This window comes from Psammomys obesus, unplaced genomic scaffold (genome assembly GCF_907164565.1).
Source record: "Psammomys obesus unplaced genomic scaffold, mPsaObe1.curated_primary_1811, whole genome shotgun sequence".
Lineage (NCBI taxonomy): Eukaryota > Metazoa > Chordata > Mammalia > Rodentia > Muridae > Psammomys > Psammomys obesus.
In genome coordinates, this window is record NW_026585626.1 from 5,542,541 (window position 1) to 5,611,338 (window position 68,798).

General features: G+C 51.3%; 4 protein-coding genes across 5 annotated transcripts in view; 1 reads left to right on the forward strand and 3 right to left on the reverse strand.

Moving 5' to 3' along the window:
• Positions 1–4,965: 4,965 nt before the first annotated feature.
• Positions 4,966–7,306, forward strand: Dnph1 (2'-deoxynucleoside 5'-phosphate N-hydrolase 1). The gene is made up of 4 exons (XM_055612999.1): positions 4,966–5,166; positions 6,644–6,712; positions 6,868–6,978; positions 7,120–7,306. Exons 1-4 carry the CDS (start codon positions 5,001–5,003, stop codon positions 7,266–7,268), a joined length of 495 nt encoding a protein of 164 aa, XP_055468974.1. The 5' UTR covers positions 4,966–5,000; the 3' UTR covers positions 7,269–7,306.
• Positions 7,307–8,324: 1,018 nt separating this feature from the next.
• Cul9 (cullin 9) lies at positions 8,325–48,696 on the reverse strand. The gene is made up of 41 exons (XM_055613012.1): positions 48,561–48,696; positions 46,829–47,432; positions 45,956–46,110; positions 43,835–44,344; positions 42,721–42,856; positions 42,424–42,617; positions 41,815–42,202; positions 40,808–41,000; positions 36,463–36,670; positions 33,695–33,891; positions 33,137–33,354; positions 32,138–32,384; positions 31,953–32,058; positions 31,264–31,491; positions 30,921–31,011; positions 30,622–30,793; positions 28,863–28,968; positions 28,167–28,262; positions 27,801–27,976; positions 27,407–27,540; positions 26,985–27,155; positions 26,715–26,824; positions 26,455–26,637; positions 26,172–26,332; positions 25,703–25,931; positions 25,432–25,621; positions 19,169–19,314; positions 18,907–19,036; positions 18,557–18,756; positions 17,702–17,952; positions 16,353–16,698; positions 11,869–12,009; positions 11,587–11,751; positions 11,295–11,458; positions 10,919–11,012; positions 10,322–10,396; positions 10,104–10,214; positions 9,864–9,981; positions 9,469–9,602; positions 8,705–8,778; positions 8,325–8,626 (listed from the first exon to the last, which is right to left on the reverse strand). Exons 2-41 carry the CDS (start codon positions 47,421–47,423, stop codon positions 8,431–8,433), a joined length of 7,539 nt encoding a protein of 2,512 aa, XP_055468987.1. The 5' UTR covers positions 47,424–47,432; positions 48,561–48,696; the 3' UTR covers positions 8,325–8,430.
• Positions 48,697–50,925: 2,229 nt separating this feature from the next.
• On the reverse strand, positions 50,926–59,195 carry Srf (serum response factor). 2 transcript variants are annotated; one of them, XM_055613024.1, is made up of 7 exons: positions 58,179–59,100; positions 56,358–56,624; positions 54,371–54,632; positions 53,742–53,861; positions 52,638–52,829; positions 52,243–52,319; positions 50,928–52,067 (listed from the first exon to the last, which is right to left on the reverse strand). In XM_055613024.1, the coding sequence occupies exons 1-7, from the start codon at positions 58,686–58,688 to the stop codon at positions 51,972–51,974; spliced, it is 1,524 nt and encodes a 507-aa protein (XP_055468999.1). In that variant the 5' UTR covers positions 58,689–59,100; the 3' UTR covers positions 50,928–51,971. The 2 variants fall into 2 exon arrangements, with proteins under 2 accessions (XP_055469005.1, XP_055468999.1); XM_055613030.1 differs by lacking the exon at positions 52,638–52,829 and having other exon boundaries at positions 50,926–52,067; positions 58,179–59,195.
• Positions 59,196–67,076: 7,881 nt separating this feature from the next.
• The window catches only part of Ptk7 (protein tyrosine kinase 7 (inactive)), a 60,984-nt gene continuing 59,262 nt past the window's right edge, over positions 67,077–68,798 (reverse strand). Inside the window, exons 19-20 of the mRNA XM_055613031.1 lie at positions 68,740–68,798; positions 67,077–68,074 (exon numbers count right to left, since the gene is read on the reverse strand). The exon at positions 68,740–68,798 is cut by the window's right edge and continues 120 nt beyond it. Coding sequence (XP_055469006.1) covers positions 67,914–68,074; positions 68,740–68,798 — 220 coding nt within the window. The 3' untranslated portion in view covers positions 67,077–67,913. The remainder of the gene's footprint in view (positions 68,075–68,739) is intronic.

Consider the following 68,798-nt stretch of genomic DNA (forward strand, 5'->3'; position numbering starts at 1 on the left):
CAATTTCTGGATAATTTAATTTTAATTTATCTTCTGATCATGGGTCATGCATGTTTCTTTTTATTTCCACACTTAGTATTTTTCAACATTAAAATACATTTTTAAAATATAAAACAAAAACTAGGGTCTTGGGGATGGAGAGATGAGCTCAGCCGTTAGGAGCAGGTGTCACTCTTGTTTTTGTTATTGCTGTTTGGGGTTTGGTTTTCTTGTTCTGTTGTTGTTGTTGTTATCATTTGCTTTTATTTGAGACTTTTTTTTCATCCACACATCTCTCACTGGGTGCCCGGATTGCCTCTATACCTTGTCCAGCATGCACAAGGCTGAAAAGTATGTGAAATGCACGTGTTGCTTAGAGATTCTGATTTGAATGCCTCTAAAACAAGATTTTATTTATCTTACTTTATGTGGAAAGGTGTTCAGTCTGCATGGAAGGCTGTGCAGACTCCTAGTGCCTGAGGGAGGCCAGATCTGATCCCACAGAACTGGAGTCACAGGCAGTTATGAGCCACCACGTGGGTTCTGGGAATCGAATCCTGGTCCTCCGGAAGCCAGTGTGCTTAACAGCTGAGCCATCTCTCCAGCCTCTTGATTTATATTCCTCAGTACATACAGCCATAGCTCGAATAGCTGAGCCATATGGAGTTCCTTTTCAGTCATCTGAGAAATCTCATACTTTCTTCGTGAATCTCTGGTCCTTCTAAGGTGCCCAGTAAATGCATCCTCATGACCCAGCGGCACTCGTCTGGTTTGGGTGTTAGATTTTAGTTGTTGCTTTGTTCTCGGGATTGTTTGAGGCAGAGTCTTCTGTAGCCCAGGCTGACTTCAAATTTTCTATGTAGCTGAGCCTGGCCTTGAACTCCTGATCTTCCAGCCCCCCATCTCAAGTGCTGTAGGCATATGTCACTACACTTGGCTAATATTTTCCTTTTAATAAAACCCATTTTTGTTTTAATTTTATTTCAAAATGTCATTATTTGCTATGTGTATGAAGGCTTTGTCTGCATGTATGTTTGTGTGGCATGAACATGCCTGGTGCTGGCGGAGGCCAAAAGAAGGTTTTGGATTCCCTGGACCACAGAGTAGCTGCTAGAAGCCAAACTCATGTCCCATTCAGGAGCACCCAGTTCTCTCAAATGCAAAGCCATCTCTCTCCCAAATATAGTGACACTTAATTGGGTGTCAAGTACTGCAAGCCAGCTTCATGGCTTCTCATTTTGTCTTCTCAGCTCCAGGACACAGCCAGCCTCAGCCTCAGCCTCAGCTGTTCCGCCGTGGCCTGGAACCCTACAAACAATAAGCCGGCCCACTGTCAAGTCCACTGCGCTCGCTCGGTCTTTTCCCCACACCTGGCCCTACACTGCCAGACACCTGTTGCTGGAACATACTCAGTCCAGTTTTTTGGTTTTTATATCTAGCTACCCCTTGTTTGGGAACACAGCTGGTCTGGGTGTCAAAGAACATAAACGTGAAGAAAGACTGGAAGGAACCATCCCAGGGCGTTATTTCTGTCTTCTCTGAAGTATAAACGCGTTGACACATCACTGTACAGCGTGTGTCAGAACCATTCTTCCTGTTCTGGAGCTACGGCTCACTTCCAAAGCCAAACGGGGTCTAAAGGTTTACCTTCCTCACTGCTCCTTTTCATAGCTCCTTCAGTGCCCACTGAGCATTTTACACAAAATAAACACATTAAAAATGTGTCCCGAGTTATATATTAAAGGAGACTTAAAAGACAAAAATAATATGGGCTCAGTCGGCTGACCCAGCAGGTCAGTTCTTAACAACCTGGACTGGAACCTCAGGACTCACACGGTAGAAGAAGAAGGCAAAGTTTCACAAGTTGTTCTCTAATCTACACACACAAAAACACCACACACACACACACACACACACACACACACACACACACGAGGAGGGACTGGAGAGATGGCTCAGCAGCAAACTCAGCTTCACTCACCAGCACTCACATCAGGCTCTTCACAGCTGCCTGTGATTCCAGTGCCAGGGGATCCACTTCTAGATTCTGGTCTCTTCAGGTACTGCATGTTTGTGGTACACACACACACACACACACACACACACACACACACACACACATACATGTAGGCAAAGTCATAAAATTAAAAGAGATCTTAAAAACAAGACAGGGTCTCACTCTGTAGCAATGGCTGGCCTGAAACATCTCTGCCTGTGTCTCCTGAATGCTGGGATTGAAGGTGTGTGACTATGATGCTTGGCAAGAAAAGAAATCTTGAGGGAGAGAGGGAGTAGGAGAGAGAGGATAGTGCTAGAGGCGGCTCAGCAGTTAAGAGCAGCGGCTGCTCCTACAGAAGACTGGGGTTGGCTCCCGGTCCCTATGTATTGTCTCACAACTGTCTTGAACTCAAGTTCCAGAGGATCCAGTATGGTCTCCTGGCCTTCTGCTCCAGGCACCCACATGATGCGCAGACCTACATACAGGACAAACACCCATACACATAAAAATTTAAACATAAGTAAAAATATTTTTCCAAAGATAACCTTAAAAAAAAAAAGACACAAGCTGAGGGGGGTGGTGGACACAGGAGCCAGGCAGGGGGATTGCTGGGAGTCCAGGAGAACTAAGGTGACACAGAGAAAAAAAATGTCTCAACAAGCAAACAAATGACAGCAGAAAGACAATATAAACAAAGCTTAAAGTATGGTGTAAGGGGAGAAGCTGTGATAAAACCTTTAGCTGTGTTGAGTTTGGGTCCTTATTATGAAGATTAAGGCAGTACTTACCCTTGGAGGGATTAAAAGTGTGAAGGGTTACAAGCTGGATGAGACACATACAAACTTCTGGAGAGGAGGAACTATTTCCGGTCCCATCTCTCTTCTTCCCTTCCCTTCTCTCCTCTTGTTTACTGAGGATGTAACCCGGAGCCTCCAGCTCGATACACCAGTGCTCTGCCACACTTCACACCTGGAGACCCAGGTCTTGACACAAGCACTGGCAACGACAGCGTTTGTGCTATAATTATTATTTATTTGCGGTAATTTTTGTAGGCGAGTTATTTTATGGTTAAAACAAGAAGTTGAGACAGAGTCTGGGGCTGGGGTTCTAGGGACGTTGGTAAGAGCTTGCCTAGAACCCATGAAGCCTGGATGCTTCATTCCAAAGGGTTTACCAGACACAATGTGGGCAATGAGGGGGCTAAAGACAGCCCAAAGTAACGTGGCTGCCTCGGAAGTCCTGATCATCCTTGGAGAACCTTGAACACGAATACAGCTTTTTGTACGGAATTTCACTTCACATACCTTAACAAATTTTCCTTTTAATGTAGTTCTTTGACAATTTCATACCTGAAATTGCGTTCGGGTTACACACACTCTCTTATCTGGTTCCCACTCTCTCTTATCTCCCTCCCTTCTGCTCCTCCATACCAGCCGGTAGGTTTGTGAGTCATTTAGTTTAACCAGGGCCCTCTGGGTGACCACTGGATTAGAACTAAGGGCTGGAGCTGGTGGCACGACTGTTGATAGTTTCATTCTTCTGCAGACCCAGGGCATTCTTCACCCGCAGCCCAGAGCTGGTGGCCTCAAGGGCTGTGACTTCTCTAGACAATGGCATTTCACAGCTCTGCGGGAACTTGTAGGCCACTGGGTTGTTTTCCTTTTCCCTTCTGGTTTTATCCCAGCTGAGATGGGGGTCACCGAGGGTGCACATCTCAGCGTGCTCTGCACAGCCAGAGCGGCTAGCAGACTGTGGTAGGAGAAGGCCTGAGCAGGAGATCTGGTGAGGGGCAGGAGCAGGGTGGTGGCCATGGAACTAGCGGGGAGTCAAATTCTAGAACCTGGCCTGACAGTCTTGCCCAATTTCACATCTCTGCACACACAAATTAGAGCATCGCTTAGCCTCATCAGAAGTGTGTGTCTGCGGAAGATCTGGATTAAGACAGAGTCCCACGATTGGTCCCGGGAACGCAGAGTATTTAAATGTCAATGTGCCATCACCACGTACCATATCCCACCCCACCCCCACCCCCTCCACAGTTCAGGGATCACCCCGGAAGAGTGGGTGGAAAGACTGTGAGGGACCGAGGTCAAGACTGTAAGGGACTGCCATGACACAGCACTCCTGGACATGACAATGGGGTTACACACCACACACACACACACACACACACACACACACGAACTCATAGCAGCTCTGACCCGTCAGCACAAGGTCAAGCTGGTCCGAATCCCAGTCTGTGTGGAGAAGGGGCCATGACAATCGCAGTAGCTGAGGGGCGCCTAACAATTAATGGCTGCTGGGGCAGACAGGGCCATGTTTCTTCAGGGATGCAGACCCCTCGCTTGCTCCAGTAGGTGGGTCCACACCAGTGCAAACATAGGCAGTATTGAAAGACTCCGTAGGGTATTCGATTAAGGGAGGAGGGGACCTGGCGAGATGGCTCAGTGGCTGCTCTCTCAGAGGACGGAGGTGTGATCCTCCGCACCCTCATGGTGGCTCACAACAGTTCCAGGATATCTCATTGTGCTCTTTTTTGCTTCCTGGGGCAGCAGGCACACAGCACACAGACATACATGCAGGCAACACACACCCATAAGGTAGTAAAATAATGATAAAAGAGCACATGAATATGGTGTAAAGGTAGAAGGAGGATTGGAGGGGAGAGATTGGGGTAGGTTTGATTAAAACACACCACATACATGTGTGAATAATAAAATGTTTTCGATAAATGAACAAATTCTTAAATTCTGGAAAGATTAGTGAGAGCCGAGGATCACAGTGGCCGGTGGACCCGGCACAGAGCTTGAGAGCACTGGGGAGAGTCCTGGCCAGCTTGAGCAGCTGGGAGCCGGGGAGGAGCAGGTCGCGGGGAGGAGTCAGAGCTGATGGGCGGGTTGGCTCAGGAAGAGCCAATCCGGGAGGAGTGAGCTTGCAAAAGTTCTCCTTTTCCTCCGCGAGTCCGGTTCCCAGATCACGTGGTCGCGGCAGCGCCCCCTGGCGGCGGCGGGCGCCCGCGGCAATGGCGGCGGCGGCCGGGGAGGGGGGTCGGTGCTCCGTGTACTTCTGCGGGAGCATCCGCGGCGGGCGCGAGGACCAAGCACTGTATGCGAGGATCGTATCGCGGCTGCGGCGCTATGGGAAGGTGCTCACCGAGCACGTGGCTGCTGCAGAGTTGGACCCGCGCGGTGAGGGGGCGCGGGACCCGCGGCTCGCTGGCTGGGGGACCTGCAGGCTAGAGGGTCTCTAGGCTGGGGAACTTGAAGCCGAGGGGATCCGCAGCCTAGGGGGTCACTAGACGTGCAACCTAGGGAATCTGCAGCCCAGGAGACCTGCAAAGTAGGGGACCCACAGGCTAAGGGACATGCAGGCTAGGGGACCTGCTAGGAACTCTTAGGTTAGGGGCCGGCTGGCTGAGGAAGGCCCTGGCTTATGCCTCTCCTGCTCAGGTCAAATGCCCCTGCAGCATCCCGGCGAGGAGCTGGCCATGCCGGTCACGGCACACTGAAAGCGAATGAGAGCCCAGACCCAGCATTCGGCTAGCAAGGCTTTGAAGAGTTGATCTGAACTCCTACCGCTCTTCCAGTTTGAATGTTGTACCTAGAACTCTTGTACTTCTGCTAAAAACAAACCTTTTACGTAGCTCTCCCTTTCCCCTCGCAAGAACAGACTCATCAGCTCTGGGCTCTGATGTAATTCCAGGAGAATCTTTTAAAAAAAAACAAAGCATCTCTAGACAGAAGTGTGAGAGGACCGGAAAGGACCCGTTTGCACTTAAGGTTGGCCGGCTCATGGTGGTTGGTTCCTAGTCCTCGCCCTTAAGTGTGAATCCCAGCACTCTGGAGGTTGAGGCAGGATGAGTTCCAGGCCAACCTGGGTTAGGTTAGACCCTGTCTCAAAGAAGAATGAGACAAAAACAAAGCCCACGGAATGTGATAGCCTGGGGAACAACTTTTGAATCTTTTTCCCCCATAGTTTCTTTTTTTTTTAAACAGGGTCTCTAGTGTAACCCACTGTGACCTCAGACTTGCTTTGTAGCAGCAGGTACTCCTGAGCCTCCTGTCTCTGCCACCCAGGTGCGAGAAGTACAGGCACGTGCGTCACACTCACTGGTTTTGTTTGTTTGAGATAGGGTTTCTACATATCCCTGGCAATCAGGGAATTTACAGTCTAGCCCAGGCTGTCTTGGAACTCAGAGATTCCCCCAGCCTCGGCCTCGGCTGGGGTCATAGGTCTGTGCCGCTGTCCTCAGCTCATCAGTGAGCTTTTTGACAAGGTGTTTCTGGCCTGCCGCCAGCACAGGCTCACTGTCCTGAACAGCAGCATTTTCACCCTGTGATCCTGACTGTCTGACCCCAGATATGCCTCTTGGGCCTTTGGCCAAGCGCCCAAGCGCCTTTCCCCAGTCGCCTGGATTCATAGAGTCCAGGCTGTCCACACACTCCTCCTGCCCCGACCATGCATTGCCCCGGATTGCATTTCTCTCGTGGCTGTTCCACTCCTCACCCCTTTGTGACACACTCCTCTCCTGGGCTGGCCCTTAGAGGTGCCGGAGCACCTTACCTACCTGAGCAGGGTAGCCAAGAAGAGCAGCAAGAGCACGGGGGTTACCGGGGACTGAACTGGGGTGGGGAACATCATTGGCCCACTCTCCCGCCACCACAGGGGAGGAGGCTGCTGGGGGCGACGAGCTCATCCATGAGCGGGACCTGGCCTGGCTGCGGCAGGCAGATGGTGAGTAGTCCCCCCCCTCTGCGTACAGGCCCCTCTGATGTTAGTTCCTGGGATATCTCTGGCCTCTGTACCTAAAGGGACTCCTTTCCCACCACCGGTTCACGGCCATCCTGTCCTTACAAGTCCCAGGCGGCAAGCCTTTTCTTTCTCTCCAGTGGTCGTGGCTGAAGTGACCCAGCCATCTCTGGGTGTTGGCTATGAACTGGGCCGGGCAGTAGCTCTTGGAAAGCAAATTCTATGCCTGTTCCGACCACAGTCTGGCCGAGGTGAGTCTTCCAGCCTGGGATGGCTTACCCCTTCCTGGCTTTCTGGGAACCCCATACTGGTTTCTTCCTTTCCCAGGGGGCAGGGGCAGGGAGCAGAGTGGGGAACGTGGAAGGAAGTCAGTTTCATTCTCCCCTCCCCAGTGCTTTCCGCCATGATCCGGGGAGCAGCAGATGGCCGGAAGTTCCAGGTGTGGGACTATGCAGAGGAAGAGCTGGAGAGCATGCTGGAGCGATACTTCGAAGCTTATCCTCCTCAGGGGACAGCTTCGCCCAGCAACCCAAGTGCCTGACTTAATCTTACTTTATTAAAACAAACAAAGAAAAAATGTGTAAGATTGATCTTTTTATGCATGTTTTAACTGTGTATGTAACCGAGTGCATACCTGGTACCCACAGAGGTCAGAAGAGGGCACTAGATTCCCTGGAACTGCCATTAGAGATGGTTTTGAGCCACCATGCTAGGACCAAGGACCTCCGCAAGAGCATAAGTGCTCTTAACTACTGACCCTTCTCTCTGGCCCTGGCCCCACTTTATTAAATCCTGGCTGGACACTTCTCTGGAATCATTCCTGCCTTAGCCTCAGTAGTAAGACAGGTTCATTCAGCTGAGAGTGGAGGCACACACCTTTAATCCCAGCCCTCGGGAGGCTCAAGCAGATGGATTCCCGAGTTTGAGGCCGGTGTGGTCTATATAGTGAGTTCCAGGACACTCAGAGCTATGTAGAGACTCTGTGTCTCAAAAAAAAAAAAAAAAAAAAAAAACCTATCCATAGTGGCAGGGCTGGGACAAGCCCTTGGTAGCATCCATTTTCCATCCCACTTCACCTTAGAAAATAGAAGGACCACTTAAGAGTAGGTCCCTAAGAGGAGGGCACTTACCGTGCCCTTCGGGTCCCTGGAGAACACCTGAAAGGAAGGGGTGGGGAGGCCAAGTATTAGGTGGATCATCGTCCTTCTTATTTCTGAACCTAGACCTGAGCTTTCCTTGTTGTGTCCAAATGAGCCTTGGGCTGTTTCTGAGGACAGAAAAGTCTGGAAGTCTAAAGTAAACAGTAAAGACAGGAGGGGCAGGTGAGCTGGCTCAGTGGGTGTATGTGCTTCACACCAAGCCTGAAGACCCGAGTTCTATCCCAAGCACCCACGGAGAAGAGAACCGACTCCCGAAAGGTGTTCTCTGACCTCCATACATACCACCATAGCATGTGCTCTGGTGCTCACACACATGTAACCTTAAGAACACTGTTGGAAAGAGCGACAGTGGCTGTCAGGAAACACCAGGGAGCTGAGCCCGTGAAGTATGTGAAAAAGTTTATTCAGTAAACAGAAAGTGCTGCAGACCCTGGGAATCCCCTCTCACATGACAGTGGGAGGGTGACCTCCCCACCCCTTCCCCCCAATGCCCCCCACCCCTGGGCCCTGCTCATGGGGCAGGTGTTTCCTGCTCCACCCCACTCAGTCATAAGACTCATCATCATCATCCTCATCCCCAAAGAAGAAGGTCTCTCGGTCTAGGTTCTCAGATTCCTCATCGTAAGAGAAGCTGTCATTGTCTAGTTCCTCATCAAACTCGTGCTGCCACTCAGGCACATCCTCCTCCTCTTCCTCTTCCTCCTCCTCATCTGCTTCCAGCCCCGAGGAGCCCAGGGGCCTAGGGAGAGCCACCAAGCTCAGCCAGAGAAGCCCACTTCCCTGCTGCCCTCTCCCAGGCTCCGCCCACTCTACTCACTGACTGCTGGGCACGTTGGATCCTTTCACCTCCCTGGTCTCTACTGATGGACTCTGCAGTCCAACCCGGAAGTCCTGACAAGGAGATAGGAGGGTCTGAGCAGAGGGGCAGAGGCTCTGGGGCCTCTGGGTTGGCCTCCCTTCCACTGAGGACCCCTGACAGCCAGACTCCCATGAGCTCTCAGGCCTTTGTGCAGCTTCACCTCCTGTGAGTCCCCAGGGGAGAGCCAGTGGTGGGCACCCAGCCTGCACTGCACAGGAGGCATCATGCCCAGTTACTAAGTACTCAGCAAAGGACCTAAGAGCAGGGTTCATAGTTAGGGCTCCACACCCGCGCACCAGAGCTGGAAAGATGCTTGCAGATCCCATACTCTGGAGACTCCCCCAGCCCTGATCCCCACGTGCTAGAGTGTGGTCTGAGAAAGCTCTGACGAACTGATGAGCACTGGCCCATCATGCTCCTGCCTTGGGAAAATCTGCTCCTCTGAAAGAAACCCCAGGAGGTTAAGTGACAGACCATGCTGGCCCAGGCCTCCTGAAGACGGGGTTTCTCTGTGTAGCATTAGCCATCCTGGAACTTGCTTTATAATATACCAGGCTGGCCTGGACCTCAGATCCACTCGCCTCTGCCTCTGCCTCTCCAATGCTGAGATTAAAGGCGCGTGCCGCCGCTGCTGGACCTCTGTAACAACCCCCCCCCCCCGCCATTGCCCCTCGGAGGCATTTCCCTCAGGGCTCCCCAGGCAGGACTGCACGGGGCAGTACCTGGGTAGAGTGCTGGAGGATGGCCAGCAGCCTCTCCTGGATCCTCCTGAGCAGCTCCGTGCCTGTGCTGAGGCAGTCAGGCCGCAGAAGGCGCAGGGAGGAGGCTAGGTCCTGACAGCGCAGCAGCGTCTCCTCTGCAGAGCAAGCACAGGACTTTCTCTGTCCACCCCCCCCCTCCAATCCTTCCTCCCACCAACATGTATGGAGCATCTACAGAGTGCCAGGCATGGCTGCCAAAGCTCCGGGCACTCACTGCCCAGGGGCAGGGAGCAGAGCAGCCTGTCGGGCCCTTGTGTCGTGGAGAGCTGAGAGAGTGAAGGTGGGGCCCTGGCTGGCTAGGCACGGGATGCCTAGCCAAGGGAAAAGGACTGCGGGCGCTGTGGCGCCAGGCTCACCGAGGAGGATCTGTAGGGCATTTGTGTGCAGCTCTAGGGTCTCGGTCTGCTGTTCTACCACATCCATGGACTCCGTGTCCTGACTGTAGAAGCTGTACACACAGGCGTAGGCCAGCACCTAGGGGAGCCCGCGCCAGGGCATGCAGCCTGAGTTCTGGCTCCTCCACCCAAGCCCCCTCAGCCCTCTTGGCACACCCCCCCCCTGCTTGCCCCCCCCCCCCCCCCGCCCCCCGCTACAACCTTTCGAGCCTGCTCCAGGGCCAGGCAGGCATCCTGCAGGAAGGTGAAGGATTTGGGCGGGGGCACCTCATGGATGGCAGAGGCCTGGTTCCGCAGGTTCACGGCAAACTCCTGTGTGGGGCAGTCACAGCCCGTGAACTCTGCCCTCCGTGCACCTCCCTGCCAGGCCTCCCAAGGCAGTCACCCAGCCCTCTGCTGGACCACTGCCCACGGCTCACCCGGGCCTGGTGGTGGAACGTGCACCTCTCGTTATAGTCCTGAAACCGCTTCTCCTGACGAGCAGCTTTGCTTACCTGGTGAGGATATGTGAGAGGGCTTCTGGGTGCTTGTTCTGACAGACCGGGGTTCTGGGAAGGACCACTATCCACGATGCCCCTCTCCCTGCTACCTGCCAGAGCTGCTGTGTCCTCACACTCCCCCCACCTCAGCACACTATCCTGCCAGCTGTGGCCACATGCCCCAGTGGGTGGGACAGTCATGCAGTCCTGACTGTGCCCTATTACCAGCCTTCCTTTCCATGGGAATGTGGGGTGGTCTCCAGCCACAGTGTTAGGGCAGGCCCACTCACATGCCTTGCTCTGCTCTGATGCCTGCTTGCCCTGCCATGCTCGTTCTAGGCTTTCTTTGGTCACCTGGGGGGGAGCAGTATTCCCAGAACAGAGTTCTAAGAGCTTCAGGCCTCAGCAGCTCCTGTCTATCCCCCACTGGACCTTTCCTGCTACCCCACTGTTCTGAGGACACAGCTCTGCCCCGGAGCCAAACGCAGCTGGTCTTGAGTGGCTGTGCCTCTGACTCCCAAACAGCCAGACCCTTACCATGGCAGAACAGTTGTAGTAGTCCTTGTGGCTTGGCTTCCAGGACTTGAGGCAGCGCCAGCAGAACCCATGGTTACATCTGGCACAGGTCATGCTATGGAGGATTCGAGCTGGTCAGAAGGCGCCTGCCTCCAAACAAGGGTACCCTGCCAGGGTACCCAGGGGCTAGACACCCCAGTGACAGGCTTTTCCAGCTGCCCCCAGGCTCCATCTGCCCAAGCCCTGCTGGGGACGGCCTTGCTTTGTGTTGCCCAACATGGTAGACTCCCGGGGACACTGAACGCAGGCAGTGGATTTGCTGAGCTTCACGGTAAGCTTGAGCCTCTTCCTTGCTGCCCGGCCTCCCCCACAGCATGCCCCCAGAGCCCCTGCTTACTGCAGACACCCCTCGTTCTTCTCGATGGGCGCCTGGCAGCTGGGGCAGCGTTTGGAGATGAGCTTAGCCAGGTGCTTGCTCTGGGCCTCCACACTCATACCATCGTAGTAGCCGCCGTCATCCACCCACTGGGACATGTGGCCACAGCTGGCAGGGAAGTGTGCCTAGGGTGAGGACACAGCCAGCTCAGGCGGGTGGCAGGAGACAGGCCACCTCACCTCTCTGTGTGCGTGAGGAGAGGGGCTGGGCAGGGGAGAAGTGAGTCCTTGCTGGGCCAGAGCAGAGCACCCACCTCGGGGAAGCTACAGCTGAAGCACGAGGCCCAGCCGCACTTGGAGCAGGTGGTGCCACTGCCCAGGCCCTGGCGGCACAGGATGCGGTCACAGCCCTGAGGATTGGTGCACCAGGTCAGGTTGGAGCAACTCCCCACATAGCCTCGAAGGAGGGCCTTCTCGTACTGTGGGCAGAGGCAAGCGCGGCCGCGATGAATGACGGGAGCCTCTCCAGGACACTCCAGAGGCTCCTAGCATCTCAAGACCAGCCTGTCTTCTGGGGCCCTGGGGCTGGGGCGTACCTTGGAAATGACCTCGGGGGAGGAGACGATGTTCCGGATGAAGGCTCCGGTGGGCTGGGCGGGACAGTCGGCGATGGGGCAAGTGCAGTTCAGCACAAAGTTCTGTTCGATCCGAGTAGTCAGGTACTCATTCCAGCAAGACTGCCAGTGGGAAAGGAGGGGCTGGTCAGAGGCAGGTGCCCTGGCCACTGTCGGGACGCTTACCCTTCACAGCCTCGAGGAAGACCAGAGATGGCTGGCTCCTAGGCCTGCCTCACAGCCTACCCTGCCTTCCAGACTCCTTGGTTTCCTGGGATGGGAACAGAATGTAGTTGTCTTTGAGAATGTGTGGGGCTCAGGCATTGGCCTAACCACAATCACTATCAGATGGCCAGGGAAGAAGTAGATAATCAACTGGAAAGGATCTAAGACATGGAAAGATCAGTGTTCGAGGGCTTAGATAAGGGTCCAGTGAAAGGCTGCTGTATTGCAGGCTTGGTCCCCCACGGAAGCAGTGTTCAATGGTGGGGCCTCTGTGGGGTGGCTGGATCATGGGGTTCTTCCTTGACCAATGGCTTATTCCTCTGCTGGCAGATGGCCGACAGAGATCACTGGGGTGTGCCTTTGAAGGCTACCTTGTCCCCTGTCTGGCCTGATTGGCTTCCTGACCATGCTGAGGTAAGCACCTGTCCTCTGGCCTTCCACCATCATGTTCTGCCTTGTTACAGGCCTAAACACAATGGAGACAACTAACTGTAGACTAAACGCTCCTTAACCATGAGCCAAAACAGATCTTCCTTCCTTAAGCTATTTCGGCCAGGAATTATACCAGCAAGAAGGTGAAAATAGAGCTGGAAAGTGCCTTAGGGGCTAAGAGCACTTTCTGCTCCTATAGAGAACCCAGGATAACTTCCCAGCATGTATGGGGTTGCTCATAAGTGCAACTCCACTTCCAGGGGATCGGATGCCCTCTTCTGGCCTCTGCAGGACCAGGCATGTACACAGTACGCCAACATACAGGCAAAACACTCATACACACGAATTAAAGATAATGTCTTCTTAAAGGTGAGAGAGTAGACAGCCTGGGGAACTGCAGCCTTACCTACTGGACTCTGGACTCCTGCGTGCCAGTTCCCCTGACTCGAGCTTTCCCAGCCTGGGGATCCATCTCCAAGGGCTCCTCCTTCAAAAGACTCAGTCTCTTCCCCACAAAACAGACTAGCTTGCGTTGTCCCCGCGTCCTCATCAACAGCACAGCCATCCCCACCCCACCCTAGTCACCAGCACCAGAATTTCCAAACTCTTCTGTTGTTTCAACTACCCTACCCTAGAGCAGCTCATTATGTCCTCCTGATAAATGGCCCTTTCCCCCTCAGCTCTCCAAAGCCCACGGGCCTCTTAAACTGATCCACTAAGCGCCCTTGCTCCTCAGGCTATGACCAAGAGTTGCAAAATGAGCAATAAAAGCTCCTGGAGAGCATGTGCACAGGGTCACCGTGTGACAGGATGTGAGGACCCGGACCATCTGTCACCAAACCAAACCCTTCACATCATGAAACAAACCAAGACAAAGGGGCAGCAAACTAAAAAGATTCCTGCATCATCTTTAGGTAAAGCAAGGGGCAATTTCACTGAATGCACACACCACACTTGCATGAACTCGGTGCCTTAGGGTACCCCACAGTCCCAGATGGCAGAATCCTGGAGTCTGAGTCCGGCAGGGCCCTGCCCTTAGCCTCTTGGCTTCTGACTAGCCCTTGGGGAACAGTGCCATTTTGCCTGCCAGCACAGCTCATGCTGGTGGCCTCCCATCACTCCTCCACAGCTTTGCCATTCCTACCTTATTCATAGGCTGAAACTATTTTTTGTTTGTTTGTTTATTTTTCAAGACAGGGTTTCTCAGTGTAGCCCTGGGTGTTCTAGACTTGCTTTGTAGACCAGGCAGGCTGGCCTTGAATTTACAGAGATCCACCTGCCTCTGCCTCCAGAGTGCTGGGATTAAAAGTGTGCACCACCATGACAAAAAAAAAAAAAAAAAAAAAAAAAAAAAAAAATTTAAGTCAGGTGTTTTCAGTGTAGGATAGCCTGGAATCTGCTCTGTAGATCAGGCTGCCCTTAGACTTACAGAGATCTGCCTGCCTCTGCCTCCAACTAGGAACTTTCTGTTTTTCTCATTTACATTTTGCAGACTCTCTGTCTCTGCATCTCTATAGGAGGGTCCCCCTCAGCTCTACTCTGCCTGTAGTGTTGCCAGCAAGGCCCCTCCACTGAATTCCAAATGCCACACAATGTCCAGTGAGCAGCTGGGACTTCACACAATATGACAGACTGCTGCTTCCCCTAAAGCCCAACCCACCTTCATCCCTACACCTTGCCTGAAGTTCCCCTCAAACACAGCAAAGTGGCACATTCCACCTGCTCAGCACTCAGCTCCACAACAAAGGAGCTGTCCCGGATCCCCTTCCCTGGAGCTTGTACTTCTAACACACCCAGGCTCTAGGGCTCTACTTGTAAACAATCAAGACCCATCGCTTTCCTTGACTATCACACAATCAGACAGCACCTTTCCACACTGCTCTCCACAGCAGCCAAAGGTCTGAGTGGGTGGGTGCACGTGTGTGCGTGTGTGTGTGTGTGTGTGTGTGTGTGTGTGTGTGTAAGTGTGTGTGTGTGCGCCTGCTTGAGTGGATGGAGAAGGACGGAACGGGCAGCTGGTCCTCCTCGGTTGCTCTCACTTTATTCATTGAGGCAAGGTCTCTCACTGAACCTGGACCTCCCCCGCCCTGGCTGGTTTAGCTAGTCTGCCCGAAGAGTCCTGCCTCTGCCTCTAGAGTGCTGGGTAACGGGCAGCCTACCACGCCTACCCTTGCTTTACCTAGACTGGCTTTTACGCAGGTTCTGGGATCCGGACTCTGGTCCTCATGCTTGCATGGTAAGCACCTTATCCACTGAGCTATCTCCCCAGCTCCCAAGTGAGTTTTCAAAAGTGTAAATCAGAGCCCACAAATCACCATCGAACTCAAGCTCTCCGTCCTTTTCTCAGGCCTCCTCCTGAGGAGGAGCCTCCTCCCCTAAACACACAGCCTCAGCCTCCACTCTTCTTGTTCTCTGCTGCAACCCTGTCTCACAAAGACGTCACCTCCCAGCAGGCCTCTCTTGATCTTCCCAATGTAAAGCAGAAACCCTAATCCCTATGTGGTCACTTCCTATGACATCACCCAAATTATCTTCTTCCCAGAATTCATCATCAAAGTCTGCAGTGAATTAAGTTTGGGGTAAGGCTGCCGAGATTCAAATCTTGATGTTAGATAAATGACATCCATCACCCCCAGAGTCTCCATCGGTCATCTGTAAATTGGAGACAGCGGGGCTGGAGAGGTGGCTCATGATTAAGAGCACCTGCTGCTCTTCCAGAGGACCCGGGTTCTGTTCCCAGCCCCACATGGTGGCTCACAGCCATCTGTAACCCTAGCTCCAGAAAATCTGGCCTCCATGGGCACCAGGCACACACGTGGCACACACCCATACATGCAGGCAAAATGCTTATATGCATAAGAGTAAACAAACAAACCCTTAAAAAAAGAGAGAGTCAGTAAAAAGTGCGACTGCGCAACACCATTACAGAGTAAGTGGGAGATGCGAGCTCTCACGTGACATTGGCCTGTGAGCCCCTGAAGGGTTAGCTGCTGTTGTTAGCTCTCAGGTCACTTCCAGGGCTTTTTCCACACCCTCATGCAGCAGTCTGCACACTACACTTAGTAGATCCATGACTGTCTTCACGAAATGAAAATATAAGAGAAATTCCTGAAAGCATGGGAGGAAAGAAGCACCAATGACTTCAGAAGAGTCTAGAAGCAGAGTGAGAGGGACAGAGAAGGAGCACCTGCCACTGGGAGGCACAGCCGGAAGAGGCATCCAGAGCTCATGGCAGCAAGGAGCACTCCTGCTGCTAGGGTGATGTGAGAGCTTGGCCCAGTCTACAGAGCTGCCAGGCAGGTTCCTGGCAACTCTGCCCTCTTGACTCTGCTTTGAAGCTGAACTCCCCACTGAGCATCTGCTAAGCTGTGTTCAGGTTCCAGCAGCAGCCTTATTCCCCACTTATTCCCCACCACTCTGTGCTGCTTTCTGGCCTATACTATCTCTATTTGTTTGTGTACTAAATTAGAATACATGATAAAAGACTTGCTGATCTGAGACGAGTGAACTTATATGTTAGTAAGAACACTGTGAATGATAGATGACTCTAAAGGCCTTTTCTCACAGTCTGCCTGCCTCTGTGAGGGCTGTGGCAGGCGACACCACTTACAGAGGGTAGACTAGCTTAGCTGAAAGGGCATTAAGGGCTTGGGTTTTAGCTCAGTGGTGACTCCAGGCCCTAGGCTCCACCCTCAGGAAGGAGGAAGAGAGAAGGAAGGGGAAAAGAGTGCAGAGAGGCCCAAGATTACCCAGGTCGGGAAATGGTGCTTCCGAGGCACCACCAGAGGAAGCAGAGGCTGGGTGCTCACCTTGCAGCAGCCGTGCAGGCAGCAGAGGGAGGGCAAGTCCTCCTCGGGTCCTAGGGGGCTGACACACACAGGGCAGTGGTCAGGGCGCGTGGGAACGGCCTGGGCCTGGGGTACTCGCAGTCCAGCAGCAAGAAGCAATGGCTCTGGGTCATCGCTGTAGCTCTGCAGCAGCTGCTCGGTGCCCCAGTGGGAATGGGCCAGAAGGTGCTGAGCTACATCTGGCTCCAAGTTGAGCGTCTCTTGCACCTGCCGCACAGCCTGCTCCATCAATCCTTCTACCTCCTGGGGACTCATGGTACGTCCTGCTGGCAGCTGTAGAGATGCCAGGGCCACCACAGCTTCTGGGCTTAGTGAGAGAGAAAAGATGGTGTTTAGAATCTGTCCCGCTTGCCAATCCACAGGCTCCCACCAGGCCCCCGGCTCCCCATGTGTTTCCTCTTGCTTTGGGAGCCTATGTATAACCACTGAACCAAATGGGGGAGCAGAGCCCTTTATAGAAGCGTGAATGTGGGGCCGAGGCTGGCTGGAACAGTGACTGGGGTCACTGTAGGCCAGTAGGTGGGTCACGGTGCTAGGTAACTAATAATGAAATAGGCAGTCCATCGTTCAAAATGATAGTAGCACATCAAAAGCCTTTCTGTGCGAAGGGTGACCTGTGGACCACGGCATGGGCATCACAGAAGGAACAATGGAGTCGGGTCTATACTCAGCCGCCACACACACAGATGATGTGCATGCACCCTGAGGTTTGAGGATTCATCCCACACGTCATGCAGACAGCAAGGACAAGCAGCAGCACCTAGCAGCCTGGGGGTGCACTTGGGATTGGAAGTTTCAGAGGTACTGGTGACTTAGAACAGCCTCCAGCAAGCTCCCCAGCAGAACAGACCTCCTGGTGTTTGGCATAGTCCCCAGGCAAGTGCAGAGCAAACACTCATACATATTTACAGTGCAGGCCAAATTTGCTCAGAAGAAGCGGTATCTGCACAGCTGGCTCTCCTGACTAAGCACTGGCTCTAGGAGGATGGGGACACCCAGACCCTTGATTGGCAAGGCATGAGGTAGGGTGGAGAAGAAGAGGGTGAAGAGTAGCAGGTAGGAGAAATAACAGACAGGGAAATGGGCGGGGCAGACTAGAAGTGGGATTTTTGTTTGGTTAGTTTTGGGTTTTTTGAGACAGAGTCTCACTATGTCACCCTGGCTGGCCTCAAACTCACAGAGACCCACCTGCTTCTGCCTCTCTAGTCCTGGGATTAATGGGAAGTGCTTTTATAAAAGTGAATTTTGTAGGGCTTCAGCCCTACATTCCTTCTCATCCACTGATAGTGGACAGAGGGAGGGGTGGCTACCTAGGTTTGGAGCTCTCGGTGCTCTGGTTGCCACAAAAGGGGACATCTGCCTGGCCCCGGAAGTGCCCCATGGGCTCCGGGGTGGCATACATCAGGACCTGGGGCCGGTCATCACGCCGTTTCACGTAGCCCTGGCCCAGGAGGTGCAGGATGCAGGAGAGAACATCCGTGCTGGAACAGGCCACGCCCCCTGCAACAGTGCGGCCCAGGCTCCCAGGGGGATTGGGGCCCTTCTGCCAGGCCTCCAGCACCTGGAGGGGAAGAAAGAAGCAAGAAGGAGGCCAGCCTGCAGGTTTTACCACTACTTACTGGCCACGAGGCCAGCTCATCTAGCCAATGGCAAAAGTTACTATTTATATAAGTTAATGTTTTAGTTTTATTTGTACTATTGTTGAATGCTCAGTCACACACCTGGAAAGCACTCATGTCAGCAACAGGAAACCCAGAAGGAGGGCTGCAGACATGGCTAAATGCAGTGCTTTCTCCTCAAGGGTGTGGCTTGAGATCAAATCCCTAGAGTCCATACAAAGTCTAACCGAGTAACAAGTGTCTGAAACCCAGGTGCTCGGATGAAGAGAAGGGAGGCAGAGACAGAGTTCCCAGTTCATCAGCCAAGAAGCCTCACACACACATCAACAAACAAGAGAGCCCATGTCACGCAAAGTTGGAAGAGGACTCGGGCACCCAAAGTTGTCCTCTGACCTGCAGCTGCACACACACAAATGAGCACACACACACACATGTCACACACACAAAGAATGGCTCACATGGTTCACATGGAAAGAGATTAACTTTTCTTATAATGACCCCAAGTATGACTCCTTTTTCCCCAAGGCATGGTCCTTTCTGCCCTACCAGACAAACCAGCTGATCAATGTGGAGGCCTTTCTCCCCATGGGCTTTGAGTATCCGGACAAGAAGACAGCTCAAGAGGTTCCTCTTCTGTTCCAAGCTCCGGCCCTCATCCTTTTCTACACTGAGATACGTCTGGGGAGGTATCAGCCACAGGACCTCTTCATGGGTCTGGGACTTAGACTCACGAAGCCGCAGCACCCCTGGAATCCAGTCCCGGTCAGGTACCCAAGGACAGGGAGGGACACATGAATGAGGATCCTACCACACTCTCGTTCCCTGGTATAGTCTCCCCAACCCTCTGGGCCTCCCACCATGCCGCAGAGCCTCAGCCCAGGGACCCACTGACCTACCCCCCTCTGGAAAGTTTGGAGCCTCTTCCAGTGTCAAAGGACCATTGTCAGCGATGAGGGGCAGCAGTGCCTGGTGAAGGAGCTCTGGGGAGAGGTCAGAATTCCTCAGCAAGACCTCTACTGACACCTCCTGGTGAGGAGAAGCAGCGCCCATCAGAGGCAAAGAGAGAAAAGGAGGGAGCCAGAGACCCAGGCAGAAGAGGAGCCTGGGAAGCCGGGAACGGGACGTGGGGGTGGGGGTGGGGGTAAGCAGCTTCGGCACCTCTGTCTGGTTGAAATTCAACAGCAGCCACATCTGCACGGTAGACACATGCAGCGTCTGGTCCCCAAACTGCAGCTCAGCCCGGCCCAGCCACGTCCACTGAAGTCGCCGATGTGGTCCTATGTCCAAGATTGGGTAGTTCTGACCTAGGGAAGTGTCAAGGAGACAATCCGAGTCAAAGATGAAAGGAATAAGGGGGGAGTAGTATAGTAAAAATACAAACACAGTATTTTTATGTTTGGGACTTGTAAAATAATATTGCTATCTATTTAAAGACATCACCTTTAAATCATGTTTAAATCATGGCACTCTAGAGAACCAATTCATGATTTTAAAAACAAACAAAAATGGCTGTCCGATGTGGTGGTAAATGCCTTTAATCCCAGCACTTAGGAGGCAGAGGCATGAGGATCTCTTTGAGTTCAAAGCCAGCCTGGTCTACATAGAGCTATCTAGGCTACCCAGGGCTACGTGGTAAGACCCTGTCTCACAACAAAAACAAAAGAAACTCAAAGCAAAAACATATCTGAGGGAAGAGGGCAGATTCAGTCTTTCCTGTCAAGCAGCTGGTGAGAACCTCTCTCTATAGGGAAAGCAACCTGCTAACACACAAAGAAACAATAACAAATTAGAGTTTTACTATTTCATAAGCACCAATGAAGAGGCCGGCGTGAGGGCACGGGATGGAACCCGCTTGGTAGAGTCCTGGCCCTCGCATACACAGGGCAGCTGAGTCCCATCCCTATGCCACATACATCAGGTGTGGTGCGCATGCCTGCAACCAAACACTCAGATGGATCAGAAGTTGAAGGTCAGCCTTGGTGACACAGCCTAAACTACAAGGAACCAAAAGCCCAAATAACAAATAAAAATGGACAGTGTTGAAGAGATTGGTGATGTGGAAATCCATGGCTCCCTCTTAACGTCACAAATACAAACTGGAGTCCAGGTAAACCTGCAGCCCTATTTCCCCCACAAACAACTGATAAGGGAGAAAGGGACAGCAGGGCCCAGACTGGAGGAGATGTTAAAGCTGAGCACCAGATGCAATGTGCGGGCCTTGCTTGGATCCCCATTAAACAAAACAAGCAAGAATAAGACAGAAAATCAGGCTGACCAGGGAAATACGAACAGCACATAGCTGATGATGCTAGAGAGAGGTGATGCCTTCATCCTCAGAAACCTTCCTCCTTTAGATACAGAAATAGGAGAATGTGATGCTGGGCCAGGTGTGGGTTTTCTGGAGTTTATTCTGTTTGTATATGTTCAAAATTTACCATTATAAAACACTTCAAGTTTATTATTTTATGTGCAGGAGTATTTTGTCTGCATGCATGTCTGCGCAACACTTGTGTGGCTGAAGAGAGCATCAGATCCCATGGAACTGGAGTTACTGATGCTTTTGAGCAGCTGTGTGGGTGCTGGGAGTTGAGCACAGGTCCTCTGTAAGAGCAGTCAATGCTCTTATCTGAGCCATCTCTTTAACCCTATTAGTAAAAATATTTTTTTAAACAAAGTAGAGCTAAGGGTATAGCTCAGCTGGAAGAATGCTTGCTTGCCTACCATGCACAGAGCCCAGGGTTCAATCCCCAACATAGCATAATGCCAGCATGCAGGAGGTAAAAACAAAAGGATAAAAGTTCAAGGTCATCCTCAACTATACATGGAGCTTGAAGCCTGGGATATATGAAACCATGTCTCCAAAATAAAATAAAATGCTTTAGGAATTACTAGCCTCATTTTGAAATATCTCCTCTCCATCCTGCTTGTTAATAGTAGCAAGGAAAAAAATATCAACTGTACTTGACCAGGTTGACCAGGTTGTCAGAATTAACATCGCAGGAGATGGGAAATGGAGTTTAATGTTTAAATATATGCTTAGCAACTAAAAGTTCCCAGTTTAAACACCAGGACTGGGGCAGTGGGGGGGGGGGGGAGTATAGGGGAGCAGAAGATAAATATTTTAACAGTTATCATTTGGTGTCCTGTGAACACAGAACCTGAGTCTAAACCCAAACAAAAATGAACAACTACTTGAACATTGTAAAGAACTGGATTCTCAAAAAAAAAAAAAAAAAAAAGTCAATGTCCAGAGACAAAAATGACTACCAAAGTGTTCCAGATAAAAGGAGAATCTTTTTAAATCAACAGGTGACACACGCCTGTAACCTCTCCCAAACAGAGCAAAGCTGCAGAAGACATTATGGGTCAGATGACAAAACCATAACATGGAAGGTAAATTAAGGCATTAACTCAACTTCTATGTATTAGAATACCTTATGCACTAAAGTATTTAGGAGTTGAGAACCAGATACACACAACTTCCTCTCAATTGTTCTGAAAAGTGCATGTGCATACAAAAAGCAAATGAGTTAAGTATGGTGGCACATGCCTGAAATCACAGCATTTGAGAGGTGAAGGCAAAATGTTTGAGAGTTGAAGCTCAGCCCAGGCTATAGAGAGAAATCTTGCTTAAAAAGAAAAAAGAAAGCATGAAAAGAAAAGAAAGAAGGAAGGAAGGAAGGAAGGAAGGAAGGAAGGAAGGAAGGAAGGAAGGAAGGAAGATTGGTTGAGCAAGCAAGCTAATGCTAACAACAAAATGTGCAGCCCAGCAAAGTGGCCCATCCCTGCAAGTTCTAAGCCAACCTGCTCCACACAGTGAGAGCCTGACTAGCTCCATAGTGAGACCTTTTTTCAAACAAGAAAAAAAAAAAGCAAAATGTTTATAAAAGGCGAACTTGGATAAAGGTTATATGGGTGTTCTTTGTGTTGTATTTTTTTTTTGTAAATTTGAAATTATTTCTAAATTTAAAAAATTAGGGGAGAGTAACTGAAACTGTATTTTTAAAACTGTTAAAATGGCAAATGTTATGGTAGACATGTTTAACCACAATTTAAAAAATATAGAAAGCCAGACAGAAAGAACCTTAGGCCCTGCAAGCTTGATGACCTGACTTTGGACCCCAGCACCCACATAGAAAGCCAGGTGCTGAGGGGAGCACCTGTAACTCCAGTACTTGGGAGGCAGAGGCAGGAGGGAATCGCTGGGGCTTTCCGGCCAGCCAGTCCAGATGAACTGGTGAACTCCGGGTTCAACAAAAGACAAAAGATGAGGAAGACAACCCATGTTGACCTCTGCCTTCCACATGCACACATTATACATACACACACACACACACACACACACACACTAAACATGTACCATACACTCACACATGAAAACATATACAGGGAGAGAAAGAAAAAGACAGAGAGAGAGGGGTAATGGACACCTCGCCAGTGTGAAGCCCAACACCATGTAAGCCAGGCCCTAGGAATCCCAGCACACACATGGGAGAAGGATAAAAGTTCAAGGTCCTCTTCTGCTACCCAGCAAGTCTGAAGCCAGCCTGGACTAGATGAGACCTGTCTCAGAAACAAGGAAACCCAAACAACTGAGGAGTTCTTTCAGTGTGAGAGCAAAAGTAAAAGGATAAAAAAATATTAACTAAAACATGCTGGCATATGGCTGCTATTAAACAAAAACACTAAGACAAAACAAAGCAAAACGCTTAATACAAAGTCAGTTCATGAAAATAACAATGTTTAATTTACCACAGAACTCTGTACGCCTACACAGTCCATGGCGGTCGCCACTAGCTGCATGTAGTCCAAATTTAAATGATTAAAATTAAGAATTCAGTCCCTCAGTAACAGCGGCATAAGTTCAAGTGTTTAAAACGGTCAGGAACAGTCATCACAGTAAGAAATGCAGAAAAAAACTTTTCTTTTTTGTTTTTTCCAGACAGGGTTTCTCTGTGTAGCCCTGGCCTCAAACTCAGAGATCCTCCTCCCTCTGCCTCTTGAGTTCTGGGACTAAAGGCACTGAACAACTTTCTTGTCTTTATAAAACAGTCTATAAGATGGGACTCTCAAATGATTTTAAATGTGCATCTAAGAGAACATCCAAGATAATATGAACCAGTATTACAAGTTTTTAAAAAAATGACAACCAGGCGCTGGTGAGATGGCTCAGTGCTGCTCTTCCAGAGAACCCGGGTTCGATTCCTAGCATCCACATGGTTGCTCACAACCATCCAGCCCTAGGGGATCTGACACCTCTTCTGGCTCTGTGGCTACAGCATATGATGCACAGACATACATGCAGACATACATGCTATACATACAAATAATAATAAAGCATTTAAAAATCACAACCATAGGGTAAATTTTAGCCCAGCTCTCTCAGTACTAGGTGAAGCAGACAGGCATTAATAAGGTATAGAATATGTGAACAAAGAGGTCAATTTCATGAAATATGAATCCAGCAACCAAAGAATACATCTTTTCCTAGTCATATATTTAAAATCCTATCATCAACTAGGTCATAAATGACATATCAAAAAAAAATTAAAGAACTAAACCAACAGAAGCCATGTTCTTTAATCACAATGGAATGAAGGCAGAAATCTAAAATTACTAAACAAAAAGAAAAAGTTATTTGAGATAGATGGACTGATTTTTTTTCAGACAGGGTCTCTAGCCCAAGCTGGCTCAAACTCCCTATGTAACTAAAGACGTCCTTGAAATCCTCATCCTACTGCCTCCACCTCCCAAGGGCTGGCATCACTGGCATGAACCAGTAAGCACGTTTTCTGTGGTGCTGGGGTTTACACCCTGGGCCTTCTGTGTGCTAGGCATGACTCTACCACCTGAGCTACAGCCCTAACTTTTGGAGGTTTAAAAATACACTTTCCATAAACTCATAAATCAAAGAACTGGTAAGAAGCACACACCTTGAGTCTCAGTACTCAGGCAGAGGCAGGAGGATGTCTGTGATTTCCAGATAAGCCTGGTATACAAGGTAAGTATCATGCTAGTCAGGGCTACACAGAAAGACCCTAAAGAAAAGTATTAGGGGTGACCAATAAAAAGCATATGAGATACAAAATCCTATGGAAAGGGTTGGAGAGATGCGCTCTAGTGGGGGACCTAGATTCAGTTCCCAGCGCCCACATGATGACTCAACCATATCTACAATTCTAGTCCTAGGGGAGCCAAAACCCTCTTGGGGCCTCCGAAAGCACCAGGCACATATGTGGTGCACATCCATACATGCAGTAAAACATTCAGAAAATAAATATTTAAAAATTACACACAGGGCTGTGTGGCTCTGAGGTTAAGAGCAATGGCTGCTCTTCCAGATTGCCAGATTGTGGATTGCCAGAAACCACAAGATGGCTCAAATTTTCTGTCACTTTTAGTACCAGGAGATCCAACTCCCTCTTCTGGCCTGCCTGGACACCAGGCACATGTGTGGTACATAGACATACATACAGGCAAAACATCCATACACGTAATAAAATAAAAATAAAAATTACATAGGAAATTCCTATGGCACATCCTAACTTTACCATAAGACTAGGAAAGGTAGATGCACGCACACAATTAAATAAGACTCAGCAAATCAAAGAATGAAAACTAATGTTACAAGTGACCAATCTCGGGCAGTGGTAGCACACACCTTTAATCCCAGCACTTGAGAGGCAGAGGCAGAGGCAGGTGGAGCTCTGTGAGTTCAAGGCCGGCCTAGTCTACAGAGTGAGCTCCAGGGCAGGCAGGGCTACGCAGAGAAACCATATCTATCTCAAAAACAAACAAACACTCCCAACCATACAAGTGACCATTCTAATAGATACCGGGCTGCGTGCAAGAAAGCAGACACAGGACCATGCATACACATGGTCCCATCTATATAATGAGCAGGTGCAGGCAAAAGTTTCTGATGACAGAAGGAAAGATAAAAGGACGATATTGACTGGAAGGGTCCATGAAGGAGAAGCCTGCTGGCTGCTGGAATGTTCTGCATCTTGATCTGGGATGGGTACATGGCCGCGCAGAGGTATATAAACTCAGTCAGCCCTCCACTGATTACTTCTTCTATACCAATAAAAATGTGTTTTTAAACATAGGATGTAGTTAAAATGATGGGTGATAAATGGCCTTAAACATTTTTATTTGAAAAGAAGTTCTCATGACTGAAAATGAAGTGAGCAGACAATCGGAAGACAGAAAATGTAAACAGAACCAGTTTCCAGGAATGTGAAGAAGAGAGCAAGCATTAATGGGGCTTTTCCCACTCTTCTGCACCCTCCTCCAAGAAACCGCCAAACCTGGAAAGAACCTGTTCCTATATATACACTCCTGCCTGGTAGCCTCTCCTTTTCCTCTGTTGACACCCAGAATGCATCTCAATCTCCAGCATCCTGCCCCTAGCTCCTCACTGTGGCTGTAGAAGCTGGCGAAGCGGTCAAGGGCATGGCAGAACTCTGTGGGAAGGCACTTCCTGGGGTGGTGCAGGTAGCAGAGTGGGGAGACCGGCCAGCAGCGTGGTGACAGGACCAGTACAGAAACTGCTGGAGCTGGGTCTTCTATAAAGAGGTCTTCGTCAGTCTCCTGTCCCTTGTCTTCTTTCTAAGGAGCAGAGAGACGAGCCCATGAGCTCTCAGAGGTTCTGTGCTCTCACACTGCTGTCCTCTCTCCCCTTGCCCTCACCTCCACTTCCTCCAGCCTCCATTCCTCCTGCTTCTCCTGCTCCCAGAGCTGCCTGTCGAGCTGCTGGAGCTGGAAGAGGTGGAACTGACGCTGCAGCTCCTCTGAGGTGTGCAGGCTCTGCAGCATCAGCTGCGGGAGGCGGTTGGGGAAGCAGAGGCCGATCTGCTCCAGCACGGCCCCCTCCAGCCAGCTGGAGCCCACGCTCAGGAGACGGTCAGCCATGTAGTGCCTGCAGCATACAGCCCGGCCAGGTCTCAGTGTGGGGGCTAGCAGGACCCAGGCCCAGCCTCCTCTTCCAGAAGGTAAGTCTGTGTTAAGGCTCACACAAGTCACAAGACCCATCCCTACCAGCACTTGGCCAGCACCATGTCCTAACTTCCCCGCTACTCTTGCCTCACCTCCCCTTAACCTCAAATCTTCCCCTTCTCTGGCCTCTGGGCCCCCCCGACCTCTCCGGAATGTGACTCACTGATAGAAGTGCTCAAAAGTGGTGGCCAGCTCTAGGCCAGAAAGGACCATGATGGGCTCTAAGTGCCGCTGAAGCCGCCCCAGCATTTCCACTCCAGGGGCACCACCGAGCAAGCCACCCTGGATTTGTTGGTCAATGTGCCTAGCAAACTGCTCACTTATCTGGAGACGATAGAATGGACATCAGACAAGCCGTGAGGGGGTAGAGTGGGAGAGTGGGGAGGAGGCGGAAGGGCAGGGTAGGAGACACAACAGGCCCATGCCTGGTGCTTGGCAGGACTCACATGAGCCGTAGTGAGGAAGGATTGCTGCAGTAGGGCGCCAGAGAAACCACTGCGCAGAGCCAGCGTGAAGGCTGCCCGAGGCCCGAACAGCTCAGAGCCTGCTCTTTGCAAGCGCTCATAAAGATTACAGTAATGAGGCACGAAGTCTGAGGCCCTCCAGGCTGCAGCCAGGAACCTGCTAACCTGAAGTGACAGTGTAAGTGACATAAAGGACTGACCGCTTGTGTCCCATCCTGCCTGCCAGGCTTGCCTCTGCCTACCTGTCCCTGCACCACGCCCAGCCAGCACTGGGTGATGTTCCTAAGGCTGCTGCTGGGAAGGGCTGCTGCCGGCACTGGGCTCCCACCCTGGCTCTTACTGGTCTTGCTGACTGTGGAGACAGGGCACAAAGGAGTGAGCTTTGCAGCAGCCTCTGGGCCGGCCCCAGGACTTAGAAAGGCAACGAAGTTCCAGAGGCCTAGAGAGGCAGAAGATGGGCCAGGGAGGCCCACAGTGCAGATTCTCAGCCCAACAGGCCACAGTGAACTCACGGGGCTGTGTGGATGGCTCAGGAGAAGGCCCAGGAGGGGGTTCCACGTGCACCAACAGGTGGCACAGGCGCCGAACCCGAGAAGCAAAGGATGCTGCTTGACGCTGGGAGCTCGATCTCTGCTCTAAGTACTGGTCCAGCAGCCATCCCAGAGCACTCACACCCCCTGCATCTGAAAGATCGGCCAAGAACGGGTGGGTATCTATGCTTGAGCTGGAGCCTGGGGATGTGGGAACAGGGTAGGGTAGTGGGGAGGGGAAGGAGTACCAGTCTCAGGGAGCAGTCCCTGGAGGGAAGGGAGAGGGGAGCATGGATGTGCCAGGCTTTGAGGGACAAATACAGGAACCAAGAGGACCAAGAGTATCAACATGGGGATCCCTGAGAACCGTGAGGAGCTGGGTGGGGGACGGGCATGGTGGTTACCGGGAGAGGTGATGTTCTGCACCAGCGGGCTGACCAGCGCCTCCCAGCAGGTCTTGCCCAGTGCTTGGGCGGCCTCGGCATCGGGGAGGAAGCGGTCAGCAAAATTCTGTTCGTGGCGCAGAACTCTGTTCAGTCTGCAAACAAAAAGCACGTGGCCAGGTTAAGGTAGACTCCACCACCGCCCCGAGGAGGCTGGTGCCCAGGTGCTGATCAGCCCTAGTCGTGCTGGGGGCTGGGGGGGGGGGTGCTTTCCCCAGCTCCCTGGCAGCATGCGCTCTGCTGCTGTTCCATTTCCTCTCAAGCGCTGGCTGCAGCTTCAGGTGGAAGGCAGCCCTCCTGCCCCTCCTCCTTCCGGTGTCAGTCCTTGAGTGTTTCCCTCCTCCGAGGCACCCACCTGGGATACAGCTGAAGGAGTCGCCGGCGGTCCTCTGCTATGTCCCGGCTCCAAGCTTGTGCACGAATTGTGTAGAAGAGACAAGTACGTCGACATAGTTGCTCCCGGAACAGTGGCCAGAAAGTGGGCTTGGGGCCCAGCACCTCCACACCCCGAACCCGAGTGTCGATGCCACCCTGCACACACAGACCTGTCACCTCCGCCACCTCACCGAAGGCCAGCGCCACACCCCGAATTCCCAAGAATTTCAACGGGTCTCCAGGCCGCCTCCAAGCTGGCCAAGGAGGACCCCTGGCTCCTGTCCTGGCTTGAAGCTGTTGGAGAACCCACCCGCTCAGGAGACCCTGGGCTTCCTGCTGGTCCCACCTGCTGGCAGCGCTTTATGCGGATCTGGATGATTGGCCAGAAGCGGTTCAGGTTCTCCAGGAGGGTGACCCGGCTGGCAGAGGGCATCACGTTTACCTGGCAGCGCAAGAGAGCAGAAGCAGAGAATCACTAAAGAAGTGAAGCTGGGGCTGCAGAAGGGCCTCAGCAATTACAAACACAGACTGCTCTTGCAGAGGACCTGAGTCTGGTTCCCAGCACCCATGTTGTGTGGCTTATGACCACCTGAAACTTTAGCTGTCAGGATCTGATGCCCTTTTTTGGTCTCTAAGGGCACCTGTACTCATACATACACAGACACAGAATAAAGTAGAATAAAAAGAAGCAGAGCTAGAACTGCCCACAGCAATCAAGACCTGCACGGCCTGTGTTCTTTATTTAAAAAAATACATTGGTGTTTTGCCTGCATGTATGTCTGTGTGAGGGTGTCAGATCCCCTGGAATAGGAGTTACAGACAGTTGTGAGCTGCCATGTGGGTGCCGAGAGTTGAACCCGGGTCCTCTGAAAGAGCAGCCAGTGCTCTTAACCGCTGAGCCATCTCTTGCTCCCACGGCTGGGAGCATCACACTCCAGGTGAGGTGAGACCTTCCCAGATGTAACTAAGAGAGCCATCCCCCAAACGCTGGGTCCTCCCTGCAGGCTTTGTGAAAAATGGAGGAAAGGCACAGGGTCCCCACCGTGTTAAGTTCAGTGCTGATACAGCTGACAGTGTCACCCCCAAACACCACGACCCTGGCTGGCATGTAACTTGAATCCTCACTGGCCACAAGCAGAGTCAGCTGCCTGAGAGAGAGAGAAATCAGTGAAAACCAGGGCCACACCATCCCTTCGCTACCTACCCCAGCTCCTGTCAGGCCTGCCTTCCCCAAACTCTGGCTTTCCCTTTTATATTTCTTCAAAGTGGTCTTATTTACCCCCTACGTTCAATAACAAATTAATGCCATGCTATGCATATAATAGACATTCTTATGTCATGACCATCAGGTTCCTCAAGGCCAACATGATAACATAAGACAATAATCTGTCCACAGAGGCCCGCCTCTTTCTATTTCTGTTCCCCTGTGAAAGAAATGGGCCACCTCCCTGGTCGCTGTTGCCCTCCCCAACCAATGGCAAGTCCTGTAGATTCTTAGTACTTCTTAACTGAACACACTGAACACTTGTCAACTAGACCATAGACAGCTTCCAACACCTGTCATTCTAGCCTCCAACCCAAAGCTTCATGAGTACCAAAGTACCAACTAAAAAACCAAACTCAAGCCGGGCGCAGTGGCGCACGCCTGTAATCCCAGCACTTGGGAGGCAGAGGCAGGCAGATCTCTGTGAGTTCAAGGCCAGTCTGGTCTATAAAGTGAGTCCAGGACACTCAAGGCTACACAGAGAAACCCTGTCTCAAAAAAACAAAACAAAACACCAAAAAAAAAAAAACCCCTAAAATTTGTTTCTTTCATTCTTAAAATCCTTAGATGACTCCCCAAGTTTCAGAATAAAGTTCAAAGCTCCTGGCTCACAAAATGCTACAGTCTGCATCTGCCTGCTCTCCAGGCTTCACCCCTGCTGCTATGACGTGCCCTTCATTCTACCTAACCAGCATTTTAAAACATCCAACACAGCATCCCATGTCTCCCATTTTGCATGCTGCCTCTCTGCCTGAAATGTCATTGAGTTCTCTTTATCTAGCTAATTTCAATTTCGAACTCAGTCAACACCTTCTGGAAGGAAGCCTTCTCTGGCCCTCTTTAGTTCCAGGATCCTTTCCTTTGGTCCTCTCAACAGGCTCTTCCTCTTCACGTTGACCTGAATGGCTTTGGCTGGGTTCAAGAGAGCCTCCTACCTCAGCTTCCCAAGGAGTGGGACAACAGCTATGTCACTGTGCGTTGACCTTGATGCTTTCTCTTTATGCTGTTTTATTTCCCTGCTTCTGGTTTTATTCCCCTCTTAAGACAGGGTATCACTCTGAAGCCCAGGCTTGAACGCTGCATCTTCCTGCCTCAGCTTGCTGAGTGATGAGACTATAGGCACGCGCCATCAGGCCTGACTCTCCTGATTGATTTGCTAGCCTGGCTTCCCAACTAGACTATAAATTCCTTGCTTCTTATTATCCTTGTGCCCACAGAGCCTTGTACGGTGCTTGGCATCCCTGGCGTTGAACAAACACTCATGGCAAGAATGTAAGTGAACTGCTCATCTCTGAGCACAAGCTGGTGATTTGTGGATCTGTTAGGATACCAGTGACGGGGTTCAGACAGTGAGATGTCCACACAGCACAGCAGACAGGCCAATGTGTCAATCATGCTTTTGCTGCACAAAATGAGCTTGAAATGTCCCACAAGGACAGAGTTTACTGATGGCATTGTGGGACAGCGATTTGGGGACAAATATCGGTGCACAGTACAATATTTGCGTGTATATACATGCAAACGAATGGGTTCACACCTAATAAGAACTCCGCGGTGCATGTGCAAGGTGATGGTGTGGGACCCAGTACTGCCATTGGACTCCCAGTAGGTCTTGGGGTTGCGGTCCGTCAGCTTGCTGGCCCGGTGTGGGTTGGAGGACACCTCTACCTTCTCCCAGCACTTGTCTTCCTTCACTTCCACGCTGGAGCCTGGGGACAAGAGAGAAGGGGTGGGGGGACCACAACGTGATCAGAGATAAGGAGAGGGCCTGGAGCATGGGAAGGGGGAAGGAGTTGCTGGGTGGGAGCCGGGGGGGAAGCAGAAGAGGGCACTAACCCTGGCAGAGATGCCTGAGGAACACATCAAAGAAGGGGATACTGATGGGTTGGTAGGTTCGTCTGTGGTCTTCAATCTGGCCCAGCACCATCTACAGCCAGAACACGGGGCAGGGAGGAATAGGCAGAAACGTGCAGGGAGAAAAGGAAGTCAAGAGGCAATGGCCACTCAACCCCTTTCTCTCCAAACTCTGAGAGGACCACGTTGGGGGAAAAGTTAGGGGCTCATGCCCAGATTTGCTGCCACTTCTACCACACAGGGATCCCAAAGACAGACAACGAAGAGCTCATCCTTTGCTTCCGGTTTTCTTTTCTGAGGCCCACACCCACAAGCCCCTCCTCACCTGGATGCAGCCAGCCAGAATGCTTGAGGTGAGGTTACTGTAGAGCTGGGCATACTTCTCACACTCTGTCACCAGGTGGCGAAGCTCAGAGGCCAGCAGGAGCTGGGCAGAGTGCTTGTCCAGGACCTTGGAGAGGGCCTCTTTCGCTCCCAAGCAGCAAAGCACTACGGCATAGTCTTTATGCATCAGAGCCAGGCGGTGGAGGAAACAGGTCAGCTCCTGAACAGTCTGAGCCCAGAGCCACATGGATGAGTTCCCGAGAAAGAAAGGACATAGCATGTAAGGGCAAGGGCTGGGTCCAGTGCAGGCAGAGTGGCAGAGACTGAGGAAATCTGTGAGGCCAGGGAAAGGACCAAGGAGAGTGGAAGAGCAGATTGAGGTGCTGGGACTCCAGAGCCAGCAGGCAGTCCAGAGCTTGGGTCACTTCACAGGCTTCTTCCTGCCAGTATCAAGCTATCCCAAAAGCCAGCATTTGTCTGATATCACTCCACAGGGTGAGTGACAGACGCTGGCTGGTAGAGAGCAAGGCCTGTCTGGATTGGTGAGTTACACCAGCCCTTCTCTCCTTCCTCCCTACACCAGAGTGTCCTCAGACCTATAAAGATCTGCTGAACCCCCAGAACCTCACCAAGAAGGTGGCGCCCCAACTTCTGCCTTCCCTCCTCCAAGCCCTGTCAGGGATCTGGTACCTCAGAGTCACTGCTGGGGCCACTCAGGCAGTTGAGGCAGGGCTCCAAGACCTCATGCCAGGGGAGGACCATTGCCTCAGGATAATCCAGCAGTCGTGTCATGACCCTGGTAGGGGAGAGGAACAAATAAAGCTCCGGCAGTCCCTCAGCCCCTGTGCATGGTTCCTGGACAGACCTTACCTTACCTGAGTACCATGAGCAGCAGAGTTCTGTTGGGCCCAGGGGCATCTAGAGTCCGCAGCAACAGGAGGAAAGGCTGATTTTCCTGCTGGAGGCGCTGGAAAAGGGGCCTCATGGCATCCCGAGAGCTGCCTTCATGGCACAGCACCCGCTCCAAGTCCAGGAAGAGTTCTGCCATCGGGTCCCCAACCAGGGATCGAATGAGTAAGTCAGGGGAGCCATCCTGACTCTGGGTGCTTGGGATCTCCAGTGCTACAGGCCAGACACACCAGAGGAAAAATAGACATGAGTAGCATCTTAAAAGTCAGCCTACAGGAGAAATGGGGCACCCCAGAAAGCTGGCCCCCCAAAACGTCCTTCCCACACTGAGGATGTCTATGTCATAGTTTATCAAAGTATAAGGAAAAAAAGTTTGGTCCCCAATGTAGACCTAACTATACTTGAAATAAATATACTAGAAGGAACATTGCTGAGGTAAATACGACACATTCCAAATCTCAGTTACCTTTTACTATTAAATGCTAGTTACATAAACAGTACTGTTTTGATGACATCTCCAAACCACTTAGTTTGGAAGCTTTAGATACACAGGCTCAAAGACACATGTTGCTTATTTCAGTAGCCTTATGTCTGGTTTTCACCTATTTTTTAAAGACACAAAGGATTCCTTATGACATCAGTAGTCCTCCTTTTGGTCAAGAAGTTCTGCTTACAATCTAACACGGCATGGTGGTACATACTGGTGTTGTTAACACTTGGGAGACTGAGGCAAGAAGATCTTGAGTTGGAGGTCAGCCTGGCCTGTATAACCTCATGCATACTAATTATAATTACACTTCCCCACCCTGAAACAAAAGAAAACTCTGGCTTGAGCACTGAAGAGTTTTGTTCATTTCCTGAGAATTCCTGTATCCTTCAGTGAGAGACCAGAATGTAAAGAGTAAATTACTGGTCACAGTGTGGCACATGTCCCTCCTCAGCAGAGCACTCCTATGCCATGGTACCTGCTCGCTCAGGACTCGCCCAAGGCTCTGAGTAGCGGTTGAGAAGCATCATGAGGATGGTACGGGTGGTGGGCATTGGTTCTGTCCCCGGCGCTATCCCTGAGTGCCTAAACAAGGTGTCTCTCAACTCTTGGGTTATAATCTGCTCTCCCAAAGTGTGGTGGTTACACATAAGTAGGTTGAGTAGAAGCAGGCCGTTTCTCACTGCAGAGGAGCACCTGGGAGGAAGGGGGTGACCCAAGAGGTTGACAGTGAATGCAACAGAGGCAGGGAGACAAGAGCAGTTGGGTTGGGAGGGGTGCTCCAGTGGTTCCCCGGAGGAAGAACTCCTGGCCATCTGACCTTGGGCCACTACTCCCAGCCCCATGAAGGAAAGTCAGTTTCTCTGCCTTCCCTGGGAACTCCCCTCACTTAGTCTCTCTTCCAGTGACATTCTGAGAGGGCCACCAGTGTCTACCCAAAGGGACAACAGACACACATTTCTGTTGAGCACAGGAGCCTGGAGAGGTGGGGTTTGGGATACAGCAAGGATCTAGGGTCTGGAGGGCAGAATCTGACCCCTCAGTGTTCAGCATGAGGACCACAGCTGCAGGCACACTGAGGAGCAAGCTCTCAGAGCCTGGACAGGTAGCTGAGTCGATGCTGGCAAAGATCTCTCTGGTCATCTGGGTATCAAACAGTGGTTGGACGAAATCTCGGCTGGTAACAACAGTGGGGATCTCTGAGGAATTGGCGATGGCTAGCATCTTTAGTGCCTGAGAGAAGAATGCAGACACAGAGTTAGGGGTTGACAGAGGCATCATGAGGAATACAGCAGAGTGGTGGAGAACTTGTCCAGCATGGGCAAGTTCCCAGAACCACCTCAAAAGGCAGTGGGAAGCCACTGTTATCATTCTAGAGCTCAAACTCTGGAGCAACTGGACTGTGGCAAAGAGGCAGGATGAGAAACGGAAATGGAGTAGATGGTGAAGAGGCATGAGGAAAGGAGAGAGGAATGGATAGAAGGAGAAGGGAGGGAAGAAGAAGGGATGATAAGACAAGAGGGAAAGTGATGGAGGGAAGGAAAGGGAGCAAAACAAAAACAAAAACAATTTAAGAGTGGACAGTAAACCCACAGGCTGCTTCTCTCTGCTTAGGCTCCCAACACCAAGGCTCCTGGAGTGTGAATGCCACCCTTCCTGAATCTTCACCAAAGGATGCTGCTCTTTCACAGCCTGCAGCTATCTTCTGAGGCCTTCTTTGAAGTAACACCCCCATCTCAGTTGAGCACCCCTTCCTTTGTACAGACAGCTCTCCTGAATCCTGCCTCTGTGCAGTATCCTGCCACTCCCTCATCTTTCTATATTTCTCTGGCTGGTCCCCAAATACAGTCCTGTGTCTCCTGCCTCTCCTCCCTTCCTAGGTAGCCTCATCTACACCCGTGGACACCAATACTTCCAAGCGAATATCCCCTAGCCTTGGCCAGTATTGATCTAGCCCTTCTGTCTCACTAGCACAGCAGTCAAAATTAAAGGAAAAGGACTTGCAATGTGAAGATGTGAAGTCTTTGGGTTTTGTTGTTGTTTGCTTTTTGGGTTTTGTTTGTTTGTTTGTATTTGCTTTACAAGACAGGGTTTCCCCGTATACCCCTGGCTATCCTGGAACTTGCTTTGTAGACCAGGCTGACCTCAAACTCACAAGGAGTCACTTGCCTCTGCCTCTCAAGTGCTGGGATTACAGGCATGTGCTACTACACCCAGTTGTAATGTGAGGTCTTCTTTGCTGGTATTACAGCGGTAATTAAATGGAAAACAAATATTATATCTTAGAGGTGAGAATGTCCCTGCTGTCCCTCTCTGAGAAATGCCCAGTAATGGACTGGTCTAGAAGCAGCTTTGGGACAATTCAGGTGAGGCCCAGGCCCTCAAAAAAAGCATTCTTCTTTGATAACCACAGTCTACCCCCTTGAAGCTGGATTCTATAGACTTCAAGCTAGAAACAAGATGCTGTAAAATCTGTCCTGGGCAAGAATATAAATTTAGGAGTAAAAGCTATATTTTTCTCATCCAATTTGAAAGGATCAGAAAATATTTTTACATACTACTGGCCTAGAGAATGTCTAGCTACTCTTGGAAGGAGCAAGAACTGTGCCCTGGCCCTCCCAGGTTAGTCTGCTCTAAGAGGATATGTGGTTGTGTCCAGGCTGTGAGAATCCACTTCAGAATTGCCCTGGAAGAGGCTTATTTGTTTCATTCAGGGACACTGGACTATATGCAGCCAAATGCCCACAGTACACTAGCAGACAGCACTCTGTCATGAGTGGTTAGGAAGCCAGTCTTCTGCAAGCCCTCTGGACATGGTTCCCTGCTGTCTGGCTAAGGTGGCAGAGCAGTGGCAGAGCTGTCTTTGCTTTACTCACATCCAGTGAGGGATTATTTCTGTACATGGGGCTCACTCAGTGTACAAAGGGTGTTAGTCTTTGGCCTGCACCTACCTGTAATTTCAAGTGAAGGGTAGTTAGCACACCTAAAAACTAAACTCCTGCCCTTCTCCTCAAGCTGCCTCTTCCTATAACATGTTCCTGTTGAAGGCCATCTCATATACTCTGCTGATTAATTGTAAACTTGAGTATCTGTGGTGGTTTGACTAGGAACAGCCCCCATAGACTCATGTGTGTGAGTGCTTGGCCCACAGGAAGTGGTGGTATTAGGAGGGGTGGCTTTGTTGGAGGAAGTGTGTCACTGTAGGGGTGGGCTTGAGTTCCCACCAGTGTGGACCAGTCTCCTCCTGGCTGCCTTTAGAACTCTCAGCTCCAGCACTACGTCTGTATGTGCACAGCCATGCTTCCTGCCATGAAGAAAATGGACTAAACCTTTGGAACTGTAAGCCAGGCCCAATTAAATGTTTTCAAAGGAAAACATTGAAAGTTGCTGTGGTCATGGTATCTCTTCACAGTAATAAAACCCTAACTAAGACAGTAACTAACGGTCTTTATAACTATTTGTTTGTGGAGAGCGGTGTGGAGGTCAAAGGACAGCTTTCACGTGTCAAATCTCTCCTTTCACCATGTGGGTCTGGGGATGGACCTCAGGTTGCCAGGCTTGGAAGCAAGCACCTTTATCCACTGAACTGCTCATGAGCTCTAGAGTATCATTCTTAAAAACTCCATCCCACCTTTCTGCAGCATTCTCAAGCTCCAAGACCTCCCAGATCACATTCTTGCGGCCATCTGTGTCCTTTCCATATCCACAACGTGGTCTGAATCAGCACAGCAGCTCTTCGAGGCCAGTGGTCCTCCCACCTCCCTATCACTCATCACTCTGTCCTGCTCCGCCCAGCATACTCACCGCCAGGCCTGCCTGCTGCACCAAGACGGATGTCTTATATTCTTGCATGCAAATCAGCACAGCATAGATGCCACCCTCCCTGGCAAAGAGTGGACGCCATTCATGCTTGGTCATGAGCAGGTAGAGGAGGCGCAGGGCTAGCACCACCACCATCTTCTCTCCCACCTGGTTGGTCAGCAATTCTATCAGCATCTTCACGAGCTTCTCTCTGAGAAGAGAAGAGGCACTGGGACTCCGTATCCCAGGAACCATGCCTAACTTTCCAGGCATGATGCCATCTAACTCCATCCATCAAGAGTCAGTGTTCTCTTCTCCCCCAACCTGTTCTCCTGGCTTTAGTCTCACTCCTGACCCCTCCTCTCTGCAGTCTAACTGGCCCTGCTTCCTCTTTTCTACAGATTTTATCTAAATTCTAATCAAATGGCTTAAAAGTTAAGAAAGAAAAAAATGGCAGGCAGATTTCAGGAAGAGGAAGAAAATATGTAAGAAGAGTCAAGAAATGTCTAGAAAAATGGTAGCTTTGCGTCCAGTTAGCCAAATATAACCAAAAGTATATAGCTGAAACTCCAGGACAAATACAGGGGAGCCTAAGAGATGAGGAGATGACAAAAGAACTAAGGGCATATTTCATCCAGTGAGAAGGACAGACCATTGAAGATGGATGGTGGAGCTGGGCATGGTGCCTCATGTGACAATCCCCTCATTTGGAATGGGGAGACAGAAGAAGTGCCAAGAATTCAAGGCATCCCTAAACAGTGTGACCTGTCTCCAAAAGTTAAAAAGACAAAACACAACATAAAATAAACATCCTCCAAACAGACAACAAGTGCATCCTGCTGGGGGCTGTAGCTCAGGGACGTGCTTGCTGTGTGAAGCCTTGGGTTCATTCCCCGGCCCCAAGGAGAGACAAACAAATGTGACACTGAAACATCTGCTGTCCACTTGAAACACAGTAGTGGTTAGGCTCTGCTTTGTACCATTTACAAAAATAAAGTTCCAGTCGAATTGAAATGAATATAAGCAAAAGACATAATATACATTTTCAGAAAACAGTTTTCCAGGAGCTGGACGGCTCAGCTGATGGAGCACTTGCTTTACAAACATCAAGACTTGATTCTAGGTCTCCAGAACCTACATGAGAAGGCCGGGCACTGAGGAGCCAGAGATAGGAAGACCCTGGGGCTGGTTAGCACACGCGGCTGGCTCGGTGAGCTCTGGCTTCAGTGAGAGGCTCTGTCTCAAAAAATAACATGAAGAGAGACTGAGGAAGATATCAAACATTTGACCACTGACACCCTTATACATATCTCCTTACACAAGTGTACAAACACACCAAAAAGCTATATATTTTTCTAACCTTTTAAAAATTGTGTGTGTGCTCATGCACGTGTGCGTGCATGCATGCAGAGGCCAGAAGGGGGCATTGAATCCCCTGGAGCTGGAGTTTACAGGAGCGTGTGAGCCTCTTGATGGGGTGCTTGGAGCTAAACTAGGTCCTCAAAAGCAGTATGTGGTTTTAACTGCTGAGCCATCTCTTCAGCCAAGAATGGACTTTCTAATAGGACAGAAATTTTTAGAAGCTATAAGAAGTTGAAAACTGTATCAACCTAAAAACTTTAGCACACTGAAACATACTACAAACAAAAGAGGCAAACAACATGAGCTGAAGAAACTGAGCAAGAGAAATGCTGATACATGGAGGCTTACACCTGCAATCCCATTGCTGAGAGGTGGAGGCAGGAGGCTCACAAGTTCAAGGTCAGCCCAAGGAACACAGCGTGAGACTCCCTCTCAAAATATAACGCTCCCTTCACTAAAACACTGCTGGCTGAGAGTGAGCTCTGCGGGACCTGAGAGTAGAAGCAGGTGCTGACACCTTTTCAACAATGGTGGAGCAGGTGAGTTGGCCTGGGAAGGAGCACCAAGGGCGGCTTTATTCTGCTCTCTCTCCTCAGAAGCTATGGGAACTGTGAACTAAACAGAATAGACGCCAGAAGCTTCTGCAGTCAGAGCTCACTTTTTTATTTGATAAGAGTTCTCCTGCCTCTGTTTCCCAAGTGCCAGGATCAGAGGCATACATCACCACAGCCAGCTGCAAACCAGGCTTGGCTATGAACCACTTATTCTAACAAGGATGACAAGGTAAAATGAAAGTGGAAGTGGTCACCAAAATATCAGCACTGAATAGCTGCAGAAAGGTATTTTTAGATCATTTTCATCTAGTTCTATCTTCCTTCCTTCTCTACCTCTGTAGAGAAGTGTAGCCAGTGTCTTTCTATGAAACTCACTAGCCATGACCTTTTAGAGATCTGTCTACCTTTGCCTCAAGAGCTGAGATGAAAGGTATTGCCACTATTCTCTAACTCTTCATACCAAGTAGTTATTCTCCTGTGATCATAAAAATAAAGTGAATATGATTTTTAAAAAATATACAAGCAAAGTGTTTTGGACACAGATAGCAAAATCATGTAAGAATACCTTTAAAACTGTAAGAAAAATGGAACAGCACAATAAAAGTAAGAAAAAGATAAGAGCTGGAGAGATGGCTCAGAGGTTAAGAGCAGTGTAATAAATAAATATTTTTAAAAAGATAAGACATTTATGGAAGCAGAAACATGACAAATACATACAGATAGGTGTAACGTCATCAGAACTAAGAAATTAACACAGGCTCTGTGTGTAAAGACACCTGCTGCCACGGCCGAGGAGCTGCATGTGAGCCCCAAAAGCCACATGGTGGAAGAAGAACCAGCTTGCTCAGTTGTCCTCTGACCCCGACATACACACCACAGTCGTGTACACACACACACACACACACACACACACACACACACACACACACACATCTATTATTGTGCCAATCTAATCCATTAAGAAGCAGTGCTGTGCTGGCCAAGGGAAGAAAAGTGGAGACAAGACAACAGTGTACTTGAACCACGCTGCAGCCGTATCGCAGTTTTACACATCAGTGAAAAAACAAACAGCTCTGTGAAGACTGATACCAAAAGCCCTCTAATGGACGCTGAGTGGGGACACAGAAGGCCATGAAGAGTGTGACCACAAACACTAGAACAAACATTACAGGCCATTTCTATCCAAATAATACACTGTTTTTCTTTTCTGTTTTTGTGTTTTGTTTTTGAGACAAGGCTCCTCTGTGTAGCCTTGGCTGTCCTGGAACTCACTCTGTAGACCGGGCTGGTCTCAAACTCACAGAGATCTGCCTGCCTCTGCCTCCCAAGTGCTGGGATTAAAGATGTGTGCCACCACGCCTGTCTTGCATCAGATTTTTATAATAGTATAAATACTATAATGTGAGTCTGTCTGTAGGTATGCACACTTGAGGTGCAGGTGATTGTGGAGGCCAGAAGAGGGCATCAGATCCCCTGGGAGTGTAGCGAATAGATGTTTGTGAGCTGCCTAATGTGGGTGCTGGGAATGAAACTCAGATTCTTTGAAAAAAACCTAACCACTGAGCCATCTCTTTAGTCCCTAAACATCAATTACGTATTAAATCCATCAATGGTCTGAGTGCTACATCCGACAACAGCAACAGAAAGGGGCTTGGACTTTTTCTTTTATAAGCCTCAAGCCAGGATCACAGCCTTTCAGATAGTATAGGCTACCTCCTTCTGCTCCTCTCTCTCTCTTTCCTCTCTTTTCTTACTAACCCACTCTAATGGTTTTCCTTCCTTTCCAGACTGACCTCAAATTTGCTTCAGACTCCTGCGTTTTGATATTACCGACAGGTGTGTGCCACCACACCCCAGCAGGGCTTTTCATCCAATGTTCTTTTATATGAGCTGTTTTAAAAATGAGAGTGCACTGGTGTAATAAAGAAATCAGATAAAAGCTTAAAAATAAAAAGAAAGTACGGACAGAAGAAAAAGAAGAGAGAAAACAATTTTTAGACGAGGTCTGTGTAGCCCAGGCTGGCCTCAAGCTCGTGATTCTCCTGAGGGATAAGGGATGTGCCACCACACCTGACTTGAAAAAAAAATTTTTTTTTTTTTTTTTTTTTTTTTTTTTTTTTTAAAGAAAAAGAGCCAAAAAGACCTAGGTTTGGATCCTGGCTCCACTATAAGTGACTAAAATTCTCATCTTCTCATGTAAACTATAATACTAATATAAGTAATAGTAATGGCATCATTGTTTCTGCAGTGGCAGACAGATTTAAAGAAACCATGCATGTAAATTCTCAGGAGCCCAGGCTCCACTGCTGCTCAGCCCGCCTTTCCTCCAACCCCAGCCTTTCTATTTCCAGATCTCATGACTCCTTCCCTCCTACCACCATCCTTAATGGCTGCAGCTTCAACCCAAACCCTTCCCTCTGCAACATGCTGACCTCAACGACCTGTCAGGACGGACCAGGGGGTGGTCCCGCTCAGTGACCTCCTCCACAGCCTGGGAGAGGGCACTGAGCCCTGAAAGCTGCAGGTTTGTGTCCAGGCTGGAGATCTGCACAGTGGCCAGGACCGCTGCCACATGCTGATCCAGGGAGCTGCGTGGACCAGGACCCCGCAAGGCTCTGGCCATTTCTGTAATTAGTGAGGGAAAGGCAGTAGCTAAAACAACTGTGATTCCTCCAAGCTGCAAGTTTTTAAGTCAAGCCCCGCCATGCTATCAATGGTATTCCCTACTGTAGCTCAGCATTTACAGCTTTTCCAATGGGACGAAGGATCTAATCACGCACTCGAGATGGAGATGCCTGCGAAACAGACTCTTCCAAAAAGACTGAAGAAAGGGCGCTATCAGTCAGATACAGTCAAGTTCATGGGGAGACACGCGGGTGCTTTCTAGGCTTTTCCCTATGAAGGGCCCCTCCTCCACAGCTTTCCTCCACTCTACCCACTTCCACCGGGCCACCTTGTGTCTTGTTCCAAAGTCGCCCGCCAGCCAGCCTCCTAGGCCTGGCCATGGATGACTGAGGGGCCTGGGCTCCCTTGGCCGGACCACTGTCATCTGACAGGGAGACGTGGGTACTCATTAAGGTATCAGGGCAACCTATCTCCTTCCTCCTGGACACTGGCGTCACTTACTCGGCCCTGACGGAGTTTTGGGGACCCCCCCTCCTTCTTATTTCCCCTGTTGTTGGGGAAGGGGGAGAGCCTTACCAACCTCACCAGACCCCACCACGCAGGTGCATACTCAGGGGGGTTCCTCTCCCTCATTCTTCTAGTGGTCCAACCTGTCCTTATTGGGAAGGGATCTTCTAGCCAAAGTGGGAGCCTCTATTTCCTTTGTGGGCCACCTTCGCCTGACCTCAGGCTCGCCAGCAGCCCTCTCTTCCTCCTCCTAGCCACCCAACCTACTGGTTCCAACAGATCATTCCCCTCCCAGAACCCAACTTACCAGAAGCTGCCTCCTGTGTTTCAGGAGACAGGGCCATCCCCTCTGTCACCAGAAGCTGATTAAACAGCTGGGAATCACTCTGTGCTTTGGGGGACTCAGTCTTCGCAGCAGCAGGCTCCGCCTCTGCCTTTGCTTTACAGGGCTCCTCTTCCTCTGAGAGGCTGGCAACCGACTTTGGCTCCTCCTCTGGCTCTGGAGTGCAGGAGCGACTCCGTGAAGAGGGCAAGCTGCTCAGTTCCTCAGGCAGTAGCCCATACTTGGTGTAGATGCGGGAGCTGAGCAGGTCACAGAGGTTGCTGCCCTCCAAGCGGCTAGTGAGAACCTGCAGGACACCCTCAGCCATCTCTGTGGGCACAGAGAGCTCACCCAGGGCCTTTTCACCCAGGGCCTGCCAATACAAAGAGCATGTGTTTCAGGGACAAATAGACACGAAGTTCCTAGGAGCAGTCATGGGAAGTGTCACCCCTGCCATCTGCTCATAGCTTCTACATAGGCCCTCCAAGCTTGCCTCCTCCACTAGCAGGCCCACCGCAGGCTTCACAGTTAGAATTTCCCCTGGAGTGCCCGGCTCTAACCCGCCATGCCCTTCATACTGCAGGCGCCTGGTACCTTATCCAGTTTCTCACGCAGATTCTGCAAAATTGGCTGCTGCTCACACAAGTCCAACTTCTTGATGAAGAAAAGTAGCTCCCACCACTCTGCCTGGCTCAGGTGCCCTGACTCCTCATTCTTTGGGGGCTCAGGCTGGAGATACGGTAATGAGTACAGGCTGTCCTCGGGCTTCCAGTCCCAGGAGGGAAGGGCTGAGGATGAAAGGACAGTCAGTTTCTGAGCCACTGGAGCAGCCTCCACTCGGAGGCGGCTTGGTGCTGGACACAGGCTATCCATGTCCTCTCTGAGGCTCACCTGTGCCCAGTACAGTTGCCCCTGCTTTCTTCTTCACAGCCACCGAAGCTGAGTCCCCAGGAGCTTCCTCTGGCCCCAGGATCTCTAGCATGTGCCAGTGTACCCAGTAGGTGCGGCCAGTTGACTGCCAGAAGACCTAGTAGCAGGAAGAGGAGAGAGGACGCAGCCCTCTGAGCTCTGGGCCTGACCACAACTGGCTAGGCCTGGCAAATCTCAATAGAGCTAAAGGCTTCCTGCCAGCATGGGGAGTGAGTAAGCCTGTCTTCCTTCCTTCATGGCCTTACCACCTTCCCCTGCTGGCAGCAATGGAGGCATCTCAGTGTATCGCTTCTGCCTCCTGGGTATGAGTCCCTGTGACCTCACATCCCACCAAACCCCCCAAACTCCCCAAACCCACCAAATTTTCTCTGCCCTTTAAAATTGAACCCTCTCATGTATCTCACGCATTGATTCTTTTTTTTTTTTATAACCACTCCAGAACTGGAGGGTTTTTTTTTCTTTTTTCTTTCTTTCTTTCTTTCTTTCTTTCTTTCTTTCTTTCTTTCTTTCTTTCTTTCATCATCATCATCATCATCATCATCACATCGTCATCATCTAGATAGGCTGTTTCCCTGGATGGTGACAATGATGATAATGATTAGATAGGCTCTTTCTATGTATCTCTGGCTGTCCCTGGATTTTGAGACCAGGCTGGCCTCAAAACTACAGGGCCCTGCCTGCTTCCTCCTCCTGAGTGCTAGGCTAAGAGCCATGCCACCATGCCTGACCCTCCTTTATTTCTTTTTGTTGTTGAAACAAGGTCTCATTTAGCCAAGGCTAGCCTCCAGCTTGTTATGTAGCTAAGGATGACCTTGAACTTCCAATTTTCCTGCCTCTACCTCTCCAGTGCTGGGATTACAAGCATGTACCAACTTCATGTAGCCAGTTTTACTTGGTGCTAGGGATCAAACCCAGGACCTCTTATATGTTAGGCAAGCATGCTACCAACTGAGTTACATCCTTAGGGCATGTTTGGGGCCTTTCTCCTTGGGCGGCATAGCAGAACCCCCTAGCTACCCAACCGCCAGCACGAGAGAATGGAGCCTTTATTGTCCGGCCACCGTTTGCGCCCCACCTGCACAGGGGGCACGCCATTGTTGCTCTGCTGGAACTCGCCCTCGTCGCCAGCACTGATCTCCTCGTAGTCATCCAGGATCCGAACTCGCATGCCGGGCTGCACTGTCTGCTGAACGTATTCACCATAACCACTGCGGCTAGAAAATTCAGAGCGACGGCGGAAGGCCTGCTCTTGCTTCCTGGGAGCAGTGACAACGGTGGGCAGTGACAGTGGAGGGCCTGAAATGCTGGGCTGGAAGATGGACCGGGGCGGCCAAGGCGGCCGAGGCGGTAAAGCGCCCTGCTCACTGAGCTTCCGGGCCCAGCCCATGCTGCGCACCAGCTCTGAGATGAGGCTGCCCACTGCCATACTGAAGTCCAGCTCCCGCTGTCCCCGGCTCTTCTCCTTTGTGAGACGGGGAGAGCTTTGGTCTCCAGCCCCCGGCTCTGGACTGTTCTCCAGCTGACCCAGCAGGGAAGTGACACAGAGGTAGCGCTTCACCAGGGAGAAGAGCAGCTTTCCAGGGATCTGCAGGACAACGCTTGGCTTACTTCCGTCCCCTCCTGGATCTGTCCCCTGACCTGCAGTATCTTCCTCTACACACAAACGGGAAGACCTCGTTCCTCGACCTGTACTTCTCAGAGCTCTCTAAGAAACACAACAAGTTATCTTTTTTTTTTTTTTTTTTTTTTTTTAAATTATGTGCACTGGGTGAGGTCGTAAAGGCTTTTAATCCAGCACTGGGAGGCAGAAGCAGGCTGATCTCTGTGAGTTCGAGGCCAGCCTGGTCTACGGAGCTACACAGGAAAACTCTGTCTTGAAAAACAACAGATAGATAGATAGATAGATAGATAGATAGATAGATAGATAGATAGATAGATTATGTGCATGGGTGTTTTACCTGTATGCATGTCTATGTATCATGTGTGTGTCTGGTGCCTGTGGAGGCCAGAAGAGGCCAATTAGATCTTTTGGAACTAGAGTTACAGATGGTTGTGAGCCACCATGTGGGTGCTGGGAATTGAACTTGGGTCCTCTGGAAGGGCAGCCCTAGAACCATTTCTCCAGCCCATAAAGGAATTCTCTTCAAACACACTTTCTTGTGGGGTTTTGTGTGTGTATACTTGTGTGTGTGTGTGTGTGTGCGCGCGCGCATATGTGGCACGGGTGTGGGGGTACATGTGCGCACACAGGTACAGTGGCCCAAGACTGATATCAGATGTCTTCCTTGATCACTTTTCACCTTACACATCAAGACAAAATCTCTCACTGAACCTGAAGTTCACCATTTCAGCTGATCTGGCTAGGCAGCTTGCCTGGAGGATCCCCTGCCTCTGTCTCTTGCATGCTGGGACTAGAGGCAGGCCGCCACACACCACCCAGTTTAACGTGGGCTCTGATAATCCAGATTCTGGTCAGCATGCATCTATAGCAAGAGCTTTACCTGCTGAGCCATCTTCCCAGATCCTACTCTTAGGTGCTGGTATTAGAAATTCTAAACGGGAGAGGTTGAGAAGGAGTCATGAACCTTAGTGAGAATTTCCTAATTCTGGTTTCTTTAAACAACACAGAAATGCCATGGAAATATGAGGCTGCTTCACGACAGGTGATTATGATTTGCCTCATGCTCTGGCATAGGCATGGTTTTGCCAGCTGCAAATGGTTTCTGCAAGTTTGTGAGATTTGGAATTCTGGGAACTTTTCTGACGGTGGTATATAAATGCTAGGGCCCAAAGAGGTGGGGTTGCTGTTGCTGGCTGGTGGTTGGACGCTGTTTGTCAAGTAGCCATGTACAAAAACATAAACAAAAACAAGAAGAAGAAATTAAATATCCTGATGGTGAAGATCAAACTTGCCATGAGGAACTTGACGCCCCTAATCAGCAGGAAGTAGTCTAATGATAACTTCAACCCCTTTCCCCCTCTCTCCTTGTTTTCTCTCTTATGGAGCTTTAGGTGGCTAACAGGGTGGAGAAGGGTGGGAGAGAGTAAAAGGAACCCACAAAGTAGCAAATTCTGTCTACAATGAATCTTTACATTGAATAGCTCTCCAGGTGAGTGCTAAACCACAGTCCTGAACCACAGCTTGAGAAATAGTACTATGTCGCCAGCCAGCATTCCTGTGCAACCGGTGTCGTACCTGAGGAAGGTGGAGGCCCTCAAAGGCCATGCAGTGTTCTTCAGTGGATGTGGTCTCTGCAAACAGCTCCAGCAGAGTGTACCGGCTGTCGAAGTCCATGTGCTGCTCAATGCCTTCTTGCTGGCTCAGTGACAGGAGGACGTGAGCCCGGCTCCCTGGAAGCCAGATCCAGATCTTTCCCTCAGTCCTCAATATTTCCCCTGCCTATTCTAGCCTTCTCCTCCCCTACCGGCTCTATACTCTGGGACCGAGACTCAAAGCAAGAAATATACTTTACACATAACTTAGCACAACATACACAAATACACACACACACACACACACACACATACACGGAAAGCTGAAATATAACATCATGCTACCAAGCTTACAACTTACAAACTTACTTAAATTCTGTTTGTTTGTTTGTTTGGTTGGTTTGCTTTCTCAAGACGGGGTCTCACAATGTGGCCCTAGCTGTCCTGGATCTCACTATGTAGACGAGGCTGGCCTTTAACTCACAGAGATCCGCCTACCTCTGCCTGAGTGCTAGGATTAAAGGCATACACTGCTATGCCCGAACGTGTACAGATATTTTGCTTTTAAAGTTGGCTGTGAGCCTCCCCGCACTAATTTCACAACCAACAAGTACATCTCAAATATTCAACAGAGGCAAGTCCGCCTGCTTTATTCTCTACCATACTCAGTGAGTGACAGATAAGCCCTGTGCTCTTTTTGACCTATGTGTCCCAGGAATCACCCATTCGTCTACATGCCTTTTACCTTGAGTTGCTACTTATTAAGTAATGGTGGGGAACTCTCTGCTGTCTCTTCTCTTACTCCTTGTAGCCCCATTCTCTCCACTGCTTTTCTTCCCCCCTGGCTATCTCTTACCAGCATCATGGGCTGCCAGAGCCTGTAGCATCTTGCCTGCACTCCGACGGATCTGAGGCTCAGGGTTGCACAGCATGTGCATAAGCAAATCGAGGGCCCCCGTCTCCCTGAAGACTCCGGTGAGAGGCCCAATGCTGGCATAGGCGCTAAGCACATGGATGGTGTGAAGCACAGCAGCCGTCAGGCTTGAGGTCCCACCTTCCGCCAGCTGCCTGGCAGCCCTGCGCACCAGGGCCCACACATCAGCCTCCATCTCTGCCATTGCCAACTCATCCAGGCCTCCTGGGTCTCTTGGGAAGCTTCCTAACTGTCCAGCAGGTTCGTACTGAGGTCCTTTCGATAGTGTTCGCTCCCGCAACAGCATGGGGCAGTTGGCATAGACCTCTGGGGCTGACAGCCACATGAGGAGGTGCTCTGTCTTGTCTTCCTCTACACTCACTTTGCCCTCTTCCCCACACCTGAGGACACTCCATCGGATCAGGTATTCAGGGTGTCCATCATGTCCAGGCCTCTGCCGAATGAGTTCTTCAGGGTATGCCTGCAGCCGGGGCCCCAAGGGTACCATAAGGTCCCCTGCTCGTCGTTCACCTATCATCCTGAGCTCCTGGGACGCACAGGAAGAAAGATAGACAGTATATGAAAGAGGAAATGACTACAAAGGCTGTGATAGTATCTTGCAGCACAAATGAGGTAGGTGGTAACAGGTGATGTAATTTAGAGCACAAGCAGAAAAAGACAAAGAATAAACAATAAACAAAATAGGACAGAATGAACAAGTAGTTGTATTTATATAAGATGTATATTATATAAGAGAAGAATGGAGTGAAAAGAGCAAGGAAATGAAATAAAAGCATTTCAGAAATGGAAGCGGGCTGGGGCTACAGCTCCCAAGCAATGCACCTGACTAGTATGTGAGAGGCCCTGAGCTCAATCCCGAGCACTGGGTGTGGAGGGGGTTGTTAAAGAGATGGCTCAGGGGTTAAGAGCATTTGCTGCTCTAGGACAGGACCCAGGGTCAGTACCCAGCACCCACATGGCAGCTCAAGACCATCTATAACTCCAATTCCAAGGGTCTAATGCCCTCTTCCCACCTCCAAGGGCACTGCGCATAATACATGCAAGGCAAAACAAAACACTCATGCACATAAAATAAATCTCTTTATTTATTTAAATGTGTGTGTCTGTGTACTACTTGCATGCCTGATGCCCTTGGAGGCCAGAAGAGGGCATTAGCTCCCCTGGAAGTAGAGTTACAGGTGGCTGTCAGCACTATATGGGTGCTGGGGATTGAACCCTGGGCTTCATGGATGCTAGGCAAGCACCCTACCAACACCCCGGGTCCCATAAACCTCTTTCGTAAAGGTTATTAATTTAAGCCTGGGGTGCTGGCACATGCCTATATCTTGATAGGCAGGAGGCAAAAGAATCACAACTTCCAAGGTTAGCTTGGGCTACACAGGAAGTTTCAGGCCAACCCCAACTATACAGCAAGACTGTCTTTAAAAACGAAAACAAAAAGCCAGAACTGTCCATCGTCGGGCCCATAAACGCTCAGTAAATAATGTATGACAGCATACTCTAACACTATTCTTAGAAGAGGACAGTGGTTTGCAGGCATCATCGGGCAAGGAAGAATTATTAAGGCAGAATATTAATAGAAATAAAACGATCAGGAAAAGGTACGTGTGATTTGAGGCAGTGCAACGGAGAGAGTAAAAATAGAAAGGCATACCCTAGATAAGGAAACGGCGATCAGAATGATCAGGGCAGGCGTGTCAGGTCAGGGTACACGGATAGAAGACAGGCAGAAGAAAGGAAGAGCCAAACAAGATGTGAATCTCCACGGGGATGGGGTTCGCTTAGCATGGCAGGAAGGCTAGGAGATAACCATGGATGCCAGAATGGCTGTGGATTGACACCTAGCCAAGTCAAACCATCCCTTATGCCTGGGGAGGAGGGGAGCAGGGGTGGGGGCGGCAGAGGGAGGGCCTAGACCAGAAGCTGTAAATAGAGGCGTGAAGGTGATGCCTGGCTGTGGGGTCTTGAGGACAGAAGGCAGCACGACCCATCGCGACCACGCTGGGCTCCAGAGACTGAGGAGCCCGGCCCGACACCACGCTGGGAATGGCCTGGAGGACGGGGTGAGGATGGCGGGGCGCGGCCGCGAGCTGACAGGACGAGCGAGCGAGCGAGTGAGCGAGCGAGACGGGGCTTCCCTCTCCAGTCCCGGAGGAAGGGCTGAGGCGCTCGGAAGGGTCTGGGTAAGGAGAAGGGACCGGTCGGCGCAGAGCTCTGTCCTCACCTCTCACCGCCCCGCTCGACCCTCGCTGTCACCCGGCAGCGGGTAGCGCAGCTCGGCCCGCCTCCTCCACGGCTCCTTTCCGGGTCACACGCCGCCGGGCGCACGCACGGCCGGGCGACGACGGGTCCTACGGTGGCCCACTGCGAGCGGGCCAAACGGCGCGTGAGCGGAGCATGCGTACTGGCCGCGGGAGTCCGCAGCCAGCGTCCCTCCCAGCCAGTCAGGTGTGAAGCGCCCTTCGTCTGATCCTTTCGCCTTTCTCGCCCGCCCACCTCAGCACCCGTTCCTGGATTAGTTAACCCGCACTCCCACAATCTACGACTTTGGGGGGGGGGGGGTGTTGTGCATGTGCGTTTGTATGTTTCTAAGTTTTCCTATTTTAGGTTATTCTGCCACTTCGACTTTTAAGGAAAACCACCGAACACCCTGAGTGGTTAGCAAAACCATGCACAGCGAGAAAAGTCCCTAGCCCAGAATTCTTCAGCCATGTAGGATTGAGCACCCCACTTCTGGGGGGTAGGATTTAGGGGTTTTCTTGTGTTCACTCCTCCCTCCTTATGCTGAAAAGATCCCAAAGACACAGCCAAAGACCCCAGTCTGTGCACAAAAATGATACATTTATTGAAAGAGTATTTTTTTTAATACAAAAGAAAGCTCTGTACATAGGATGGGACCATATCCACCGTTCCTGGGTCAACATCCCAGGAGAAGTAGAAACCACTGTTATACCCACACAGCCCACATTCACACACATTCACTCAGACACAGGCACACACACACCCCAGAGCCACTTAGGAAGGGAAACACCAAAGGTTGCTGCACGTAGAAATGCCACCTCAGTCCTGACAAGCAGGTCCTCCCAAGGCCACAATCACTCAGCACACATCATAAGCGCTTTGCCCGATTCACTCACTGGATCTGCCTTTTGTGAGGAGGAACGACATCTCCTCCCGTGTGGTGGGGAGCGGCGGTGAGTGAGCGGTGGTGATGTGAAACAGGAGCAGAGAAAGGGGCTGGGCAGTTACAGACCTGAGTCCCAAGCTCCCCCACTCTGGCCCCTCATTTACCATGCCCCAGTCCTGAAAGCCACCCAAACTATAGCCACCCCAGCTATTTCCAGGAGAAAGCCCAGAAAGGTGGCATCCCGGCTGGGGAAAACAGCAATGGGGATTAGAGGTTGGGGGCTGTCAAGCTCGTAAGCAGATCATCCCCTTGAAACCTAGGCTGCTGTGCATAAAACCTTCCCCTGCCCCTCACCTAACCACAGAAGCAGAAGGCAGCAGGAAGGGCTTAATGACTCTGCACCCCCACTGCCCTTCTGAAAAAGCTCCCTTACTGGAAACAGGTGGTTTAGGCTGGCTCTGACGCAGGGTAACATACCCTCCCCTATGCTAGCCCACCCTCAAGGTCCCCAAAGGGATTTTAAGGGGGTGGGGCACGGCCCTGTACAAATTACATAAATACTGAGGTTACACTTAGAAAAATAAAGTCATTTTCTTCAAGGCTTTTTGTCTTAATTTAAAAAAGTTACAGTAGCTGCTCACTCCCTGGGAGAGCTGCCCATTCCTGGCTCCCCATTGCTGCAGTCAGCCCCAGAGCTGCTCCTACTTCTGACCCCCATTCCTGTGTCTCCCCTCCTCCCAGACCCCATTCTGCTCAGTGCAACTTGGGCCCCAGGCAGCTGAAAGCCTGGAGGTACGCAAGGCTGCAATGACCATGCTGTGGCACAAATAAAATCAGTCTCCTCTACCTGATCCCCTCCCACCCCACCCCCACATTTGGTCTCCCTCTTCCCTCTTCTTCGAAACAACCCTAGAGGGCAAAAGAGGCCTAGAACTGTGGGTCACCCTCCCCTCCCCTTTTGGGGCATGGCCTGAGGCCCCCCCCCCAGCTTTCTCCTGGAAAGAACCCAGGACGTGGGGCAATCCCAGAATCTCCCACACACACACTGGTGGACCCCCGAGCTCATGGGGTGGCTGTCCCCAGGGGCCCAGCCAGTTGTAGGGAACCTAAGGGTTCCCCAGGAAAGGGGGAGTTTGGGCAGGGAGGGGGATGAGAAAAACGCCATTAAAAAAAAGTTAAATATTTTAAAAATATATATTTATAGATTTGTTTTCACTTCATCTCCTCAAATAAAAAGTTCAAAATCAACTTTTAAGTAAAGCAGCTGGGAGAAGGGGGGAAGACAAAGGGAAAAAGAGAACGCTGACGGTTCCCTCCAACCCAAGAGCCCCTGGAGGTCCATGGGAACAGAGTGGCAAGGCAGGGCAGGTGGCCCCAATAACCTGCCCAGTGCACAGGCCCAGCTAGTCAGGAGCTGAATGGGGCAGAGGGTGGCGGCATGAGGAAGAAGCCCCCATTTCTCCCAGCTGGCTCCCTGAGGGGCAGGGGCAGGGCTCTTTTGACCCAGACTGTGGCAGACACAGAGCTAACCAGAGGTCGCCAAAGAGGCTGAAGAGAGGGCCCCAGATGCTTCCTCAGAGGGGGACCTTGTGCCCAATCCCACAGAAGGCCTGTGAGTGGGAAGGTGGGCACAGTCCATTGGGTAAGCTAATACTCATAGCAAACATTGAGCCAAGCTGGCAAGAGGAGGGAGGACAGCTCCACCATCAACAGCACGATAGGCAGAGCAGGAAGGAGGGGAGGGGCGGGGGGGGCAGGGGGAGGGCAGGCAGGCCCGTTTCTTTGGCTGGAGTGAGAGGGCATCGTCCCGTGGCTGCCCACTCCTTCTCCCCGCCTCCCTCCTTCGGCCAGTCAATGTGTGTGTAAAGAAAATGTGAAAAGGCAACAATAAATAAGTGGCGCCGTCCCTTGGGCCGTCTGTCCAGGGTGGCGGGCGGATCATTCACTCTTGGTGCTGTGGGTGGCGTCCAAGTTCACCACCTGTAGCTCGGTGAGGTTGCTGCTGCTCCCAGCTTGCTGCCCTATCACAGCCATCTGCAGGGAAGGAGGAGTGTGAGGACGGGAGGCAGGAGGGCGGACAAGCAGGCTCCGGCGCCCCCTGCTGGCCGGCCGGCCCAGCACAGGTCTAAGCTGAAACAGATGGGCCCCTTGGCTAGGGAGGGAAGGCCGGCTGGGTGGGGCCAGGGGGAGGGCCACCTACCCCACTAACCTGGTGTAGCTGAACCGCTGAAACAGGGATCTGCACGGTCCCAGATGGTGCTGTCAGGAACACCTGAGGAACACCACCTGCATCGGAAAGCATGGGAAACGCTCATTCACTGGCCCAGGAGGCTCTCTAGACATTGGAGGAGTGTGACATACACCGGTGACTGGGAACCGAGGGTGTGCGCCCCAATGTATCTCACGCGATGCATGAGGGTGCCTGTAGTTTGAGGGATTCGGTGCACGTGAGAAGAGCCAAACCTGTGTATTTGTGCAGGACTATGTGTGGGCATTGGGAGAGGGACATGAGTGAGAATGCATCTCAGTGTTGGAGCTGGGGCACGCATGAGTGCCATCAGGGGAGGGTGGTCCTCCTTTCTTCAGCCCTGGCCCTTCCCTCACCTTGCTCCTGGACCTGGCTGTGGGACACCTGCATGGTGGATGGCGCCTGGGAGAAGGCATTGAGCACGGTGAGGCTGCCATCAGCCAGGCCCGAGGTGGGGGCATACATCACTGCATGGGGACTAGGGTACATCATGTGGCCACCCACAGTTGTGGGTACGGACGACGTCATGATGGTGGCGGGCAACGTCACTGGAAAACACAGACACACATCAGGGAGCCGGTCCCTACTGGTATCTCTCATCCTGCCCCAGGGTTCCAACCTTCAGGGTAATTGTACCACGTCCCCCCATGTCAGGAGTTTGATAAAAGATGCTTTCTTTGTTTCTTATCGTTAACTGAAAAAAAAAAAAAAAAAAAAAAAAAAAAAAAAAAAAAAAGCCTAACTTTCTCTTGTGAGCACAACTCAATGTTCTCGGGTGGGATTGTCTATCCCAGAGCTTAGGATTACAATGATGGACACTCTTCCAGGAAGCTCAAGATCCTCCCTTAGGAAACTCCATCACTTACTCCTCATTGACACTTGTCCCTTCCCCCTCCCTCTTCCTGAGCCTTCTCCAAACAAGTTCGTCCTTGAGGCAAGCACTTCCCAACTGCTAATGCAGTGGTCTTGTTAAAGTGCGGACTCGCCGCGTTTGACGTCACGTCAGACTCTGCTTTCCCCTAAGTTCTCGCTACGCCAGTCCCTAGACCGGAAGGGACTCAAGTAATGTGTAATAAATAAGCTTGAAATGACAGTAGCTTACATGTCAGAGTTCACTATAATTCCTGAGCTGACCAAAGGCAGCCGGGAGGAATTAAAGCTACCTAAGACCTATAGTGTCTGCCCATACATGCACTGACTGCTCCTTCCTCGCTCATGAGCAAATAATTTTCCAGTGGTTCCTTATTTCTTTCTTGAGCCCACAGCCGCACTGCAGAGCAGGGGTCAAACCTTGGCCACACTCACCCAGCTTTCTATAAGGATGAGACCAAAAGCCCCAGTTTCTGCGTTAGTAAATGTAATTCCCTGGGGTCCTCGGTACAGGAAAGATATACTGCTAAGTGCCAGCGCCAGGCTTCCTGTGGAGAGGCAGGGCGTGGGGGGTGACGAGGAGTTAATACCTGTCCCGCTGGAGGAGGTCTGCGTGAGGTCTGTGCTGCTGTCACGAGAGGGAGACGCTTGCTGTGGGGCCTGGTGCACATGAATGGCCTGCACAGGGACCTGCTGCGCCACTGCCCCACCTACGAGACACAGGGTTTTACTTGGGCTCCTGTGCAGTTGTCACCCTCAAACATGTCCCAGGGTCCCACACACTTGCTCCCAATTCCTATCACTCTCCCCTGGGACCTGAAGAAGTTCTACAAGTCTACAGGTTCTGAATGAGGTGACTTCCCTCTTCCTCCTGCCCCTCCTGCTTTGTTTCATCTTCTTTAGCTGACTGGAGCTAGCCTTAACCCATCAAGGACATAATCCGCCCTGCAGTCACAACAGAGGGTTAGTAGAACTATCTCCACAGCAATGGAGGTTCAAGGGTGAGCTAGCCAGACAAGACCAGAATGTAGAGGCCAACCTTACTATACCAACAGCAGGGGCCTCACCAGGCAAAGCTTGTCTTCCAATGGCTCTAACCCATGTTTACCCTCTTTCTCATCAAAGAAAGGGGTCTTCCTGGTGCTAGCCCTCAAATCACTCTCAACATCCTCAATTTTTCCCAGCGAGAACAAACCTCTCCCTGCCCCTCGTGACTCACCAGGCATGAGGGTGAAGCTGGTAGGCAGCTGCATAAGGCCCCCAGAGGAGACAGGGCCACTGCCTGTGCTCTTGAGCACAGTCCCGTTGGCACTGCTGACAGCGCTGGGGCTGACACTAGCAGACACTGGTGCCAGGTAGTTGGTGATGGGGAAGGAGGGGCCGCTGCTCACTTGCATGGTGGTAGAGGTGCTGGGTGCTGTTTGGATGGTGGAGGTGGTTCCCGGCAGGTTGGTGACTGTGAATGCTGGCTTCAGTGTGTCCTATACCCAGAGTAAAGACGGAGCAGTGAGCTTCTCACGGACCTCAGTCCTGCAGTCATTTTGTGTGAACTGAGAATCCAGGCCAAACTGGCATTGCAGTTAAACCCTACTTATATCTGGACCATGCAAGATGTGGGGCTGCTGCTGGGTATGTTGGCAAGGCCTGGAATCCTACCGCTTGGGAGGCTAAGGCAGAAGGATTGCCATGAGCTCAAGGCTAGCCCATTCTACACAGTGAGTCTCTGGTGACACTGTGCCAAACTGTAAAAATTATGAACATAAAGCCAGGCAGGAGGCACAGTCAGGAGGATCTCGGCGAGTTGGGGATCACTACATAATAAGTTCCAAGATAGCCAGGATACACAGAGACCTTGTCTCTAAAGAACAAATATTACAAAGAAAAAACACAACTACTTAACTCACAGGTTGTTAGGAAGATTAAACTGGCTAGCATTCCTAAAACTAGCATCTGGCTAGCACAAACATCAAAATAAACATCGCTTGCTCTTAAAACGAAAACTCCTGTGCATTCTCTGCCCCATTGAGCCACACAAATCACATCCAGTCTGTTTCTAGCTCTGGCAGTGACTGACTGGGTGACCCTGGGCTAATCACTTCCCTGTTGTGAGCTTCAGTTTCCTCTTCTACAAACGTGAGAGGGTTGAGCACGTGCTCTCTTCAAAAGGATTCTTAAGAGCTCTGAACTACCTGGCTCCAAGGCAGGGACTGGGCTTTTCAAAGAACTTACAGTTCGAGGGAGTTCATGAAGGTATGACAGTGAAGCGCTTTAGTCAAATCAACTACCAAGGGACTTAGCCACATGTGTAGAAATGAGGCCTGCACACACCCAGAAATGATTGCAGGCTACAGGTGACCAACACAAGGGGGACCCTGGAGTGTTGACACTCCTCAGAGAACCTGTGTTCTTAGTGAGGAAGAAGCCAGGACTTGAGAACCCAGCCAGCAGGCCAGGCCTAGATCCCGACTGGAGGCAAACAGAGGATTCAAAAAGCCGGGTGGGTCGGCCCGGAATGTTTGCTAAGCAACTGGACCCAAGGCCTTTGATTGGTAGAGGCGTTGCTAAGGCAAACAGTGTCGCTTCCTTCCATTGGCCAGTTGTTAAGCACCCGGAAGGTGGAGCTTCACAGACAGCAAGCAGGAAGACCCTGCCCTCTCTCCTTCCCGGGAATAGAAAGGAGAGGAGGCGTAACTAGAGCTGGCATCCTTAGTAGCAAGCCAATGCTCTCCCCACAAGCCCAGGCCTGGGTATCCCGAACACCTGGTATGAGGCTCAATAGAAAGGTAGTCCCTTGTCCAATCTGACAGCCCTCTTGGCAAGAGTAATGGGTTCCCAGGACCCTGGACCCGGAGCGCTCCCTTCCTATTCCCAGTCTGCCAAGAGGGCAGGGCTAAGCTACACCCCCGCCCCCAGCGGGGAGACAGCTGGCGGGAGGAATGCAAAGGCCTTGCCAGGCAGGCGGGCTGCGGGGCGGGAGGCCGGCGTGGAGCCCGAACCGGCCTTATATGGGCACGGAGGCCGCCCGCTTATCTAGGGGGACGGCCTCCTGTCAGGAATGGAGGATGGACACCTGTCTCCTAGGATAAGGAACACTAACCTGGCCCCACTCCACATCACTAAGAGCACCTATGTACTGGGAGCAGGCCAAGAACGGAAAGGGGCCCTCTTCTCTTCCCCCCTTTACATGGGGGACCCAAACAACACACCTTGCTTTCCCCACTGCTGTCAGATTCCGACACCTGGTAGGTGAGATCTGGCTCTTCAAAGCCAGTGGCACTCATTCGCTGGTCTGTGGTGGGGTCTGAGCGGGGCGGAGAGTCTGGCGAGTTGAGGCAGGTCTGAATCAGCGCCTTGCCGGTCTCACTGGTGATCATGGGCTGCAGTTTGCGGGTGGCAAAGGTATACACATGGCCTGTCTCACTGGCCACCAGCAACAGCACCTGTGTCCCTGTCAGCGTGGACAGCTCATAGGCCTGGGGAGTTGGAGGGAAATGGGCAGGTCAGCAGAACTTTTCCTCTCTACTTCCCTGGGGGAAATTATATGGTGATCTCCAGCGCTGCCTCCTCGGATGACCTTCATCTCCAGTGACTGTATCAGGGTCCTACCTAGTTGTCTGGAGGTGAGCTGGAAGTAGAAAAACTACCTATGTCCTTGAAAAAGCAGTCCCACTGACTGCAAATGCCCCAAGCAAACAGGAATAGCTTCCAGCAGGGACTGATCATATAACCTCAAGGGGGACACTGCAAGTCCCAGTCAGCTATCAGCACTGCTTGGTGCCTGCTTCCTCCTCACCATCATCATCGGGACAGTGAGGACACTAGAATTCACCCATCACATTTGTGCAGCCACCTAAGTGCCAAAGTGCCCACGTTCCCTGCCAGAAATCTGCATAACCTGTTGCCACAGCCCAACTTCTTTTGCCCTGGAGTACTACAATGCCCTTTGCCTTTGCCTTGGCATGGAAGGATAAGGAAGGACAAGCAGTACTTTCCACCTTCTCCCAAAACCTTCTCCACGGTGACCAAGCATGACTGAGGGAGCCCCAAAACGACGAGAGCTAAGTTTGCAACGGATGCTCTGCCATGAGCCCAGGGATGGGATCCCTAGCTAAATGAAACTGCACAGCCCACCTTGGAAGCAGTTCCAGCTTCCACAAGGACCAGATGACAACAACACCGCTTCTCAGGTTGTAGGCTGCTTCCCAGTTCCTCTGCTTCCGTCCCTTCCTGGATCTCCTAGACTCCAGGATGGCCCCTTCCATCACCGCTCCTTAGAGGAGATCGGCTGACAAGCGATACCTCTACAAATCGTCCTGACTTTCCCCACCATTCCCCGCACTGATTTGCTCCTAGCGCTGGAAACCCTACTTGTCCCAAAGGCCGGCGATTCTGCAGCCAGCCCTGCGGGCAGCAGGAGATAGCCAGAGAAAGCAACGGAAGACACATGGCCAGGGCGGGACTTGGTCCCAGCTTGCTCTTCCTCAAGGCAGCAGCAGCTCTCCCGCCTCGCTCCCTCACCTGGTCCCTAACCCTGCCTGTCCTTCAAGCCCGCACAACTCTTGCGATGCCCACCTTTCCTCCCACTCGCGCTCGCTCCCTGCTGTCATCCAACTCCCGCCTCCTCGTCTCCAAACCCCCTGCTCCCTTTTCCACGGCCCTTTCCGAACCCCAGGGCACAGTGGATCTGCTGACCCCGCGCCTGGCCATCCACCCTCCCGCCGGCCCCTGCTCAGGGTTTGCACTCCTCCAGGACCCCCTGTCTCCCGCGCGCTGGTCACTCCCACCTCGGCGCTCTCGGCCTGGATTCCGGACCCCTCGCAGCATCTCCCCTCTCCCCAGTTCCCCGGCGGCCCCTCCCCTCTCGCCCGGCAGGGGTACAACCATCCCCTCCCACACACCTCCTGCCGACACGCCGCCTCTCACCTCCGCCTCGGCGGTCTCGCTCCCGGGGCCACCCCAGCACGCAGCCAGCCACCCTCCGGGTCCTCCCCCCCACCCCGGGGCGCGCCAACCTCTGGCTCCGGTACCTTCTTCATGATGCCCGTCTTCCTCTTGCTGAAGGTCGTGTAGCGCCGCAGCTTGTTGTCGATGAACTCCATCTTGATCTTCACGCGGCCCCGGGTCTTCTTCCCCGGCTTGGCCCCGCTCACCGCGCCGCTGACCGGCCCGTAGCCCCCGGCGGCCGCCGCGGCCGCCGCCTCGGGCCCACCGACCACCACGCCGAGCTCCATCTCGCTCAGACTCCGCTTGAGGCCGCGCCGCTCGGCGCCCAGCTCCTCCTCCTCGCCGGACTCGGAGTCGCCCTCGCTGCCGCTGTAGAGGGCCCCGGCGGCGGGCGCCGCTGCCGCTGCAGCCTCCCGCTCCAGACGGCCCGGGCCGAGCCCCGCGCCGTTCCCGGGGACCCGGCCTCCGTTCGCCCCGCGAGTCCCGCCGCCGCCTCCACCGCCCGGCCGCCCCGTCGGGGTCCGGCTCAGGCTGCCCCCCAGGGCCGAGCCCCGGCCCAGAGCCGCCGCGGCCCCAGCTTGGCTCGGTAACATGGCGCTCAGTGCAGGAGGGCGGACGGGCAAGTCAGCGAGGGATCGGGGCCGCCGCCGCCATCGGCTTCCCGGTTCCTCCCGGCACTCCCGCGGCTGCTACAAGTCGCTCCCGCCGCCGCCGCCGCCGCTGCGAACCCGGGGCCCCTGCACGCCCGGGCCGACCTGGGCCCTCACTTTCCTGCCCCTATGGCCGGGGTTGCCCCAGGCCGCGCGCAGCGCCCCCTGTCCGTGTGCTGGGGAGGCGCGCCCTGCGGCCGTCAGCGTCCCCCGCGGGGCAGGGGCTGCTGGCCGCGGCCGAGACCGCGGGTGGAGGGGGCCGGGACCACGCGCTGGCGGCGGAGGTATCCCCCAACCCTTCCCCCCCCATATAAAGAGATACAATGTTTCCTTTTATGGCGAGGCCGCTCCTTATATGGTGAGCCCCAGCGCCCCCGCCCCATTGGTCCGCGCTTCCGGCACCTCCGCTCCCCATTGGCCCGAGGAGGACACTTATTTGCATAGACATCCCGAACTCGCCGCAGTCATCCCGCGTCAGACCGCGATTCCGCGGGCAGGGGGAGGAGCCAACTCCTTAAAGGAACAGTGGAGCCGAGCCAGCTCCGCCCCCCCAGGGTTGGGGAGCCGTGGAGCACCGAGAGGGGCCGGAGGACCGCGTTGCCGAGGAGAGGGAACCCCTGAGTGGATGGGGGGTTGGAAGTAAATCGGGGAAATTGCTTCCCGGTTCCAGCGAGGGAGTGCGGGGATGGGTGGGAGCACCGCTTCCTGAGGAAGGTAAAGTGGTCGGAGCCGAGGGAAGCCTTGTTTAGACTGCCCTAGCCCAGCGGCTCCACTGGTCCTCCCACCACGCACACACTTGCCTTTCCCTCTCTGTTCAAAGGATCAAGGCTTTCCCACAAGTCTGGCTGCGAGGTCACATCATTCGTCATCCTCGACGCCGGGGGCGGCGGCGGCGCGGGGAGGTGGGGGGGAGATCTCTGGCAGACACACATCTGGCAGGGGAGGAGGCGCGGAGACGTCCTCCCGTCCGAGGTGGGGGCAGGGAGGAGAGCGAGGGGTCAGTGAAGACTTCCAGCTGCCCGCTGTGCTCAAAGGGGGGGTGGGGGGGGTCTCGAGCATGAAGCGCAAGCCGCAGCTCGTGTAAAGGCCTGAAAGTCCGGTGGGACAGAACATTTAAGCAAGGGAGTGGTCGAGAGTACAGGTCCGCAGGAGGATAAAAATACACACACACACGCATGTGTGCGTGTGTGTGTGTGCCCTATTAAAAGTGGGTATTACAAAGCCCAGGTTAAGGGGTTCGAGAGTCAGAGTCCAAGATAGAGGAAATAGCTTGGACTTCTATGTTCCTGAAATGACTTAAATCTGACCCGACGATGTGGTGCACACATTGACTTCCAGCTGTTCGGTAGACGGAGGCAGGAGGATTGCCCCGAGTTCAAGACCAACCTTACCTATATAGTGAGCTAGCCAGGACTACATAGCAAGACCAGTCCAAAAAAAAAAAAAAAAAAAAAAAAAAAAAAAAAAAACTTAAATAGAAAGTCTGTCTGTCTTTCGCTAGACCTGTGCCTGGAGGTCGACCATACAAGCGTTGGTACATGTACCGGCTGACTGGGAGTCAACTTGACACAAGTTAGAGTCATCAGGGAAGAAGGAGCCTGATTCAGGAAATGCCTCCATGAGCTCCAGCTCTGAGGCATTTTCTCAATCAGTGATTGATGGGGCCCGTGGTGGGCGGTGCCATCCCTAAGCGGGTGGTCCTGGGTCCTATAAGAAAGCAGGCTGAGCAAGCCAGGAGAGCAATCCAGTGAGCAGCACCCCACCAGGGCCCCCCCACCAGCCGCTGCCTCCCGCCCCCTGCCCTGACTTCCTTTGCTGATGAACGGCAATGTGGAAGTGTGAGCTGAATAAATCTTTCCCTCCTCAGCTTGCAAATTTTTGGTCATAGTGTTTCTTCGCAGCAATAAAAACCTTAATACAGGCCCCCATCCCTCGGGTTCTGAATACAGGTTTAAAGGGGGTGGGGCAGGAAGAAAGCCACAGGAGTCCTCCGTGACTAGTTAGCAGGACCTACCTGTGGCAGGCCAGCCCATCCATGGCCGAACCTCCTGGTGTGCTTACTGGAATGGGCTCCCTGTGGTGAAGATAAAGTGATTGGTGCCTTGTACTTGTAGGGACAGGACTCTTGAACAGATAAGCTGGCCGGATGTGGTGGCTCATGCCTGCGACACTCAGGAGGTCAGAACAGGATCACTAAAAGGATAACCACTGGTCCAAGGGCTAGCCTGGGTAATAAGCACCACACATACACACAAGATTAAGGGCTGAACTCAGAGCATGAGGCTCTGAGTTCAAATCCCAGAACTCATGTCACAAAACCCGGCTATGGTGGCACACGCTTCTGTCTATTTCAGTGCTAAGAGGGGACAGGCAAACACCCCCCCCCCAGCCCACTCAGGCTACTGCTACTTGGCGACTGTCTCTTTTTTTTTAAGATTTATTTATTTATTATGTATACAATATTCTGTCTGCATGTACACCTGCATGCCAGAAGAGGGCACCAGATCTCACTATAGATGGTTGTGAGCCACCGTGTGGTTGCTGGGAATTGAACTCAGGACCTCTGGAAGAGCAGCCGGTGCTCTTAACCTCTGAGCTATCTCTCTAGCCCCGAGAGACCATCTCTTAACAAAGAAAGTCTGAGCTGGTGACACAGCTCAGTGGGTAAAGGCACTACTCCAAGCCTGATGACCTAAGTTCAACTCCTGGGACTAAAATGGTGGAAGGAAAAAACCAGCTCTGGCAAGTTGTCCTCTGTACTCAAATACACACTATAGTGCGTGTACACCCAGACATATACACAACTAAAATATAATAAAAAGATTTAAATAAAAACACCTAGGCCTGGCAGTGTTTGGAATGCCTGGAACGCCTTTGGTTCCAGCCCCCAGGAGGCAGAGGCAGGCAGATCTGTGAGTTCCAGGACAGCCAAAGCTACACAGACCCTGTCTCAAATAAATAAATAAATAAATAAATAAATAAATAAATAAATAAAACGTGGTGGACAGGCTCTGAGGAATGACAGTCAAGGCCATATCTTATGGCCTTCACACTTGACTCATAGATAAACAAAAACCAGGTTAAGCATCAAAGTCTCAGGCTGTATTGAACTTATTGACCTGTATTATCACAGGCTGGTATTGAACTTACTATGTGGCTGAGGATGACTTTGAACATTTACTTATGCTGGAGTAAATGGACTGGAACCACCACACCCAGTTTAAGTATTGTTGCATAAAACTTCTGTAGGGGCTGGGCGTGGTGGAGTATGCCTGTAATCTCAGCGCTCGAGAGGCAGAGGCTCACCAGTCGCTGTGAGTTCCGGGCCAGCCAGGGCTACATAGTGAGACCCTTTCTCAAAACACACACAAACTCAAGCAAAAATTAAAAAATCACCAACCACACCGTGCCTGTAATCCCAGGACTTGGGGAGGCAGAAGCTGGTGGATCGCTCGCTGTAAGTTCAAGGCTAGCCTGGTCTACAAAAGTGAGTCCAAGACAGCCAAGGCTACACAGAGAAACCCTGTCTCAAAAAAAAAAAAATTAGAAAAGAAAAGAAAAACCAGCAACTACTTGTTTGCGTTATATATAGATTGAGACATAAAAGAGTATCATTTTAGACATCAAAAGGGTGGAAAATTGGTTTTATCTGCTTTATGTTTGCACTGGGTGCTTTATGTTTGCAACAATGTTCGTTGCCTTGCTCACTATGAGTCACAGTCCAAAAATGGAGAAATACTTATCAAGAGATTTGAATATAGTATGTACATACATGTACCAACACATGTACTGTAGGTTTAGTCACTAAATCTCTGAAGTAATCCGATCTGAAATCCACAGCCCTGTGGTGTCACCCCCACATAGCTTCAGGAGAATTCTGAGCCCTCTACCAAGAGGCACAGGACCGTACCTCCATCGCATCCACCGTGGGAGGTATCTAGGAAGAGCACAACCCTGTCCTCAGCTTCCTCCCAAGGAACTGCTTTGTCTGCTGGTCTGTTGTGTTGTGCCATAGCCTTCTTAGGATGACGTCATTCACATTGCCCTTTGTCACCACAGGAAGTCAGGGAGAGACTCAAGCCGAGACTGCTCAGGTAACTGCAGGTTCAGGAGCCAAAGCCAATGATGAGGCTAGAATCAAAGTGGGAATCACGGGCTGGAGAGATTGCTCCACGGTCAGGAGCACTGGCTGCATCTTGGAGAGAATCCGGGTTTGGTTCGCAGCACCCACACGGCAGCTCACAGCCACCTGTCACTGCAGTCACGGGGCAAGCCCTCTTCTGGTCTCTGTAGGCATCAGGCACACACGTGCTACACAGACAAACATGACAAACATAACACCCATGTACACACACACAAATATTGTTTTCATGCGTTTGTAGGGGTGGGAGATAGCGTAAAGTCTGGAGAGTACTTGCCGAGCCAGGACCACATTAACCAGGCACAGTGGCAAATGCCAGTGCGTAAGGTCAGGGTTCCGGAGGAGGAAGCAAGAGCAGTAGAAAACAGTCCAAGGTTATCCTTGGATACGTAGCGAGCTAGAGGCCAGCAGCCAGCCTGGAGCATAGGAGTCCTTGAACTAACAACAACACGCTTTATTTGGATTCTGCAGCATCTGTGTTTTTAAAATAGCTTATTGCATTTGTTCCTCTCTTTGTGTGTGTGTTCACCTGTACATGCATACACATTATATATGCAGGGGTTGGCCCCATGTGGCGCCTCCCAGTTCCTAGAGAGATTCAGTGGTCTCTTCTGGCTTCATCAGGTACCAGGCACAGACAGATACACATACAGACAAAACACCCATCCACTAAATAAATGAAAAAAAAAATTTAAATGCCAGTCTTGGACTGGAAAGGGCTCAGGGGTTAAAAATGCTCACTGTCCTTCCAGAGTATCTGATATGGGTTCGCAGCGCCCATTTTGGGGGGTGCTCAGGATTACCTCCAAGGAATTCAGCCCCCTCTTCAGGAGGCTGTGGGTACCTGCATTCACAGGTGCAGACACATACAATTTTAAAAAGTAAATCTTAGCTTTCCTTTTTATTTCATGTGCATTAGTATTTCGTCCACATGTGTCTGTGGAAGGAGTTGGGTCTTTGGGAACTGAAGTTAGAGACAGTTGTGAGCAGCCGTGTGGGTGCTGAGTATTGAACCTAGATCCACTGGAAGAGCAGACAGTGGTCTTAACTGCTGAGCCATACTTCCAGCCCTATCAAAGTAATCTTTAAAAATTATTGTCTCGGGGCTGAAGAGACAGCTCAGAAGAGCACTGGCTGCTCTTTCAGAGGACCCAGGTTCAATTCCCAGCACCCACATGGCAGCTCACATCCACCTGTAACTGCAGTTCCAGAGGGATCCAATGCCATCTGTGGCCTCTGAGAGCCCTGAACACGTGTGGTACACAGACATACAAGCAGGCCAAATACCCATCTACAAAAATAAAGTGCCTGTAATTCCAGCCCTTGGTGACTGGAGCAGGGGGTGAGAGGCGCGGGCAGGAGGCGAGTGAAATTGTGTGAGTTTCTGAGGCCAGCCCGATCTACACAGCATCTTCTAGGACAGCTAAGACTACATGACAGAGAAAGAGATTGTGACAACATCCTTCATGCTGAAGTACAGGGTCTTAGATGTGACGGCAGGTTAGTGGGGACTGAAAGGAAATCATGAGCCAGTGTGTCCAGAACATTTCTGGAAAGCGATGCTGCAAATACTAACAGTGTTCAGCTCCAGAGTAGGTTTGGGACAAAAAAGTACCTTATAATTTATATAAGTCCCTGCCATTGGACGTTTTCCACAATCAGAATTACACTCATATATATATATTTTTCTCTTACATTCAAGCAAAACGCAAGAAGCAGGGCAGAGGTTAAATTAAAAGGATTTCGATGCTGCCTGCACAGAAAACCAGGCTGCGTCAAGATTTTTGAATTGTGCATGGAGCCACATGCTTGTCATCCCAGCACTTGGGAGGTAGAAGCAAGACAATCAGGATGTGTTCAAAGTTAACCCCAGCTATGTGCTAAGTTCAAGACCATTCTCAGACCATACTCGGGACCTTGTCACACACAAACTAAGACTACTAAATACATTTTTAGAGCTGGGCGCAATGGCACACACCTGTAATCCCAGCACTTGGGAGGCAGAGGCAGGTGGATCTCTGTAAATTCGAGGCCAGCCAGGTCTACACAGCGAGGCCAGAACAAAAAAGGCTACGTAGAAAAACCTTGTCTCAAAAAACCAAAACAAAAACAAAAACAACAACAACAAAAAAATTTAAATAAAGTTGATTCTCCTAACAGTGATATCTTAGGAAAGTCAGTGAAGAGAGCTAACCTCAGATTCAGTCCAAACAGGTAGAGGGAAGGAACATCAAGTAGAAAATGGGTGAAGTAGAGGCTGGGTAAGAAGATCCAATAGGCTACAATAGACTACTTTTTTTGTTTGTTTGTTTTCAGAGACTAGGTTTCTCTGTGTAGCCTTTGCTGTCCTGGAACTCTGTAGATCAGGCTGGCCTCAAACTTAGAGACCTGCCTGCCTCTGCCTCTCAAGTCCTGGGACTGAAGTCATGTGCCACTGCCCAGCTTGGGCTACCTTTTTTTATGTAGCTGAAGATGGCCTTGAACCATTTTGTCTTTTTTTTTTTTTTTTTTAATTGAAAAGACTAGCTTTTATTATTTTGTTTATGGTTGCTTTTCATGCTTGTACGCCTGTGTTCCGTGTGTATGCCTGGTACCCACAGAGGCCAGATACAGTGGAACTGGATTTACGGTCATAAACTGCCAGTCGGATACCTGGGAACTGACCCTGAGTAGCCAGTGGTCTTAATGGCTGAGCCATGTGCCCCTCCATCTTGATCCTCCTGCCTCTACCTCCCAGGTTCTAAGACTACAGGAATATACCTCTATGCCTGGTTTATGGCTAGGGATCAAATTTAGGCCTTCATGTATGCCAGGTAAGTACTCTATCAGTGGAATGTTTTTATTTATTTGTTGGTTTGTTTTACAGAGGCTGGCTGTGTAGCTCAGGCTGGCCCGGAGCTCACAATCCTCTAGCGAGCGTCTGCCTCCTGAGGCACTTTCATAGTATGTGTGTGTATATATGTATATATATACATTAAATATTTTCGTTTGTTTTGCATGAATGTGTATGTGTACCGTGTATATAGAGAGATTATATATTTGTGCTTTGCACCAGTGTATTTATGTGTATATATGTGTGCGCCTGATACTGGAGGACGGGAGAAGGGGGGGGGTCTAATACCCTGGAACTAAAGTTAGGGGTGCATGTGAGTGCCATGTGGGTGCTGGGAACTGAATCTGGAACCTCCGTAAGAGCAACAAAGGAGGGCTCTTAACCATTGAGCCATTTCCCAGCTTGTTTGGCGGGGGTGGGAATGGAGTGGGATGTTTTGAGACAGGGTTTCTCTGTGTGTAGCCCTGGCTGTCCTGGACTAGCTCTGTAGACCAGACCGGCTTCTAACTCACAAGAGATCCCCCTGCCTCTGCCTCCCAAGTGCGAGAACTAAAGGTGTGCACCATCACCCAGCTCCCAGCTCATTTTTTGTGTTGTTTTCTCCAAGATTTATTTTTATTTCTTGTGTGTGTTCTACCTGTGCTATATAAGTGTGTGCCTGGTGTCCACTTTTGGCCCACTGGTACCAAAAGGGGGTGGTTAGATTCTCTGGAACTAGAGTTACAGTCAGTTGTAAACCTCTGCTTATGTGGGTCCTGGAAGCTGAAGCCCAGGTCCTCTGCAAGAGCAGCCAGTGCTTAGACTAAGCCATTTCTCCAGCTCCTGGCCTTTCTAGTTTTTTTCTAAATTAATTAATTTTTTAATAAATTACAGTTTATTCACTTTGTATCCCTCATTTCCCTCCCAATCCTCATCTCCTCCCATGCCCCTCTCCAAGTCCACTCCTCCTCCCCCCCTTCCCTCTGATCCTAGCCTATCAGGTCTCATCAGGCCTGGCTGCATTGTCTTCCTCTGTGGCCTGGTAGGGCTGCTCCCCCATCAGGGGGAGCCTTTCTAGTTTTAAAGGGACTCAGTGCCTGAATATGTCATTGACCCCTTTTCTGGTCCTTCCTGTCTATGAAACTTCTACACTCCCAGCCAGCGAAGAGTAGGCGGCTATCACGCAGGTAGGAACATATTATGAACCATCTGAGAACTGGGGAGCAGGACCAGTATCTGCTGGACAGTCCTGTCCCAGCCCTGCTAGCTGTCATGAAGTCACATTGTCCCTTCCGATCAGCAAAGAGATGGAAACAAAGAGCATCATTCACCGACAATGGCAGTGAAGAGTCTTACAAACAGGCTGTAAAAAAGGCTTCTTTATTGAGAGCAGCGAGTGTAAAAAAACAAAAAACAAAAAACAAAAAAAACCATAAAACAAACAAACGGTAACAACAACAATAGAAGTATGAGGCCCCCAACTCCTCTAGAGCCCACCCATACCTCCCCATGCCCGCCCACCCCACGCTGCAAATTACATACAAAAGCCGCCCATGGTGCATACAAAAAGGGCGGGTTATATAAGTTTCCAAAGCTCCTGAACACTTCTTCATCTGCCAGGCACTTAGGGTGAGGAAAGGAGACTGGGGTCCGGGTTGGTGTGCACAAGCCTGTGGTGAGGAAGACTTAACCTCTGTGTCCTCCACAACTGGTCACACCCTCCCCTCCAGGTGGGACCCATGGGTCCTGTTGGTCCTGTGTGCCCAGAGTTAGCCTAGAACTTGAGAGTAGATTTGCTTATTAAAGAACTCCCCCAAACCTAGCTCAGCTCCAGCCCTGCCCTCCCCAGGCAACACCAGCAGATGAGTGGCAGAACTGGACCCGGCCAAAAGAAGTTTCAGGCCAGAGATCGGGGTTACCTGAGGTACCCATACTGTCCCTGATAAGGGAAGGGGTGGCAAAGAAAAAAAAAAAAAAAAAAGATGCCCAGCCCAAAGTCTTAGTCACCCGGCCTGGGTTATGAATCAGCCTCCCCAATGGCTAGGGCAAAGAGAAACACCTAAGCACTGCCAGCCCTCGGCAATTCCTGCTGTGCTTGGGCAGGAACCCCAGGGCCAAGGAGGACAGGGCTATCTTGCCCAACATGCTGCAGGCTCTCCTCAAGAGGTGCTCTTCCCTGTCCGTGGCGTCCTGAGGCACAGCCTGCAAGGCCCGCTCACTGCTTGCTGTCTGTGGGGCTGTCTCCCAGGGTGTTGGCGATCTCACTGAAGGAGGGCCGGTCCTTGGGGTTCAGGGCCCAGCAACGCTGCATCAGCCGGTAGAGCCTGGAGGGGCAGCCTTCGGGCTGCGGGAGCCGGGCCTTTCCAGCCTGCAAGTCTGCGGGGCAGACAGTGGGTGGGGTTAGCACAAATGTTTAGTGACTTGTCCACGCCTGCTGGAGCACGCAGTGCCCACAGCACTCGAGGACGGCTCTGCTCCAGGGAGTGCTGGTCAGTGATGGGTGGGCCCCACATCTTAAGGCATATGGCGGGGATAACCCTGCTCCCCAGTTCACTTGGTAGGAAGGGTCCCTGCTGGAGCTGAAGCAACCGTGATATTATCCAATTTATTAAAGATTCCAATAAATTAATTCTGTGTTTTGCAGAACTAGGGGTTGAACCCAGGGCTTCTCATATGCTGGCCAAGGGGTCCATCATTTTCCTACACAACCTGAGCCTGCTTTCTAGTATTTAAAAAAAAAAAAATCACTTATTTATTGATATTTGTGTGTGTGTGCACAGTCTGTGAGAATTGGTTCTCTCCTAACTTGAGGGTTGAACTCAGGTCATCAGGCCTGATGGCAAGTACCCCTCCCTGCTGAGCTACCTTCCTGGCCTGCGTTTACGTATTTTTAATAGCTGGAGAGGTCCCATCTTCATGATTCCTAAGGACCAGCCCTGACAGGGGAGATGGGCTCAGTAACCCTGGGCCTGCAGACAGAGGCGGGATGGGAAAGGTGGCTGTTACCTCTAGACCCATCCCTCGGGAACACAGCTGCTTACCTGCCAGCACCTCGTCATCTGCCTGCCCACCGTGCGGCATCTCTCCATGAGTGAACACC

Coding starts and splice junctions, on each gene's coding strand:
- Dnph1 (XM_055612999.1), top strand. CDS start 5,001: ATGGCGGCGGCGGCCGGGGAGGGGGGTCGGTGCTCCGTGTACTTCTGC. Junction 5,167..6,643: donor TGCAGAGTTGGACCCGCGCG/GTGAGGGGGCGC, acceptor CCGCCACCACAG/GGGAGGAGGCTGCTGGGGGC. Junction 6,979..7,119: donor CCGACCACAGTCTGGCCGAG/GTGAGTCTTCCA, acceptor TCCCCTCCCCAG/TGCTTTCCGCCATGATCCGG.
- Cul9 (XM_055613012.1), bottom strand. CDS start 47,423: ATGATAGGTGAACGACGAGCAGGGGACCTTATGGTACCCTTGGGGCCC. Junction 46,111..46,828: donor TCTGGCAGCCCATGATGCTG/GTAAGAGATAGC, acceptor TCTGGCTTCCAG/GGAGCCGGGCTCACGTCCTC. Junction 8,627..8,704: donor TCCAACGTGCCCAGCAGTCA/GTGAGTAGAGTG, acceptor GGCTCTCCCTAG/GCCCCTGGGCTCCTCGGGGC.
- Srf (XM_055613024.1), bottom strand. CDS start 58,688: ATGTTACCGAGCCAAGCTGGGGCCGCGGCGGCTCTGGGCCGGGGCTCG. Junction 56,625..58,178: donor AGACGGGCATCATGAAGAAG/GTACCGGAGCCA, acceptor CCAACTCCCCAG/GCCTATGAGCTGTCCACGCT. Junction 54,633..56,357: donor ACAGCAGTGGGGAAAGCAAG/GTGTGTTGTTTG, acceptor CTCTGGGTATAG/GACACACTGAAGCCAGCATT.